The sequence below is a fragment of the Phoxinus phoxinus genome (genome assembly GCF_949152265.1).
Source record: "Phoxinus phoxinus genome assembly, chromosome: 15".
Taxonomy (NCBI): domain Eukaryota; kingdom Metazoa; phylum Chordata; class Actinopteri; order Cypriniformes; family Leuciscidae; genus Phoxinus; species Phoxinus phoxinus.
Window position 1 is genome coordinate 14087529 of NC_136890.1, and position 61906 is coordinate 14149434.

At 37.7% G+C, this 61906-nt stretch overlaps 3 protein-coding genes across 3 annotated transcripts; all 3 read right to left on the minus strand.

Annotated features, from left to right (window-relative positions):
• Positions 1 to 9271: 9271 nt before the first annotated feature.
• Positions 9272 to 13894, minus strand: adra2b (adrenoceptor alpha 2B). The gene has a single exon (XM_079637050.1). The coding sequence runs from the start codon at positions 12823 to 12825 to the stop codon at positions 11308 to 11310; it is 1518 nt and encodes a 505-aa protein (XP_079493176.1). The 5' UTR covers positions 12826 to 13894; the 3' UTR covers positions 9272 to 11307.
• A 4844-nt stretch (positions 13895 to 18738) lies between these two features.
• Positions 18739 to 22015, minus strand: dusp2 (dual specificity phosphatase 2). The gene is made up of 4 exons (XM_079638312.1): positions 21283 to 22015; positions 20319 to 20449; positions 19992 to 20211; positions 18739 to 19901 (listed from the first exon to the last, which is right to left on the minus strand). The coding sequence occupies exons 1-4, from the start codon at positions 21674 to 21676 to the stop codon at positions 19648 to 19650; spliced, it is 999 nt and encodes a 332-aa protein (XP_079494438.1). The 5' UTR covers positions 21677 to 22015; the 3' UTR covers positions 18739 to 19647.
• A 16169-nt stretch (positions 22016 to 38184) lies between these two features.
• On the minus strand, positions 38185 to 52054 carry izumo1 (izumo sperm-oocyte fusion 1). The gene is made up of 9 exons (XM_079637816.1): positions 51472 to 52054; positions 50820 to 50894; positions 50576 to 50659; positions 50443 to 50463; positions 49683 to 49772; positions 49469 to 49587; positions 48151 to 48304; positions 47884 to 48049; positions 38185 to 38327 (listed from the first exon to the last, which is right to left on the minus strand). The coding sequence occupies exons 1-9, from the start codon at positions 51689 to 51691 to the stop codon at positions 38231 to 38233; spliced, it is 1026 nt and encodes a 341-aa protein (XP_079493942.1). The 5' UTR covers positions 51692 to 52054; the 3' UTR covers positions 38185 to 38230.
• Between the last annotated feature and the right edge of the window lie 9852 nt (positions 52055 to 61906).

A 61906-nucleotide genomic window follows, 5' to 3' on the forward strand; every position in this document is an offset into this window, starting at 1 on the left:
GTTTCGAAAGAAATTCTACACTGCAGTCATCTTTCGATCTTCACACATGAAAAACTTCAATTGACCCCTGCCAAGCCAACCCCAGCCATGATTTTATCCAACATTCATGGCTCTTTGTCATCTTCACATGTCAAAAACTGGATTAGAGTCTAGATGACAGCTACAGTGGGATGGTTTCTTCTTGTCTTCTTATTTTAAGTGGCTAAACTACATTTCTTCACCATATGAAACATGCATACGTTTACAAAGAGAGGTTTATTTTTTACTATACTTCTAGGCGGGAAAACACTACATGACTTTTGTACAGGTTTCTTTTTTTTTTGCCCTGTTTTACAGTCTGAGGAGAGCCAGTCTGCATATATTAGGCGCAGTTGAAAATCGCATATATGATGGGCACAGACTCTTTTTTCTTCCAATTTCTTCCAGTTGGAGGATGTCAAACATGTATGATATTTAAAGAACAAACTTTGCATTCATTTGTCGTATGTCTCCTAGAAACAAGGCGCTGGTTTCTGAGTGAGTTTGCATAACCATTTACAAGGTTGGCACGTGCATTATGCCTAGTGTTTTAACATCTGTCCCAATTTTAAAAGTCATACTGTATTCCAACCTTATCTCTGACATGTAAATGATGTTACTGAGCAATTACTTAAAGGGCCAGTTCACCCAAAACAAATTTTTATTTTTATTTTAAATATACATAAGACTTTCATGATCTTTGGAACACAAATGAGGATCGTTTCAATGAAATCTGAGATATTTATGTTCCTCCAAGTTTATTCACCCAAAACTCTGATGGTTCAAAACATTCATAAAGATATCTTAAAATTAATCAATATAAATCAAGTTGTTTAAATTCAAGTCTTCTGAAGAGACACAATCACTTTATATGATGAGCATATTTAAATTAGGCTTTTATTCATATATAAACATTGATCAGTGAACAACAATGTATATTTTAAATTTGGTTACAATGAGGTTCATGCAGTTCAAACCACTGAAGTTCTCTGAGCTTCTCTTTATGTTCACTGATCAATGTTTATATCGCTGTGTCCGAATATGCTCACCAAGTGTTGGGGGAAATGATTTGTTAAAAGTAATGCATTACAATATTGCGTTGCTCCAAAAGTAAAATTGCGTTACTAATTTACTTTTTATGGAAAGTACTGTTACATTATATTAAATCTGTAACATTACTTTTGCATGACTTAATCTCACATGGGGTGGGTTTGCTTGGTGTTTTTTTGTTTTGTTTTATAAATAAAACAAAGTTCTATTTTTGGCAAATATAAAGGCCCTTTCACACCTAAAGTGAAATGGATAAGCCTCAGGCTGAAAGAAATGCAAATTCACACCTGTACAGTAGAGGGCGCGGTTCAGAAAAAAAACTTTCAGCAGCTCTGCCAATAAAATAAAAATGTTATTAAATACAATAAATCCTTATCTTAAGTCAAATAAGCAAGCTGACATTCAGTATAATCTATATCTTTTATTAAGAATACAAATGTAATTTACATATTTTAGTTTGTCAAGTGATTTAAATCGTCGTTTTGATTAATGCGCATATGCAAACGTGCTCTACGCAAGAACGAGCCTGATTGAATCTGGAAATAAAGCAAAATAATTGAGAAAAATTAGAAATAGTCCTCAGATGCCATGTCTGTAATTTATAGCAAAACATCTATCTCAAACTGTTTCATTAAAATAAGTTATTACTCCACCACCTGCGTGACGTCACAAACCAACGTGGTTGAACGACCAATTTGCGACAATATGGTTTCGGGAAACAGTCGTGACTAGCTTGATTTCTCCAACAATGCATCGTACTATGGTGGTAAAGTAGCGAGTTATGTCGTTGTTCGGGAAACGCAGCCCAGGATAGAAGAATAGGATGCAGGAGAAGAAAGTTCAACATGCTTACTTCAGCATTAAAAACACAAATTTGATGTTTATCTAAAGTAAATTTTGCTTATTTGTATGGTTGAAGAAGTAGATCATCGAAGGTCAGCAGCAAAAACATTGGTTAATAAAGTGAGATTAAATACATAAAGTATATTTGTGCAATTTTTTATTTTTTATATATATTTTTTTAGTTTTAGTTTTAGTATATTTAACTATTGCATTTGTGTGCGTAATATTCCGAGATTGCATCTCACAGTTTTTATTCATTTTGATAATAATACTGAATCTGTTTGTTTTTTTGCAAGTGGGAAAATAGTATTTATTTGCTCACATTTACTCTAGAACTATAATAAGCATCATGTTTACACAAGCGCACACATTGTGCACAAATGGAAAAACAAGTAATTTCAAAGTAATGTGTTACTTTACAAGTAACTTGAAAAAAGTTCATTGTAATGCGTTACCCCCCAACACTGATGCCTACTATGTGAAAAACAGTATGTGAGCCGAGAAGTATGTCCAAATTAATAGTATTCATAAAACAGTGGCGAAAAGTACCCGGTCGGATTACCTTCTTCCGGCGAGATTCTGAAGTGTGCATCGATGGACACTTTGCTATCCCATGAAGACACAGGAGAGGAGTTGTGAATGCCACTGAAGCTGACTCCGTAGGTTTCATGACAATGACAACATGGCGGCTGTAGTACATCCGAATTTCATTCATACTACACACATGCATATATAAAACATACTTTTTAAACAGTCGCGAACTAAAGGTGTGAATAAAGGCCTAAATCATATCTGTTCTCCAGGGATTGTTTCTCTTCAGAAGACTTGGATTAAACCACTCGATTAATATGGATTTATTTTACGATCTCTTTATGAACCATCAGAGTTTTGACTGAATACTTTCCAAAATCACTCAGATTTCATTCAAAACATCTTCATTTGTGTTCAGAAGACAATGAAAGTCTTCTGGATTTGGAACAACACGAGGGTGTGAGTAAATGAAGAATTTGCCATTCTGGTCGAAATTGTTTAAATCAAGAACTAGTGAATTTCTCCATTCGCTTTGTCCTCGTTGCTTTCATTCGTCTGGACATTTTGTGCTTTTTGTCAACTCAGATCTATCACAGGCTGCCTGCACTTTGCCAGGAAAATCTTCAATCTATTTGACAAACAGATTACTCATAATGATAGACAGAGGGCATCTCATTCACATAGTTAATTTAAAGATCCATCAATTTTACATACATACAGTCAGATGCATTCCACGACAAGAGTGCAATTTGTTGTCCCTTTACTTAAAAAAGAGGCACAAATCCCATGCTTTTTTTTTTTAATAAACCATTATCATAAAACATAAAATGAACCTATAGTTTAACCACAGACCACATTTCTGTCTGCCCCTTAAAATAAACTATATTCAACAGATGGTGATCAATATAAATCTAAAAAAAGTGGGGAAAACACATTGTTTAAGCACCGAATCTCTACCCTACTTGTGTAAAATGCAGTGTACATCATACATAATTGCTCTATGAACCCTTTCCTGATCCTTCTCACTCCCGTTGCATTTAATTCCCCCACTGTTCCTTTCTCTGCTTCCAGCTTCCTGTCTGTCTCTTATACTTCATCCCGTTTTGTTCTCATCTCTCTCCGTCGAGCCTCTCATCTCTCCAGATGTCTCTTTAGTCCTATCTCACACGCTCGCTCAAAATGTCCTCATCCAAACTTTCTGATTAAGACACACATTTTCCAGATCCACCCTCCCTGCTCTTGTTGTCCACGACAGCGACAGACGTTTTTTTAAAATTATATAAAGACATGGCACATCTACACAGCATACATATTCATGGGTGACTCTTCTTGCGCGAGTGCATGGGAGAATCAGGCTTCTGGTAAATGATGTTCAGAGCAATCTGTGCTGCTTTGGCTCCAGTTCAGGCCCTCCAAGCAACTGTTCTAGCTTTCCAGACTGACTGCTAAAAATGTAAACACGGAAATGCTGAAAATGTTGATGTTTTTCCAACAGTTTTTGCTTGTAACAGCCAACAGTTTACTTCCAAAGAATTCAAATTTGACAATCAGTCACACCACTCTAAGCTGTGTTGCAAATATACTCGGCAATTTCTGCAATTTATCCACAACCCTGGTTGTTTTGCCTTCAGTTCCGCCACATCCCAAGGGGGCTCTATTGGATTGAGATCTGACTGTGGAGGAGTAGGAGTGTAGTGAACTCCGTGTCATGTTCAAAACCAGTTTGAGATGATTTGAGCTTTGTGACATCCTAATGCTATCTCATGACCAATTCGTACGAGTGAGTAAATGGTGGCTAATTCACACCAAATTCGATGATTTACTAGACAGGGCAAATTAGCGTGAGAGCGCCATTCCAAAACAGCGCCGATGGGAGTGGTAAGGTCTGTGCGTGATCTACTGATGACACACAAATTAAGGAACACAGATGCAGTCAGATCATTTCCATAATGACCAAAGCAATCTACATCCTGAAGATGTAGATATGTGATAATAATATATTGCTTTATAATATAACACATATGACAACACTACTTGTGATATGTGACATATGTGTATATATTACATTTATATATGGGTACCTAATAAAGTGGCCGGAGTGTGTGTGTGTGTGTGTGTGTGTGTGTGTGTGTGTGTGTGTGTGTGTGTGTGTGTGTGTGTGTGTGTGTGTGTGTGTGCGTGCGTGCGTGCGTGCGTGCGTGCGTGTGCGTGTGCGTGCGTGTGCGTGTGTGCGTGCAAACTTTAACCTTATATTCAATGTTTTTGATTGTTTATTTGTGTTTGTTTTTATTTACAATTATCATGATTTATTAATTCCTAAATATAATTTCCTTTTTTGGGGTGGGGGTTGTTCCATATGACATTTTACAATCGAACTAACCTTTCATTATCATAAAAATGTTATCTGATGCATATGGGTCTCACCACATGACTTTTATTTTGCTAAATAGTGTGTGAAAAAGTGTCTGAAATATTAATAAACAGCAAAGCAATTATGTTAAAATATTGTTGTTGTTTTTTTTCTAAGAAATAATAATAAATTATAATGTTAAACCACAAAATAATTTTGATAAAAATGTTTTTTTCTATATTATCATTTCACGAGTTCACACTCACAAATAAGTCAGATGGAATAAATGGTATGCATATTTGGTGTGCTGTCCGAGGAGAGGGCTCCGGGCTCGGTATTCGGCCCGAACCCAGAGTACTCCCCCCTTATTGCTGGTTTAGGAAGTAACCAGGCGAGTGTGAGGAGACGGGGTGGTGGAGGGATGCTGAAAAACTGTCGAGGAACGTTGGTGAGTCGAATGAGTATTTATATAGGTCTCCACTCATGCTGATTGGATAGAAATGTTGATTACTGATTGTTGACAGCTGGTTGGAATGATGTGATAATTGGATCAATTATTTGAACGTGCTCCTCCCGAACTTTGTTTATAAAACATCATATCAGGACAGTTCACCCTGATATTCTGTATTTTATGCAACCAGAAAAAAAAGAAAAAAAAATTAATTCCGAGATCTACAACATGCTCATCATAGAAGAGTTTTTGTATGTATGAATGTTTTTTTTTATATATGAATTAATAAAACCAGAACAAATATGCCCTTGTGCTTGATCTCCTTCACAATTAATTAATGCTTATGATTATTTATACTAAACTTTTTTGATATTCAGTCAATACAGGAGCTCCTTGGCCTTACAGAATTATTCATACCATCTTTTCTTTATTCTTTTCCCATTTTGACACATTTAAATGACAATAGAATCACTAGTAAATCTATTCCTTGCAGATTTTCTCTCTGATAGCAAAGACACTGCTGAGGCCGAGTGCTGTCCTAAAAGAGCTATTCTCAGTTGATTATGATACAGTTGTTAGACATGATGATATGTGGTGCGTGATGAGGCTGTGACTGAACACACTTTGTATTTCCTGTTTGATTGTCAATGCCAAAAAAACAAACCTCCCTCCTCCCATCCATTCCCAGCCATGGTCCTGCTAATCCGTTTTCAAATGTAATAGTCACATAGAATTTCCATGGATGAAAATGTGGGTCAGGGGTAAGACTGGAGGAGAAAGGACATACTGCACTGCTGTCATATCAGAATGAAGACATTTTTTTTAACAAAATGGTCAAACTGTGAAATGCTAAATGGATTATCTCTTGTTTACAGAATCACACAGTTTTTTAAAAGACGCCCCTATGGGTTTTATGATTTATGTGTGTGTGGGTGCATTTAATGTTGTTTTTTGAATGGCATGATTTAAGATTAGTGCAGAGGAAAGTAGGTTACAGAGAGGGTAATAAGGGACTTCCTAAGAGGAAGTTTAACTTGTTGAACTTGTTGAACTTCTCCAGTCTTATCATGTGAAGGACATGAATAGATCATTTGAACAATGTTGCTGCTTAACAGAAATAATTTTGCTTCATTAAAGTCACCATGAAAACACTATTGAATTGACAATTCTTGTTATGGAATATTGAAGTTTTTGTTATAAATGATTATTGATTATTATAAATGAACATTTAAAAAAAAAGTGTCCTCTTAATCTTTAATCAAATTAACTTTCGTGTTGATGTGTTTACTGGTGTGAGGGCGGGATAACCTGTCACTCACATGAGATCACACATTAGATGTTACATTTAGATGTTAAATCCACTATTGTTTTATATAGAATTGTTGTTTATACAGTTTTTAATGTAATTACATCAGAAGCAACTGTACAGAAAATGAAGAGTAATCCCTTTACTTTTTCCAAGTAAAACTAAATAAATTACAGTAATTAATTGCTTAGTAGTGCATTATACCCAACACTGTTATAAAGTGTTGGGTGTACAAATCTGCTATATAAAGATATGACTAAAATAGTATAAGTAGTCTGCTATTTCAAATTCAGATATTGTCTTTATTAGTGTGTTGATAATAAATTATTTGATCAACCGATTTGTTCAAGAACACTGATTTTGCACTGAGACACCAAAAGACACTGCAGTGTGCATTGTTTATAGATGTGAAACGGTTCTGCTGTGAGTGCATGTGGAACTATTTTAGTTGGCGGAGCAAAAATAGACAAATTAGTCTAAATGATGATAGTGTCTGAAATGTCGTGCTGATAACTCAAAACAACAGTTTTGCTGTGTGATATTGCTTATTTGTAAAGTGCAGCAGTGCCTGTCCGTCCAGTGGCATTGGTTCTGGAAGCATTTTTTCATTTTTCCCATAGGGATTTCAAAAAAGTTTTGATAAAGAGTAACAAGCCATGAACCAAACCAACCAGCTAAACGAGGTGAATCACAAAATTACAAACTTTGATTTGAAGCAAAGAAAGTATTTGAAAATTGCGAAAATTTAGTATTGAGAAAAACACAAAATTCACAGCTTTAATGAGGGAATATAATTAAAACGGTGGATAAATGTAAAATAGTAATTTCAGATGTACCGGTATATGGAAACAGTTTTTTTAAGTTTATTGAAAAGTATGCGTATGTACAGAAATATGTAAGTGGAGTATGGATGTTGACTCGATTTGCTTGTTTCGATTCTCTGATTGGTCAATATTTCTTTGCAGAATCATGATTGATGTTTTTCACCAGAAATTCCGCTTTTAAGTGTTTATTTCAATAATGTGGTCTGATGTCTTTAACAAAAGCATATACCATAGATTGACAACTTCATAGCTTATATAGGTAGGTCTGTCTGCAAAGTATAAGCATGAAACGGCTTTTTATTTTTTCTTCCCTATTGTGACGTATATCTGAGAGAAACGGCTTCTTGAACAAGAAAAAATGTAGTCAATGACTTGATTTTGTCCATCGGGAATCGATTGGATGGTTGGATCATTGTGGTTTGCTATTGCTGATGTCATGTGAGTGACAGGTTGTCCTTGTGTATCCGTCTTGTCTCAATTGCTAACTGTTTCTTTGCGGAAGCTTTGTGTTTAGTTAGATAATAAAATCTTTCAACTCAAATCAACATTTTGTTTCCAATTATTTTCTTATGTGGCAAGCAGCCATGTGATAAGCGAGAGCGTGGAATACCGTAAATTAAGCCCTGCTTTATGTCTAGGTCGTGATTACACGTCCTGATCACCGGCTGGATGCATAAGTATCCACTTTACATACTGTATAAACTTTTAATGGTGGAGACTGAGTGTGTTTTATTATGCATATCACAAACAACACTAAAAACTTCGGGAAGTTTTCTTTGTGTTCCATTCAGGCGTGAGATTCTGTCGCATGGCCTTAAAGATCTGCCTCACTGTCCCAAATACATATTTGGATTCAGAGATAAATGCAGCTCATTTATTTTATTTTGCAAATTGAGTGTGGGCTCTGGATGCGAAGACGTGTTTGCCTGTCTTCTTACATCTACCCAACGCTGCCAGACTCTTACACAACTACTAATTAGAGTTTGTTGTTTAAAAAGTAGGTCTTAAGTTTCACAAACTTTCCAGTCCCTGCATTAACCAGACTATGTGTCTGAAGTGTTTTTCTGAATTTCGCCAGCAACTCTTTTTTTAAATTTTTTTTATGAAAGGTGTTCTTAGACAGCCCAACGCTTTGGGAAATATGTTAATTCCCCTGGAATAACATTTCCATATTTGTAGATGAATGATTTCAATTTCTCTGCAAGTCAAAGCAATGCAATCAAGAGTTTGAGGCTCTGCCGGAGCATGACCTTGCGGGTAGGTTCTTAAGGAAAAGTGAAGGCTATTAATCCATACAAAATTATTTACACACTTCATATGGAGACCACATCAATTATTAAATGCAGCATCTTCCTGCAATTAACAGAAATGAATCTCCGTCTCTGTTTGAGTTCAGAGTCTGTGGTCTGCCTCTTATCTTGTAAAATACACATAATATTAAGACCTTTTTCCCCCTGTTTTACATTCCACCGTTTTTAAAGTGCTGTCTTGATGAAAAGAAAAGAAAAAAGGCAATTAATATCAAAGAAGCTGAACCTGCATTTTAAGTATTAAACTCAGTCCAGTATTAATCCTCAATCCCATTGTGTTCAGAAACATCACTATTCCTAATGCAATCATGCCTGTGAATATTAATTTATTGAAAAGGATTTGAAGGGTGTCAAATTGACCTTAAGGGAGACTGTTAAGGGAGATTATCCAACCGTATCAACACACATCTGCCAAAGCGCCAATTAATCTCATATTCTATACTGTTCATCAAAACATCTGCCTTGGCAATTGAATGCAAATTTCCTCTCTATAAATTATCTGTAGTTTCTTGTATATTTGCATTATAATATGTCATAATACAAGTCCATTTCACATGTTTGCAGACACAAAACTAATAAAAACAAGAATCTGCAGACAATTTTGTCTTGGAGAAGAAGTTTTGAAATGCCTGGTTATCATAAAGCCCTTTCCATTAGAAAACCCAAATTTAATTTTCATAATTTTCAATGCAGTGTCCCACGATAAAAATCTGTTTATCTGTATAAAGCACCATCAGTTTTCTCTAACAGCAATGAGTCAGTTGGCACACACAGCTCAGCGGTTTTATTTTTAAAGAGCAGTGGAAAACCAACAGCATTACACTGAAGAAAGAGGAGTCAAGGAGGCAAAAGGGATACAGTTACCAGGATCCTGTCCGTTGCAAAGCTTTTTAATTTGCAGCCCGGATGCAATGTCCTGACACATATGAAAAAAAGTCATACCAAAAAACAAACAAACAAACAAAAAAAAAAAAAGTAGCATACAGTAGAATTTTCAATTGTATTGTAGCTAAAACTGAACGCTTAATGTCTGTTTTCCCCTTAGGGCAAAACAAAGCAAAAAAGGGAAATATATATAAGGGGAAAACATAGGAAATAGGATAAATAAATACAAAATAATTCACATAATAATTTACAGCTCTCAGCTTAGATTTGCCTCATTTGTCTCAAAGTTATTTGTTCAAAATGAACTGCAATGAAAATTATTCTTTTGAAATAAACTCTGGTTTAAGAAGAATACGAAATGAGTTTAGCAGCAAAACATGTAAAAGCATTGGCACGAGAAGTAGCTGAATCATAGCAATGGCAGATATGGCAAACCAGCCATATTTATCAAGCACATACATATATAGTTGAACTGGTGCCAGTGGAATCAGTGGAGGAATGTGAACTCACACACCATCACGTATGCAAAGAAACCTCCACACAACAACATTCGCACACCCTCTCACACACAGCATACATTTCCAAACATACACGGCAGTCAGACACAACACATACCATACTCTCTCTCTCACACACACACACACACATGGGGATCATTAGCAAAAAAGACAATGACCAAAGAAATAGAAAGCATCACTGCTATCAGCCCTTAGTCCCAAAGTATCACCCTGCTGAATGCTCAGACATTTAGGGTGCAGTAGATCAGTGTACACCAACAAATAATCATTTGTTCTTTTATACAAAGAAAAGTGCTGAACCACGTCAGAAAGAGCACCTCCAGTGAAATCAGGAGGTTTGTGTCATCTGACACAGTCATTAAAGTCCAAAGTGTTTTTTTTTTTGTTTTTTTGTTTTTTTGATGACGCAAAGAGTCTTATCATATAAAAAAATGACCTTTTGTCATAATACATATCAAAAGTTCCTGTAATAAACATTTTGCTATCTTAAAGCCTATTGGCAACCAGTCCAAGATGGGAAAATTGAGAGCTTTCCCACATCCATGACAGGTGTTCTGTATTCACAGAGCTTTTCTGCATCAAAGCATAGCTGGAAATCTCCCCAATGGCACTGCACTTGTTTAGGGTGGGGGGGGGGGGGATCTTTAACTAGAAGCCGTAATGTTCAATCGGAGAAACTTGCGTCAGCTCATTTCATACACATTGCCCCTGGCAAGGATTTCCACGAGTATTTTGTGTCTTTCAGCTTTGTTCTGCAGAAGTATAGCTGTGTAGGCATCAGGTAGACCAATCAGCATGGAAAAGCTGTACGTAAAGATTAGGAATGGTGTACCTTTGAAATCCTTAGAGAAATCCGCGTTTGCAGTACCCCCAAGGCCTTGTGTTCTTAGAAAGGGGGGAAAAATGCAATAACCTTCTTATTGAACTCCATGAGCTGTGGCCTGTCCTCGCAGGTGTGCGATAGTCTACTTAAATTATTTTCTTTTAAGCCTTGATTTGTCAATGTCTGTAGATATTTTTGGATTAGTCCCATTTATAGCACGAATCCCGGAATTCAAAGCCTGGGGCGGTAACCTGGCCAAAATAGAGTCATTTGAGTCGCATGGTATCCCAGGCAGCACAAAAAGCCCTTCGTAACAGCACTGTTATTGTGCTTCTTTTAGTCCATGTTCTGAATAGCTGGATATTTGTTGTCTGAGGAGGCAATCCACCTCAGGAGCTTCAGAAGAATGTGCCTTTGGTGTTCTTGCAGAGAATCTTTTTGAAGGCTCTGCGGAAGTCTTTGTTGAAGATGGTGTAGATGACGGGGTTGAGGCAGCTGTTGCAGTAGCCGATCCAGAAGAAGAATTTAAAGAGTGGGTCTGGCAGGGCACATGTCTCTGGGCACACAGCCTGTAGGCTGTACGAGAAGAAGAAGGGGAACCAGCAGATGACAAAGACGCCAATTACCACCGCCAACACAAAGGTGAAGCGTTTCTCTCGGTTCGCCATTGCTTTGCGCCGTGCTGAGCTGGGCGTTCCTTCCTGCTTTGTCTTCCGGGTCACCAGCTTGGCGCCTTTGGCGGTGGCGATCATGTCTCTGTATTTCTGGATAGTGGCGGGGGAATGGATGCCACTAGGCGTCACGCTCGGAGTGCAAGGGACCTCTAACCCCCTCCCACCTTGCTCTGTGTCCGAGTCAGAGCTCATGCTCTCTCCGTTATTGTTGTCAGGCGGTTTCTTGGTCTTCTTCACTTTTTTCCCATGTTTAGGTTTCTTAGGAGCCACTTCAGATGAATTCGAAGGAGACGGGGAGGGACACGGTGTGGTTGGTGTCAGGGCTGTCGTAGGTGCTTGCAAAAGGTTGTTGGCAATCGGGGTGGTCTCCGCCTGCTGGACGGACTCCACTTGGGACACAGCCAGAGTTGGAGGCCTAGGGTTTTTATGCAGGGTAGCAGGCGTTTCATCTCCTCTTCCGTTTTGCAGACCCTCCTTGTGCTGAGACGTTGCGGCATTGGCTGGGACCTCTTTGCGGGGCTCCCCTGGTGGACACCGCGTGCGCTGCTTGGCAATCTGGTAGATCCTTATGTAGACTAAGATCATAATCAGACAAGGAGCAAAGAAGGAACCGATAGTAGAGTACAGGATGTACCAGCGCTCATCATTGAGCTGACACTGTGGCAGCCCATCTGAATCGACACCTCCTTTATTCTTGTTCATTGAGAGTAACGGTGGAAAGGAGATGACTGCTGATATCAGCCACACCACCAAAATTGCACATTTGATGCGTTTGGGCGTCCGCTTTGCGCCGTATGTGACGGCGCGTGAGATAGACAAGTAGCGGTCTAGACTGATGGCGCACAGGTGTACTATAGAGGAAGTGCAGAACAACACATCCAACGCCAGGTAAATCTCACACCATACGGTACGGAAATACCAGTATCCCATCAGTTCATTCGCCAGGGAAAATGGGATGATGAGGGTGGCTACCAAGATGTCTGCAGCCGCAAGTGAGACCAAGAAGAGATTCTGGGGTCCTCTAAGTGAGCGGCTGGTTAAAACAGCGATGATGACAAAAATGTTGCCCACAATTGTAAAAAGAATCATCAATGTGATGGCCGTTGCAAAGATCGCTGTGGCTTCTGGAGAGTATGGGGCGAGCTTTATCATACTCTGGTTACAAGTGGGTGAAGACGTGCCTCCCGTGCTGTTGATGTTTTGGCCAGGCAGACCTGTGCCTGCAAAGCACACGCTATCCATGACTGCCAATGCCCTGCCACTAAATGTGTGTGTTGACTAATGTTCTCTCTCTAATCCAAATGTGGGTAGAATAATTTGAACAATTTCGTTCAACTGTTTTTTGTCTTTAAGAACTTAGTGGAAGATATTTAGTTAAATATTAAATTAAATAAACTCTTAATGTATAAACCCCCTTACGTATAAACAAATGAATACATCTCTAACTGCAGTAAATATATGGCAGCCATTGTTATGTCACATCTCATCGAGTGTTGGTATTTTATTACTTAGCGTCACATAAAAAAATGGAATAAACGTCATCTGAGTTTTGGAACAGTTATGGAAACATGCGAATTGATTTTAAGGATAATAACCATCAAATAAATTAAATGTCGGATTAAATCTGATGAGTTATTATTTACGGTTGTAATTAACTATAATTTACAAAGGAAATGTGAGGGGAATAAAACCCGCCTAGAACAAATGCAAAAACACGAGTGGCACAGACAGATTAATTGGCAATATAAAAAAAAGATGCGCAATATTGTGCTTTTGTCAATTATTTGGAAAACAGTAATTCAACACAAATATTCAAGTTGAGAATAAAAAAATGGTATAAATTCATAAGCTCTTACAAAACAAATATATTGGAATGCTTAAATGTAGGTTACCCAGATGCACAACCCTCCACGGAGCGCGAGGCTTTAAATATAAATCTCCAGAGAGCAAGCAGCAGCGCGCGGCGATGTGCCAGTTTCCCCTCACAGTTTTCACAAGTTTGCAAAAAGAATTTAAGCGCAACAACTACCCTGATAAATGATGGAGTCTGATGTAGTTGTGTCGTTGTTACATTCCTGAGTGTAGAAAGTCGGCATAATAAAGAATCGGAGGCACGCCACAATGTGTCGGGTATGTCCAAAGCACTAAAAAGAAGTATGCCTGAAAACAGCTTGTCGTCCGTCTCCCTCCGTGTTTCTCCCGTTTTAGTCACAGTATCTCATTCAGCAAGTTAAATGCCTCCTACGTGCCTCGCGCATTACCTCAGTGACAGTTTTAAGTATCGCGCGAGCCGCACTGGCTTCATATCTACGCAGCGGTTCTCCTCAGGACCCCAGTATAAGTGATGTCAGGACGGGCGTCATGAGGCAACTCTTCCCTCCCACATAAAAGCCTGACCTATCATAAAACTCTATTGTAGAGCATAAAACAAATACAGCAGTGTAGTGGGTGCAATTAAAATAATACATTTTGGAGAGGTCAACAATCCAAACAGCTTGTAGTAGGCTATGCAAAATGGATAAAGGTAATGATTTTGTTTAATGATATTTGCATAAGGAAGAGTAGCCTATACAAGATTAATGCTGCAATATATTCGTTTGAGAAGTTTACATAAACTCGACCAACGCAAATCGGATATATTGTAAAGCATCATCATGTAGGCTGTGGAAAATTAAAAGGTTGTTTTGCAGTTTAAGGTGCTTAAACTGCTGAAACACATCATGCTGTTGACTACGTCCAACAAAAAAAGCAACAAATTAAAAAGTAAGTAGACTGTAAAAGCAACAGAGACCTGTCTGAAACGTTTAAAACTTTAATCACAGACTGCGCTCTCGTGCGTAAAAGGACTCGTGACAATCGAGCGCTTCCTCCGCACCGTATTCGCGCTTCATTTCATAAAGATCAAGTGGTTTAATGCTCTCTTCAGATGATAAAGTGCAACATATACCCAATCGCAATTTAGAAGCCCTTCAAGCGTATCCATTAGGATCGGTGATTTTTTTTTGTTTTCTGAATCACCTGTATTACCGTCGTGATTTTTTAGTAAAGAACACAGGACGTTATGTCAAAAGGGTTGAATGAGTTCCTGTATTTCCCGCATGCAAAAAATATATTAGGCTAAATAAATATTTGCACGAAGCAGCATTTCGCACAGAGAGCTCTTCAGTAGATAACTATGTTTTAGATAAATATTTGTCTGTTTTGATGATAGATAGATAGATAGATAGATAGATAGATAGATAGATAGATAGATAGATAGATAGATAGATAGATAGATAGATAGATAGATAGATAGATAGATAGATAGATAGATAGATAGATAGATAGATAGATAGATATTTTGTTCATTTACAAACATGTGGTAAGCGCTGCCCCCTTATGGACAACAAAATACAAGTCTTCAGAAGAATATTTCAATTTGCAGGTGTCTGATTATTTAATAAGTAGTTATTTCTTTATTGTTCCAGCAGATAATGTATTTTGATCGATATTTCATTCATACAAAAGTCCTTGAAGTTATTTCAATGTTGTTACAGGATGAAGTTCACATATAGTCTGTAAAGCCTGTTCTTAGACTAAATTGATTGGCTATCTAAATCTTAACCGGTGTTAAAATTGCCACTGCATGTCAGGTTATTTTTCCATTAATGTCTGTAGGCCATCTACAATTATGACACCCATGAGGATGAAGTTCTCTTTGGAAGCTGCATTTCATTTCCCCCCCCCCCCCCCCATCAAGTTCATGATGTTCCTTCTGGGGAGAAGTGATTTTCTTCTTGATAGACTGATATATCAGAGAGGCCGTTTAATTCGACCCTTGTGGAAAAGAAGTGCGCTTAGTTGTATTGAACATGCACTTGTAGTACTTTAAATCTAATAAAAAAAACTTTACTTAATAATAATATGATATTGATGAAATAAAATGCCACTTAAGTGTACTTAGAGTACACTTTAATGACTGTTTCCTAAAACGCTTTTAAAAGTGCACTTTAAAATAACGTCACATTAAAAGTTGTACCTTAAATTACGTTTTGAATCATAATGTTTTAATAATCTTTTGTCATGCTTAAAATAAGTACACTTGTTGATGTGAATGTGATGATATAATATACTAAAACACATGCAAAGTTGATTTTAATTTTAAATGTAGTGCTATTCATTATTCAATTTACAGTAAAGATATTTTATATGTACTAAATTGCAACTTCATCATTACAAATGTGTAATAACAAATATATTTAAATACATGACATACAAGTTTCAATAGAAATTACATTAAATTTGAGTTCACCATATTGTCACATTCGACAGTACATGGGCTATTCAATTATGCAATGAAATTACATATAAAGATGTACTTAAGTCCTACCACTGTAAAGAATAATAATAACAAAACCTGCCTTTAACATTCAAGTTGATTGTACTTAAAAATGTAAGTCATTTCAACTTAAATTACATTAAACTGACGTCTAAAAAAATTAGTTGAATCTTGTATAACTTATTTTGATGAGTTAAAGCAATGTAAAAAAAATAAATATGGTTTTGACCAAAACATGGTTTGAACCAACTCAGCATTTTTTGCTCAGTATATTTTTAGTATATTGTTTCTAAGTACTCTTTTTATACTTTTTGGATATTTTGAGATTATCTACGGACATTTTAATTTGAGTATAACTAAATAATGTATTTAAAAAAGTAGTTTAATAAGATCCTTTTTATTTATTATATTACAGAACATTTTATGTCAGAAATGTTTTGGAAGTTCGAGAGAAGAAGTGAGGTTAAGCATGTCACGCTTCCACTGTTAACACTGCGGTCTCTGATGGCAATGGAAACAGTATCATGCAGAGCAACATTAGTTAGGCTATTTGAAACAACCTCGATTCCCAACAACAAAAGCAAACTGTGACTTTATATCATGTTCCTGTTGTTATGAGCAAGCTGATGGCGTCCGCGTTCACAAAAAGAATTAACCCCGGACGACATGCAGATTTTCCAATTCACTTAGCTGACAAAGCGCATTGGAGCTGACAAGACTGCCAATATCCCCATAGCCTGCGGTAAGCACTATTTAAATGATTTGTTTAGATGCTGCTGTCAGAATAATGGTGTCAAATGAAAAGTGCGGATATGATTTCAGTCGCTGTGTAATGGCTCTAACAGCCTAAATATTTACTGGGTAATATGTGATTCAGAAATATAGTGAGCCCCTCAATGGCACTGGATCAAAGTTTAACAGGATCCAATTAAAATTTCGATTTAAAACTTCCACAGTAAGCAAATAGTGCAGACAGCATCGCACCAAAGCTGTTAGTTTCAGAAGATGTTCGGAGTTGTATTCCATTATCCAATCCGCTTTGTCATTATAGGGTCGTGGAGGGCTGGGGCCTGTCCAGCGTCTGGGTCACACGTGGAGAAACACCCTGAATTGTTGACCAGTCTTCATGTTGGGTCTGGCCTGAGGACTCTGTCCACATCACAGGCAGTGTCGTCTCCTGCTAGGCAAAGGGAAAAACCGTCTGGTGTGCCGGATCCAGACTTGCTCTTCCTCCTCTTTCACATAGCCTACTCTTCCTCCTCTTCTTCTCAGATTGTTTCCATCTATTGGTTTCAACATTCAGTGCACCTGTGCCACCTGTGCACTCCTGGCTTATTTTGTATTGGTTTGATCACATCATTGGAAACAAGAGTCTTTGAGTGTAAACGTTGACAGCTGTGTTTCAGTTGTGCTGCCCTTCTGCAACACAAGTGCATCACAGTGCGAAATGTGTTTTAGCGAATGAGAATGTTTTGCAAAAAGAGTGCAAATGGTGTCGAATTGCCTGAACTTGTTTAAGGTTTTACAGAAAGAGTGATTTATTCGACTAATTTGTTCTGGCTATTGAGAATTTGGTTCAGAGAATTTAGTGTTTTTAGCAATTCAGAAAATGTACTTCGAGTGATCAGCAGATGGCGCTGTGGTAAAAGATTTCAACTGCTTGTATCCTGTTCAACAATCCAAAAAGTGGTATTTTCCCATATTAATATTTTTATAAGATTACCACAGCAGTGAGCAAGGACGGATCTTGAATGTATGCCAGTGACTATTGTGCGACAGTGTAAAATAAAATAAGAAATGCGCATTGTTATCACACATTTGCCAGGAAGATTTGTTTCTAAGAAACTGAAACTTGTTTTAGAAAGGACACATTAAACTGATAAAGATAGAAGATTTATATTTCATATTACTGCTGTTCTTTTGTACTTTCTATTCATCAAAAGATCCTTATAAAATATTATTACGGTGTCTTCGAAATCAAGGAACAGGTTTCAAAATGCATAAAAAATAAGGGTTACACTTCTCAATAAGGTTCATTAGTCAACATTAGGTAATGTATTATTAACCAACATGAACTAACAATGGGCAATGCATTTGTTACAGTATTTATTATCTTTGTAATAAATAGATAGTAATAAAAAGCCAGCTGTTCATTGTTTGTTCATGTTAGTTCACCAATTAATGTAAACAAATACAACCTTTGATTTTAATAATGTATTAGTAAATGTTGAAATTAATATTAACAAAGATAAAATGCTGTAGAAGTAATGTTCATTCTTAGTTAATGTTAACTATAAGGTAGTTTACTAATGTAAACTAATAAACCTTATTGTAAAGTGTTACCAAACTTTCTATTCATCAAAGGATCCTAAAATTTTTTATTATGTTTTAACAAATATATTAAGTAACTGGTTCAAAATGTATAAAAAAATAAAGAAAGAAATGTTCCTTGAGCAGCAAATCAGAATGATTTCTGAAGGATCATGTGACACTGAAGACTTGAGTGATGATGCTGAAAATTCAGCTTTGCTATCAGAGAAATAAATTACATTAAAAAAAAAAAAAAAATTAAATAGAAACTTTCTCTAATGTATTCTGGTTATTTGGACATGGGATGGCTTTAAAAGAAGTTGGGGCCTTGGGGGCTCTTGAGGCCAGAATCTGTCAGTGTGTAAGAATTAATATATTTATTTATATATGTGTGTGTGTGTGTGTGTGTGTGTGTGTGTGTGTGTGTGTGTGTGTGTGTGTGTGTGTGTGTGTGTGTGTGTGTGTGTGTGTGTGTATATGATTGATTTGATTAAAAAGATACGAAGAAAACTACATTCAGTACTTCATTAAACAAATGAATCCATCATTTTATTTACATATTGAAATGAGTAAACCACATAGCTTACAAAAGATCTTATCAAAAACGAAATTTAAAGTGCATCGCGTGAATGAAAATAGATAAATAAATATTCACAAAAACGAAGGAAGTAACACTTTATAAAAAATAAAACACATTAGCAAAATGGCTTTAGTGCCGTTATCTATCGCAACACAATTTTAACTTCATTTTAAAAGGACCTAGGATCACAGTTTGTCAGGTCTTTGCCCTTTAAAACTTGCTTGAGACTGACAATTAGACTAACTTCATGGAAAAACTTGACATTTACCACACAGAAGACTAACCACACGTCACAGCCATATATGGTCAATGGAACATTGACTGATGCAACATCTATGATGATCTGCAGACATACATCCTAAACTTATACTATAGTTGAAGGCTAAATGAAAACATTTAGGAGACTATATCAGACGTTTGGCAGGACAGAAGATGTTTGTCTGTTTCATCAATATCTCAGATGCAAGTTATCTTGGGTGGATGTCATAAGATCACAGTTAGTAGTCGAGTACACGATGTCACAATGACATGTGACTGTTACATTTTCCATGAGGGCTATTGAGTGTAGCGGTCGTTCGAAAAACGACAACTATTTATAGTTTGTATTGCCATAAACGATCGAGAACAGGTAGTCAGTTGATGCCGTCTACAACTTAACCCAAACAAGTTGAGTGATGACATGGTGTTCGTTTTAAAGGGTGAGATGCCACATTTGGTCCCACGTTTCAGTTCGTACACCCATAGCATCGAGCGAAAACTTCCTTTAAGCACCTTTGTAGATTTGTCACAGTCTTTGAGGTCAAAGCTGCGACTATCTGAAAGTTAGTGGGGCCGGTTCAAGATTTCTTGACTGACACTAAAACGCAGTGCCACTGTTTTCTCTGTCTAGTACAGAATAAGGGCACAGAACGTCCGTCTCGAACTGCAGAAGTTGTCCCATGAACGCTAGATTGGGTGAGATGACTTGTCGGCGGCGTTTTACAAAGTCAAAGGCCTCGTCCAGACGGACACGTCGAGCGTGTATGAGGTACGCCAGGCAGATGGTGGCCGACCGGGAGATTCCTGCGTGACAGTGGACCAGCACTCGCCCGCCACTCTCTTTAATCGAATCTGCAGATGCAATGAAGGTGAGCGTTAGTTTTTAGCTCGCTGTTATTTTTCTGAAGGATTCTGAAAACTCTTTTTACAGTTAGGACTTACCGATAAAGTGGATGGCCTCTGGAAAGAGCACGCGTATGTCTGCGGCCAGACTGTCCTCCACCTTCAGAGTTTTGTACTGAAGTTCCTCCTCAAACAGGTTGGGACAGGATGAGGATACGTTGAGCACTGCCGTGATCCCACAACGTTCCAGAGTCTCCCGTCTGGACGAGTGATGCGCACTGCCCAGAAAGAGGAAGGGGAGGATTTCAACTGGACCACCCTGGTAATCAGAAAGGATCAAAATCAATGAGTGTATTCAAAAGATAGTGTGTGATATTACAAGTCATTGTATAATTTATTATGATTTTGAGATTTCTAATCACCAACCTGATCATAGAGAGGAGTCTTTCTTCCGGACACAATGGACTCTGGTTCACCGAGAGCAGGATTGTTTGAGAACATGACAGGAGTGTTAAAGCAGAGTTCTGGATAAAGTGCAGAGAACCCGTCAAATCCACCTTGAAATGGTCAGAGAAAACATATTTGTTAATTTTCATTTTCTGGGTTTGACAAATACACTGTAAAAAAGAATTAGCTGACTAAATGAATTAGAGTCATTTCAACTTAAATTACATTAAACTGATTGAAAAAAATTGTTTTCAACTTATTTTGATGAGTCAAAGCAATGTAAAAAATAAAATACTGTCATAACTTATTGATCATATAATTGTTTTTACAGTGTAGAGCAAGCAAACATCTCCACAACGGCTTCCAAATTTCAGCAAAATAAATTCCATTTTGGATTAGAAATAACTTTTGATTAAACTGCACAAAAAAAACACACTTTAAAATAAGGTCAATTTCTATCTTTTAATATTATATGTATTTATTTATTTATTTTTCGGTAATTTTTGTATGTTCCCTGACTTTTTTTTTTTTTTTTTTACAGTGCAACATTTTGCTGTTTCCAAATATATATAGGCTACATAAGCTATTTATGTTTATTAAATATAATTACTTTCATTGATACAACTGAATATAGTCAGGCTGCGTTATATTAAATCATATTATTCCAGTTAATTCAAATGTTAGCCTACCATATTTGAACTTTTTAGGTCACCTGCCAAACAATGTAAATTTATTTAGAATTCAAATAAATATAGGCCTATAGAAATATAAAATATATAGAACTAAATTAAAAGTATTCCCTTTAGATATCTATAAATCTTCCCACCAAACCATTTTTAAGTGTCTATAAAAGAAATACATCACGTAGCCTATAGCAATTTAACTGAATTTAAGTTCTATTCCTCAAAAACAATGACAACATTTCTAGTTTTGTGAACTCTACCTTGTAAGAAGCATATGTGCGTCGAGGCAGACTGGACCTCTAACTGAAGGGCACTGATGAGGAGACTGGCCAGACTCTCGCTCTTCAAATCCCTGACCGACCGACTGTTTTCATCCAGGACCACCACCGGAGAGAAGTCCCCGTTCCGCAGCTGGGCCAGGAGAGACTTATCGGCCACCAGCCATTCCAGAGACACCACGGAGCTCTTGGACCTCCGTCTCAGCATGGAATTCCAGTTGACGTTGCGGGACTCGATGATGTGCGCTCGGGAGAAGCCGAGGAAAGGCCGACAGTCCAACACGATGCATCCTCCAGACGCGAAGAGCTCAGAGGGAGTCCGCAAAATATGAACTAACTCACTACCTGAGATCTCGAGAGGGTCGCCGATACCCATGACCTCTCCAGAAAAACAAACAGCCGTGAATGGAAATTAACGGATATTCTTCACAGCATCAAGCGCGTTCAATATATGGGAACGTGTTTTGTCCACTGGAAATGAAGTGCTATTAACAATAATAGATTACACAAAACAATATTATGTCCGTGGAGGCCTGGTGTGTTTTCACAGTATTAGCCTATATTGCTTTGTCTTTAACTCTAAATTTCATATAATCTTCGTCTGAATTTCGTCAAAGCTTAGTTTAAAAGTCCTTTATTTGTCAGCAGATGTGATTCTACAGTGCAGGAGGGGTTGCAAACAGTATTTGTATCGCGTCTCCTCCGCCACAGCCACGCCTTCGTTTTCCACATAAGGAATAGACGTCACGTACGGAAACACCATATATGGCCTGTTGACTTAGAGTCTTAGACCGACATTCCAAATATGGGTGTTGACGCGCTCACCGCTCTTTTCCCACCGGCACGTGGTCGTTGGGGTTACCCGTGTTTTTTATTTTATGACGTGAGTTTAAGCAGTAGGCTACCAGCCGTACAACCGCAACGGTAACACACACACACACTCACACACTGGCACACGGCCTATTATTAGTTATGACACCTGTGCGGTTGGCTTGAGGGCTTTGGGCAAGGTCACAAGTTTGGTCGTTAAATCAGGAAGGAACATCAAACCACGCTGAAGGCGATGATGTTATTTTTCATGGTTGACCGTACCACGTAATTTTGTGTGGGTAAAATACACTATGCTACAACTTTCCACACAGGTGTACAGTTTCAGTGGGTGATGCAAGCTGTCAGGAGAGAAGAATAGACACAAAATATGCCAAGAACACACACACACTTTTACACACAATGTGCTTTACATAAGCAGAATAAAGAAACATTGAAATAAAATGTCAAGTTAAAAATTATTTAAGAATGTAATGAATACAGAACTAAAATGTTTATCAAAACAATATAAAAAGGAAATTAGGCCAATAAATAAAAGGTCATATTAACATAATATATAGCCCTAATTATTGTATTGATTTATTTGAAATAACATAATGCGTTCCAAAGTACATTGCAGTAAAGTTTAGTCAGAGGTAAACAGGTATCAGATATATTTTCATTATGTGTGACAAAGAAATTAAAATAAACAGGAGTGTTACAGTTTGTACATTAGTCAGATAATTTTATCATAATTTTAGCAATTTTATTTAGTTATGTGTATCTATAGTGTCTCTGATACTCCAAACAAGTGATATTTAAAACAGGTTATCAAGAATCATATTCTAATCATAGCATTAGAAAACTCCAAACAGAACATGAGGGTTAAAATATTAATAAAAAAAATAGCTAGACGTTTCATTAGAAAGTATCATAGTGATTGCATTTTTTTTTACGTTTTTAAATTGATTAAATTTTTTGCCTCACAAAATATACAGTATTTCACAACATTGTAATAATTTTCTACGCATTTAAGTCAACCTCAAATCACAAAGCAAAACTAAAACCAGATGTTTATTAGGATTGTATGCAGTAAGCATAGCCGGCAATGTATTTAGGTCCTTAGTAATTGAATGATTTTTTAAAAATAGACACTTTAAAATCAATTATGTGACCGGACAAACACAGATAAACAGATTAATTCCAAATGTACACCTCTTTTTTTACCCCTAAGAACAAACAACACTGTGGCAGACATTGAGGAGCAGGTTGTTCTCTTGATGCTTGAATGACTCTTAACAGCACGGCCTCCCACGCATCCCACTTATTGTGGTTGTCCAGGACTCAGTGTAGCCAGCACGTTCTCAATGCACATCCACACAAAAGCGGCTTGTACTTGTGAATGAAATGATGTGCAGTCGAGAAATCCATGTGGTATAAAGTGGAAAAACTACATGAACTCTGAATGCAGGATTATGTTTGGAATTAAACAGACCAAGGGTCTGGATAATCTTTAACAGCAATCTGTAATCTGAGGTCACATCCACAAACACTGCATTCAGACTCTCTCTATCCCTATATCACAGGTTATTTGTCTTTCTCATTTTCATTTTATTTAATTTATTTATGTATTGGCTCTGCACCCGCTCGTTCTCTGCCGCTTTAAAAGGGTGGTATAATGCCCTTTTCAAAAGATGTAAAATAAGTCTCTGATGTCCCCAGAGTGTGCATGTGAAGTTTTAGCTCAAAATACCCGACAGATATTTTTATATTGCATGTTAAAAGTGTCACTTTTTGAGGGTGAACAAAAATGCACCGTTTTTTGTGTCTGTCCCTTTAAATGCAAATGAGCTCCTGCTCCCGGCACAGGGGGCGGAGCTTCAACAGCTCCTGTCCTTTTACCTCAAACACACACACTGGAAATTTCAAAAACTTTTAGCCTTTTATGTTCAAACCGGAGTCAGACAAAGATGGAGACTATAGAGAAGAAGTGAAAACATTTAAGCAACAGGACATTTCTGAATGGTTAGTTGATGAATTTATGTGTAGCTTATATAGTTATCTAGTCATTGATTAGCATATTCTGTCATAATCTATAAATCGTGTTCAGGGGCGGGTTTATGTACATTTTAGGGTTGGTGATGTCACTAACCCGGGAGGAATGTCGAATGTCTCTACCAGCCGTTTGTTGTAGTCCTTAAAAAGCAATTTATTTAAAAGCAAATATCTTCCTGTTTTGAACTTTGAGCGTTGTAACTTTGCAGATGTTGTTTATGCTCAAACAGCAACATTACACACTAACTAAAGTAAAAAAAAAAAAGTGAAATCATAATCAACCACCCATTTAAAGACTCAAATCATTATTTTTTAATGCAATGTATTTTGAGCCGTTGCTCTAAACCTCTCCATACCCTCTTTATATTCTCTTACATTAAAGATATTATGGAATAATTTATACTGTAACATTTTATAGGATTTTGTGATTTCACATTGTAAAGTGCTTTTTACAGTGAAATTACTTCATACGTAATTGTAAACCATTACAATAAACTGCTGTACATAAAACAAATAATAGTCATATTGCGCGGCATTGTAAAATAATAGTGAAGTAATGCTGATTAGTTATTGACTATTAAGTCTGATCATAACTTGAATTATATGTATAATTACAAGTACATGTGGCAATATTGAACGCTATACAGTACAGATACTGTTAATAACCGTTAAGGGTGGTTGGGGAAGTTTTAATGCTGTTTTGGTGAGCTGAGGCTGGGAAATTATTAGTATGACTCAACCTGGAGTGAAACTTACACTTTATTTATATGGTCCACAAGACATTCTACTAAGTAACTTTGCAACTACATGTCAACTGTTGAATAAAGTGTTACCAAACATATAATGGAATTCGTTCATTTATTCATGCTTGGAATGTAAATGCAACATCACACCATTAATGTGTGTAAAAAATATAGATGACATACTGTAACACAGATGCAGAGAATCATTCGACATCACAGTCATTTCCTGCTCCTGTTCACACTGCACTCATAGAATACTGCTGTCATTTCCTGTAATCAATTGTAGAACCACTACTGTGAAAAATTACTTTGAAAGTACGGCAACAAGTGGCCAGGAATCAAGTGTAAATTCACGGCGTGGAACATCTCCCACAAGTCTGAGCTCACATTATTTATTTTAAATGACAACAATAAACACATGGGACTGCTGTGGGTGTGTGTGTGTGTGTGTGTGTGTGTGTGTGTGTGTGTGTGTGTGTGTGTGTGTGTGTGTGTGTGTGTGTGTGTGTGTGTGTGTGTGTGTGTGTGTGTGTGTGTGTGTGTGTGTGTGTGTGTGTGTGTGTGTGAATCACACTAAGCATGGAAATTATGCTTCTTAATCAATACGGCCAATCAAAAGTGATGCATCATAAGAATGCAATCTTATGCTATTGCTCAATAACACCCCCATATGAAAACCAAAAATGTCTGCGGTCAACAAAACCAATATGACTTAAAATGACATCATTATGCCTCATGCTGACAAGAAGTATTATTCTTAACTCTCATTGACTCACCGTTTTTAAATGTGGGGTCTCAGAAATCTGTGTGTATACATTATTAATTATATTATTGTATTTATATTATTATATTATTATTATATATAATAGTAAGTATACCCTCATTATGGAATCTTTTACTGCCTGATTTATCATGTTACAAGGATTTTAGTTATTCTGTTTTGGGTCAATGTGAAAACTAGTAACCCATTGCAATAAGTAGTTAACATTAGTTAATGCATTTACTACCAAGTAACAATGACAAATACATGTGTTGCATTTAATTGTCTTTGTTGACGTTACTTAATAATACAACTGTTCATTGTTAGTTCATGTTAACTCAGTTATAACATTTTTGAATTTAATAATGTATTGGTAAATGTTAAAATGAACATCCACTAAGACTAATAAATAAGTAGTTCAAGTCATCTCATGTTAATTTATGTAGTTAACTAATGTCAACAAACTAAACCTTATTATAAAGTGTTACCAAAACAAATGATAAACCAAATGGCAAAAGTGGGTCAGATATTTTTTTATCATAGTTTAGTCATTTTATTAACTGTATTATTTATTGTTTTATATGCAGGCCCCCTGAGACCCCAAACTAATGTGATGTGATATATATATATATATTGAGCTATTAAAATTACTCTCTGAAACCCAAACAGAACATAATAAACATCAATGTTTTAAGGAAAAGTATATCATTGAATTGATTAAAATATTATCCGCCAAAATATACAGCATTTCACAATATCATAATATTCCACTGATGAAAATAAGCAACTCAGCCTAAAATCACAAAGCAAAACTAAAAGCACTGTTGTCAAAGGAAGAGGAGGAGGATGTGTAAAGAGCAGCTGAGTTTTGCTCTGTCCTCCTTTCTCATTCAGTCTTGAATTTCCCTTCATTCACTGTTACTCCCCCGTCTTTTTCCCCTACAATTTCTCCCACAGCCGTGGCCACTCTTCCATCCCACACTCCTCTTCCTGTTGAGTTTAAGAATTTGAGGTTTTGTGTTCATGCTTGCCTCAAATTAATCTGGCTGTCAATGCATGTCTTTGCTCGTCAAATAATTGGCTTGTGACGTAACCTTCATAAGAATTTAGTGAAGGCTTATGTCACAATTGATATGATATTGTAACCATAGTACAGTAAATTCAGTGTGTTAATTTAATGCTGTTAATTATGTTAAAAATTGTTAAAATGAACACAATCTTGCCTTTTTGCCTGCATCTATATAAGTCAAATACCAATTTCTTGTCCATGTTGTTGTTGCTGCTACAGACAATCTGTCTTGCCAGACCACAATAACTCGTTCTGCTCAGAATGAGTAAACAGCCGTTCACTCTGGTGTACAAAAACATCCTTCATGAGCTGCAACTAAATCTCGATCAGGCTCAATAAACTCAGAAGCTAAATGAATCGCTGTGGCCATTAATATGGAAATAAACTATATAAAAAAGTCTACATGCCCCTGTTGAAACAGCTGGTTTTTGTGATGTTAAAAATGAAACATAGATAACTCATATCAGATCGTTTGCACCTTTAATGTAAAAATGACAACCTTTGCAATGCCACCGAAAACCACAGTGACAAATTTCACTGAAAAAAGATAAAAATACAAACATAAAATAACCTAACTGTATAGAAAATAACCAACCTCATTCCTGCATGCCAGTCTTTTTTATTTCTCATCATATATCATTCAGGGAATCTAGACACCTGCTGCATTGTGTGTGTGTGTGTGTGTGTGTGTGTGTGTGTGTGTGTGTGTGTGTGTGTGTGTGTGTGTGTGTGTGTGTGTGTGTGTGTGTGTGTGTGTGTGTTTGTGTGTGTGAGGGTGTGTGTGTGTGTGTGTGTGCGTGTGTGTGTGTGTGTGTGTGTGTGTGTGTGTGTGTGTGTGTGTGTGTGTGTGTGTGTGTGTGTGTGTGTGTGAGGGTGTGAGGGTGTCAGGATGAGGGTGTAGCGATACAGTTATTGTTGCAAGGGTGGTGTTGTGGGCTGAGGTTAGTTTAACGAGCCATGCAGTGTCACAACTTCCTGTCTAAGGAAGAAATAAATGAGAAAAAAAAATTTAAACTGTCCTTCGTTGCTATAGAAAAAGAAAATAGGGCCTGTTTACTATCAGAAACGAATTCAACAGTGGAAAATGGAGACGAGTGACGACTGTTTTTAAGACTAGAAGCATTGCATAAATAATGTCTCATGCTTTATTAACTTTTTATCATTTAATTAAATTCTAATTTGAATTTACTAAAAAATAAAACAAAATTATACATTTAAATATTTAATACTTTAACCCTGCATTAATGTTTCACCAATATTTTTTTACATATTGGGGTATTTAGCAACCTGAATCTATATCTAACTCTGATGGATCTATACCTGTCGCGATAATATAAAACTCTCCTGATATTACAGTAACAATTACAGAAAAATAAAATAACGCATATTTTGCTATCTTAGCTTGGAAGGGTTCAGTTTGAGCAGATGTTTTATACCATCATCACTGTCCTCGTCAGAGCTCATTTCCCAGTACATTCTGTATCTGGCTCATATTCACCATCTCAAAACATCTTCTCAAAACTAGCATTTTCAACATCTTCAAAATCAATAAGTATTTGATGTACTATAGCCTATATATTACAGTAAAATAAATGAAATAACGAATAATTTAAAGTGATCCTGTGGGCCACATTTCTTATATAGGCCTACTTACATATTTATTATGTAGAAAAAAAAGAATAATAACTATAATAACATAACTATAATAACAACATAACTATGTCTTGATCACACATTGCAAATGTCTTAAGGGACACCCCCTCCACGTTTAATCAAGCTGTCTGTCTTATACAGGAAGTTGATGAGTGATCCGGTAAAAATCAATACTTACTCATAGCTAATTTCAACTCTAAGCACATTTTGTTCTAGATAAAACAACCAACCACTTCAAGTAAGAAAGCTTGAGGAATAAATAAGATAGTAAGCTGCGTAAAAAAAAAGTTTTGAAAGAACTATCCAAGTTGTGTTTACTTTTGCAGCACTTCCTGCCTTCCATGATGTCACTTGTCTCAGTAAAACAATATGGAAAATGCAGAAAGACTTACATAAACAATAACTGAAAGCATCAAAGCTAGTCATAGAAAATCAGAACTGAGCAGAACTTTCAAAACAGATAATTTCCTATGACATAAGGACTTTCCACAAGAATCCCCAGTGACATGATAATAATAAGATATTATAAACATTAACATCCTGACTTTCTGTAGAGCCACTTTGTAACACTGTGTAGCCTATTGTGTAAAGTGTTATACTGTACAAATAAAATTGACTTGATACGACCAATGTCATTTTATAAAGTACACAATAGGATAATTACACAATATTGTAATTAAAATAACTGAAAAATAGTCCCATCATCAATCATATGTAAAGAAGGCATTCCAAACAGGAAGTCTAAAAGTCTCTCGGTTACCAAAGGGGAACTTCATATGAAAACAAGCATTTCAGAGTTTTCAGCGTTCACTCCTCTGGTCAGAAGAGCGGATAATCCCCGGGATTAACCAGTTGGCAGGGGAATATTAATTCTAGAAAACATTGTAATCCAAGAGATTTAGCTCTCCCACTTCATCTTTCATTCCTCCCACGTGTCTGCCCAACCAAAACGTGTCATTCATTCAACTGAAACGTGTCTTCCTTTTTTAATATAGGCTACCAGTGAATGGATCTCTTTTCATTTACATGTGCATTTACTCAGTCTGTAACTGAATACCATATGACAGCACCTGGTGGACAGATAATAATGCAAATGGTTTTAACCACTGAGATAAACCCAAAATAAATAACCCATGAAAATACCTTCAGAGCTCGTCCCCGAGTATGTCACATGACTTCATGTCAAATCATGATGTCACCATTTTCTGGATGAGCTTTTGGCAAAGTGAAGGCTTACTTCTCTTTTTTTCTGTAAGTTTTGCATATGTGTGTGTGTGTGTGTGTGTGTGTGTGTGTGTGTGTGTGTGTGTGTGTGTGTGTGTGTGTGTGTGTGTGTGTGTGTGTGTGTAAATATGGCATACAACAGCAGAAGAGACACACCGGCTGGCTCTCCTGTCAGCTAAGAACAGGAAACTGAGGCTACAGTTCATACGGGCTTACCTAAATTGTACACTAGAAGATTAGAATAATGTTGTCTGATCTGATGAGACTCGATTTCTGCTGCGACATTCAGATCAGAATTTTACATAAACAACATGAAAATATGGATCCATCCTACCTTACATTAATGGTTTGGGCTGGTGGTGGTGTAATGTGTGGGGGATATGAGGGCCCTTAAGTACCAATTGAGCATTGTTAAAAACAACATTTGATAAAAAATACAGTAAAATCAGTAATAATGTGAAATATTTTTTTACAATTTAAATCTAACCTTTAAAGTCAAATAGTTGAAGAAAAAATCTTATCATAAAAAATATATTTATTTTAATGGGGTTTGGGTCAGGGGATTGCTATGTACATAGCAAAACCTTCATTTTGTGGTCAGTGACCTGTTCTGTCATTTATTTTGAGATGTGCTTTGGCATGACAAACCATCATTGTCATGCTAGAAGACCCAACCACGAGTTTGATACTGTGTGTCCTAACAATTTGTCCAGGGTCTCCAGAAGAAAATGAGCCCCACAGCATTAAAGATCCATCAACATACTTCACAGCGGGGATGAGGTACTTTTCTACATTTCTATGTTTCTGTATATGCCAAAACCACCTCTGGTGTTTTTCCAAAAAGCTTTATTTAAAACCAAGTCCCAGTTCCAGTAACGTCAGGGATAACTGAGATTGAGGTTTGAAGTCACCAAAGGTTTTTGTTTTTTTATTGCAACCTTGTCAAACAAGTTGTGGTTACATAGGTGAGGTCATTCCCCAACAACTTTTATCCTTACCGTTTGTTTGGTGACTCAGACCATCCTCCTCAGTGCATGCGGGGCCAATATAGACACGTGTCCTCTTCCAGGTAGATTGTGACCATTTCCAGTTGATTTAAACTTCTTAATTATTGCCCAGATAGTGGAAATGAGTATTCAAACAATCAAACTATTATCTTATAACCATTTCATGATTTGTGTAGCTCAACAACCCTTTCTCACACATCTTTACTGTATTCTCAGGTCTTTTACAAGTTCACACTTACGAATGATCAGAGAGTAAATGGTTATGCGTATTTGGCGTGCTGTCCGGGGGGAGGGCTCCGAGTTCGGAAATTGGGAGTACTCCCCCCCCCGTATCTCTGGTTAGGAAGATAACCAGGCAAGTGTGAGGAGATGGGGTGGTGGAGGGATGCTGAAAACTGTCAAGGAATATGGGTGAGTCGACTGCGTATATTTATAGGCCTACTCATGCTGACTGAATGGACCTGTTTATTACTGATTGCTGACAGCTGTTTGGAATGACTTGATTGTTTGATCATTAGAACGTGTTCCTCCCGATAAAACATCATTTCGTGATGAATGACTATAGGAATTTGGCCTGTGTTTCACATCGTATTTATAACCCAGTGACACAGGAAGTCATGATTTATCACTTACATGTTCCTGAACTCTGAACTTAAAAACCTACCATATGAATGGAATAGATTTGTATGTATTAGAATGTGTAGGGGTGCCAATTATTGTGGAACACATATTTCTGAAAATACATTTTTGTTCCCTTTCAAGGGAACTTGTGCTAAGTTGGCAGTTACACCATGTCATTATTTATTTAAAACTACAAAAACTAGGCCAAAATGGAGAAGCCATGTGTGAAAAACTAAGTACATGATTCAATAGCGTGTATAACCACCTTTAGCAGCAATAACTTTAAGTTATAATTTTCTATATGACTATCAGTCTCTCACATCGTTGTGGAAGAACTTTGGGCCCCTCTTCTTTACAGTGTTACTTCAGTTCATTGAGGTTTGTGGGCATCTGTTCATGCACAGCTCTCTTAAGGTCCTGCCACAGCATTTAAATCGTGTTGAGGTCTGGACCTTGACTGGGCCACTGCAACACCTTGATTCTTTTATTTTTCAGCCATTCTGTTGTAGATTTGCTGGTGTGCTTGGGATCATTGTCCTGTTGCATGACCCAATTTAGGCCAAGCTTTAGCTGTCAGACAGATGGCCTTACATTTAACTCTGGAATACTTTGGTATACAGAGGAGTTCATGGTTCAAAATATTCAACTCAATGAATGCAAGGTGCCCCGGTCATGTGGCTGCAAAACAAGCTCAAATCATACATTATGGCCAAATATCTCCATTTTGGTCTCATGTCCAAAGGACATTGTTTCAGAAGTCTTGTGGTTTGTTCAGAGGATGGCTTTAGAGAAGCTAGTTCGGTTGTTCCCTGCCGGTCATCAGCTTCAGGGCATCAAGCTGACTACTCGAAATACACCAGAGACCAGTCTTGAGAGGCTGGTTCCCATTGTAGACCATCTGGCAGTGTGGAAACTTCTGCCAAATGTGTCTCAGTGGGTCCCGCAGATTATAGAAAGAGGCTACAGAATTCAGTTAGATTCTCATCCACCTATGGTTCAATGGTATCCTTCCCACAGTGGTAGGTCCCAAGAAGGCTCTGGTAATGGAACAAGAAGTCATAGCTCTCTTGGGGAAGAAGGCCATAGAACGTGTTCCTCCTCCTGAGAGAAAGTTCAGGTTCTACAGCCGGTACTTTATCGCTCCAAAAATGGTTTGGGGGTTGCGTCTAAATCTAGATCTGCACAGACTGAATCGAACATTATAGACATTTCAAGTTCAAGATATTAGCATTACAACAATCATGACTCAAATCAGATCTGAGGACTGTTTTGTCGCAATAGATCTCAAGGACCCATACTTCCACATCCTTCCTGAACACAGAAAGTTCCTCAGGTTCGTTTAAGGCGGTGAAGCTTACCAGAATTTGGGTTCTTCCTTTTGGCCTAGCATTCGGTATTTGCATACTGAAAGATATCAACGATTGGTTGATTCTGGCTCAATCGGCGCAAATTGCAGTGTGGCATTGAGATATCGTCTTTCCCAAATGAGGGAGTTCGGCATAAGGCTGAGACGCCAAGAGAAGAGTGCTTTCTCCATTACAAAGGACCACTTTTCAAAGAGTGGTATGGGACCCGATGACGATGCAGGCCCGTCTGTCACCTGCTCGTATCGAATCAATCCTTTCAGCCGTAAAAAAGATAAATCTAGTTTGATGGCAGCAGCATCCAACGTGATAATTTTTGGCCTGCTGTACATGAGACCCTTGCAGTGGTGGCTCAAGACCAATAGGTTTTCCCCATGGGGCAACCCATTTCGCATGATCAAGATTATGCCCAATTGCCTTTCGCACCTTGGTGATGTGAAAGAAGCCTGAGATCTTCTCCCAGGCACCCATGTTGGGAGTGCCTTGTCATCGCAAGATGCTTCCTCACAGGCTGGGGAAAGATCATAGAGGGTCGCTCGACCCAAGGTATGTGGGGGGGTCATCATCTCTCGTGGCACATAAATTGCCTGGAGATGATGAGTCGATTGCCTCTTTTTCTGGCTTTGAAACATTTCCCTCCAGACCTCAGGGGCCATCACTTGTTCGTACAGACAACACATCGAAGGTCAACTACATAAATAATCTGCAGTCGCGCCCCCTTTGCAAATTAGCACCATTTACATTTATGCTTTTGGCAGACGCTTTTATCCAAAGCAACTTACATTGCATTTCAAGGTACACATTTACATTCTTATCATTTCTTGCTTTCCCTGGGAATCGATGCAAGCACCAACGCTCTACTACAGGAATGCTTTTTACAGGAAAGGCACCAGATCCACCAATGGACCCAGGACAAGCTGCTCTTACTAAGGTCAGTGTTCATGGGTGCCTGAATCAGGGAGCAGACAGGGGCTGAGGCCCAGGGAATAGAGATGATTAGTAGGGAGTTTAGCTAGGCAGAAGTGGACCTGTTTGCGTATCAAGAAACGACTCACTGTCTGCTCTGGTTCTCCCTCACGCATCCAGCCCCACTGAATGCAGACATGGCCGAGGTTGCGTCTATACGCCTTTATTACATCCCAGACCAGGGTATGTACCTAAGGTCCCCACTTATGTGGCGCGATCTATAGTGTTGTAGGCCTTTTGCTCTGCTCCCTTTCGGACTTCGGACCAGGAAAACCTAGACTTGCTATGCCAAGTCAGAGCATTGGATGCTTATGTCCAAAGAGCTGCCCTATGGCAAAATTTCGGGTCGCATAGACGAGGGTCTCCAACAACCAAGCACAGGATTAGCAATGGATATAGTCAATGCTATTTCTCTTGCATATAGGGTGTGTGCTCAGCCTTCATCTATGGCTGTAAGAGCTCATTCATCTTGACTTAAGTTAGTTTTTTTTTCTTTCTGTTTAATATGCATTTTATGTTATTTTGTTTAGTTTTCATATGTTGCTGTACTAATGTAGTGCATTAAAGTTTACTATCTTTCAAAGAGTGTTTGTGTGTGTTTTATACAAATATTTTTTTTACTGTTTAACTGAATTATAATTTTAACTGTATTTTTAATACATTATAATATATTATTTTCATACTGAATGGTTTTATAAAAATATATTTTGAATATACTAGTAGTGGGTCTTATAGTGTTCTACTAATACATTATTAATAAGCTGATATTACATTTAAAATATACTGGGAACACATTAATGTGAAGTTAAAAATATACTTAAGCTGTATTTCTAAAGTAAATTTAAAATGTATTAAAAATACAATTTAAAGAAGTGATATTAAATTACACTAAATGTACTTAAAATAGTTCCATTTTAACGCAATTAAGTATGATAAAATATATTACTATTACCTTAAAATTTAACTTGAATACATATAAAAGTACATTTAGTATACTTGAAGTTGTCTCAAAAATAACATAATTAATACAGTACATTTAAAATACATTAAGTATATCAAAATAAGTACAATTTAAATATATTTTCCTTTTCACCTGGGTATATTTATTATATATTATTATTATATTTTAAATAATTTTTTTATTGTATTTAAAATGCATTAAATATGGTTTCAGTTTTAGTAAAAGTGGTAACAAAATAAAAAAATTTAAAGCTGAAATAGTATATTAAAAATACACTTTAGTTCATCTTCAGTGTGTCTCAAAATAGCACAGCTGAGTACACTAAAGCCCCTTTCACACAGAGATTCCGGAAAATACACGGATAAAGTGACCCGGGATTTGACCCGGGTTCGTTTGAAAATGGTTCATTCACACTGCCAGTGATTTGCCGGAATCAGAGAGCGCGTTCACACACAACCCGGGTATGTCCCGGATAGACGCGTGACGTTATGATGTGACGTATAAGGTGGCGAACGATCTCAGCTTCGGCGCGGATTGCAAGGAGCTCTCGGGTCTCTGCTTCAGTCCAGTTTGCAGACATCTTTTCGTTCTTTCTTGTATCGATGACGAACACAAACTTTCTTCTAACAGAGTCGCACGATAACTACGTCATTGCGAAGGCTCGTGCATCATCACTACGACACACCCCTTACGGCATTTGTCCTGGCTTTTGTTCACACAGCGCGCGTTCCGGGTCTGAACACGGCAATGTTACTAGGTCCCCAACCCGGCATCGATCCCGGCATTAAACCCGGGTCGTGTTTGCGTTCACACAGAAGGCGTTCCGGCAATTTGCCGGCAATTTGCCGGGTTCAAAGTGCTGTGTGAATGGGGCTTAAGATTAACTTAAGTTTATCTTAAGAAGTACTAAAGATAAGCTTTTAGTATATTAAGTACAAAATAAGTGCGCGAAAATTGAGCACTTTAAGTACATTATGGAAGTGTACTAAGTGCACTTAAATAAAATGTATTTTAGTGAACTTTTTTTTCACCTGGGGTGGCTCCCAAAGTCTTGTTGTCAGGTGTATCCCTACAATAACTTTTTGATGTGCGAGCTGATCCTCTCCTCTCACATTTGTGAGGATCTATGACCTACTTGGACTCCACACCGGGATCCCGGGTGCTCACATCCTAGATTGTGCATGCTGGAATTCACACCAGACAGGCACTTGTCAGTATGACGAAGTGGGTGTTCCCATAGCATTGTAACTTCAGACACAGTGCGAGTTACCTTGAAAAAGAACGTCTCAGGTTGTGACTGTAACTAGGTTCCCTGAAAAGGGAACAAGACGCTGCGTCGCCCTGCCATACTTCGTGCATGCCGACTTGCTTTGGCCAATCAGAAGCTGACATTGTTTGGTCCAGGTGCTCTTTATAGCTTCCTGGTCATGAAGTCACACTATAAAGGATGACGTCTCGCCATTCAAATGGACTGATTACACACGTGCTTTAAGACGCAATCACGCAGAGGCGTTCCCATAACGTCGTTACTTCCAATGCAGCGCCTCGTTCCCTTTTTAGTACACCGTGTTAACAGTCGTAATCTAAAAGAGATATTTTATGATAACATTTTTTACTTTTTGAAAAATAACAACTATTTGACTTTAAAGGCACACCGTGGACTTTGTGACCTAAAGAGTTGACACATACGAGTTATTTAAAATGATTCCTCAGGCCAATATACAGTGTTTGACACTATTAATGCTCTGAGCGGGGCTGCCCTCTTGAAATACCGCCTATGTAAGTTTGGAGAAGATGGACCGTCGTTGGACAGGTCATGTGACCTGGAGAACGTATCGCTTTACGGCCATCCATTTATTAAGTGGATGTCTTCTAGACTTTTGCGACAGTGCTGCGGCGCTTGTGGCCTCTAGGGGCGCTAGACGTGACAGTTACAGGTCTAGCGCCCCTAGCGTCCGCAAAAGTTCCGCGGTGTGGCTTTAATTAAAGGGCACCTATTATGGAATTTTGAAATTTACCTTTCATGTAGTGTGTAACATAGATCTAGGTGAACAAAAACATCCTGCAAAGTTTGAAATATGAAAGTGCACCGTATATAAAGTTATTGTCTTTCAAAAGTGAGAGTCGACTCGGAGTCATTTTTATGAATGTTAGAAGACCGAAGCTTTTTCTTTGACTAGATGACGTCAACTTGTCAAGTTATTTGAATACGATACGCCCCCTTATTGCGTTCCAAGCATACTGTCTATGCTATGGTTCCAAGGCCAGGGAAAATATGTTCTGAAGTGCGAGTCAAAAGCAAACTTTTTTCATCTGCCCAAGGAGGAGCATTTGAAGACTACGTGGCTACAATTCATATAACTATACCACAGAAGTATAGTCCGAGCCTTGTGCTTTGTTCGCGTCATTTTGAAGACGATTGCTTTTTAAATGCAATCAAACTGGGATTCGCGAGCTGGCTGATATTGAAGGAAGGTTCAGTTCCAAGTGTATTTGCATCAGCTTCCTCCTCCGTATCACAACCTGTAAGTGTTATTAATAATTTTTGCTTTTATATTTTATGTAGCATGCTTAATAATAATTTTGTTTGTTGTGTAAGCACCGTTTCGCTTCTAGGTCTTCAATGACAATTGTATTGAGATATGTGAAGTGTTTGTCGTTGTTTTCGGAGTTGTCTTAAAGAATAGAGTAATACCTCGTAGTAACGTAACTGCATTTTTTTTTTTTGTAAAAACGTTATGTTTATGCATCGGGCTAATTCAAACAAAGACTGATTGTGCTTTTACAATATGAACTCTGGGCTATGCTCGCTAACATAACATTACATTCTTTATCTTATTTTTCGTTTTTTACTACAAACTATAAAGCAGTGGACTATAATCATTATTATAATACAATTTAATTGATAAAAGCATCATTGTACTCCGTGTTAAAAATAAGTATTATCTCTGTAAACACTGCTGGGTCATCTGACCAATCACCGCAGATTAGCGTCGCGCAAAGGAGGGGTTTGAAAAACGAGTCGTTGAACGATTCATTTGGGAGTCGGTGAGCAAATCAGGTAAAAATAAATGCATATTATACGAAAACAAAAGTGTTTTTTGTCATTGCATGCATGTAAAACTGTTGTTGGGGACTCCCACAACAACATTAGGAACATTTTAAATGTCATAATAGGTGCCCTTTTAATTAAAGGTTCGATTTTTTTTATATATTTTCAATGAACGACTAATGAATTTGAATAAAGTTTTGCCGAAAACAAATGTTCTCAGACAGTTTTGTTCATATTTATCAAGGGTGACAATATTTGTGGCAAATGTATTCCTGTGAGGACAAAGAAATCATTATTACAGTCTTAAGTGTCACATGATCCCTCAGAAATCATTCTAAGATAATATTTGCTGCTAAAAATAATCACTTATTATTGTTATTATAAATAGTAATACAATTCAGATAACTTTTGTGAAAACTGTGATGCATTTCTTTTCAGAACTCTTTGGTGAATAGAAAGTTATTTTAAATTGATTTGAAAGAAAACTTTGTAACATTATAAATGCCTTTACTGTTACTTTTGATCAATTTAAAGAATCCTTGCTGAATAAAAGTATTAATTTCTGTGAAAAAATCTAAATGACTCCACACCCATACTCTTTTGGGAATGTATAGTCATTTATTCATGTCTCTCTTTGGATCACATCCCTCATTCTGTCATAGACACCAGCTCAATGTTCTCTCCATCCTCCCCCTCTCCTCCTCTCCTGCTGTCTCTCTCCTCCTTCTGGTGCTTCATGGTCACTCTGTCAGAGGGACACAAAGCAACATGACATAATGGATGAAAACAGTGTGCTTCCTTCCTAATCTGGTCTGTCTGAACAAAATCAGCAGGATGCCATGACAGATCACCCACTGTCATTCTTTTTTCCTCCCCTTTTATTCAGCAAGGATGCATTCAATTGATCAAAAGTGACAGTAAAGACATTTACAACAGGAATAAATGACATTTTAAAATGTATAGAAAACAGTTATATTAAATTGTGATAATATTTCACAATATTAGTTTTTTTTTCTGTATTTTTGATCACATTAATGCAGTCTTAGTAAAAAAAGAAAAAAGGAATGTATACATGTATTAATATTGCTGTACTCTTTGTATATTCTGCAGTCTTGGAGAGCGTGAGAGACTTTAATCAAAAACATTTTGAATGGCAGTGTATATATTTTTAATCTCTTATATTTGAAAAACAAAATTATTTACTTCAATATCTTACAGATTCTGCAAGCGTATGTAAACTTGTGCACAACTTGGATGTCATATACACTAAAACATGAATTTTAAAGGAAGAAATAAAGTAAAAACAGCTTTTACAGTAATTTTGTAGGAATTTTATAAAAATCTATGGAATTTTGCAGATGTTTATTCATGGTAAAATAAGTACATAATAACAATTCATAATTAACAATTATTGATATTTTAGTAAAAAAAAATACATATATATATATATATATATATATATATATTGAATTAAGTCAGGTCAAGTCATCTTTATTTATACAGCGCTTACAATAGATTGTTTCAAAGCAGCTTTACAGTGATAACAGGAAAATAATGCAACAAAGTTTGTTTCTAGAAGAAAATAGCGTCATAGTCCAGCTTAACCCTTTAGGCGCCAGAGGTTTTTTCCTAAAACGTTAGATTTTGACATCTTAATTTCAAAAGGCCATATCTTAAAAATGATAAAAGATAGAGACTTTCTGTAAATTAGAGAAATATTAAGGATGACCCAAAGTTTATGTAGGGATTACATTTTCCCATCTAATTTGCATATTGTAACGTCATAGGGTGGCGGCCATCTTGGATTATAGAATTTTCATGAAAAGTCACATGTTTAAATGATAAAATGCAGCACTTATTTCCCCCCAAAATGTCCCTCACCTTCTGTATGCTATATTGCACAATACTGAATGCTCAGGTAAATAGTAAGTAGTAAACAAACTGTGTAAATCATTACTAGTAAATGGTAGAAACAAATCGAATGCATGTAGCGGTTGGCCTTTTGCTGTAGAGATTTTCCATTTACTACATACAGTAGGCACTCTGATTCCATGTATGGGGCACATATATATTATTCATATGACACACAAACACAAGTAGACAAGACCTGTTTAGTTCAAAAGCTCACTCGCCACGGCAAGGCACAGATCATGAGTGAGATGACGAGACAAGACGAGAGACAATGTTTTTTTTTGTTGATGTTTTTGGGGGGGGGTTTTTTGCTGACAAAGACGCACACATCATAAGGACATGAACACACAAAAAAGAACGCATATTGTACACTACTAAATGGTCAGGGAAATAGATAAATCAACAGTGTAAATCATTACTAATAAATGGCAGACAAAAAAAATAAAAAAATTATGTAGCAGGCCTTTTGCTGTAGAGATAATGACTCCCTATCCATCCAGGTGACATTTCTTAGTGTTTCATGGTGTGGTACCTCTCATTGCATGGCACAACACAAAGACCCACCCCACACTGCCTGCACATGTATTTTGTCTGACGGCGGCCTTTAGGGCTGGTCCGATCAGAACAAACTACACAATCTGGGTAACCATCAGCCTGGCAGATAAAGTGGCGCTCAGTGAGTCTCTGTGGCAAGTCTCCCAGTGAGGATGACTTTCGGCCTTTGTTGCTCTCTTTCCTGGAAAAGCCTTCCAGTAAAGCAGTGATGACATCCTGCACGAAGACTTTCAGGGGCTTGTGAGGAGCAGCAGTGCAGCGGCAGTAAATGATGTGGGCATTCACCATGCTTACACTGAGAATGGCATTGAAAATCCTGTTGTACCATTTCCTTGACCTATGGGGAAAGAGGTAGGTCTTCATTCTCTGGTCTGCTGTGTCGACACCCCCCATGAATGAATTGTAGTCATCAACACAAACAGGCCTATTTATCTCCCTGTAGCCACTATCAGTGTGTTTAGCCCTGATGCGCTTTCTGACACATGTGTTGGAATGCAGTGTAGAGAGCATTGTGAGGCGCTTTGTATCATGCCACGCACAAGCTAGCATTTTCCCCTTCCTCATGAACACTGGGTCATCTCCCTTGCTCAACAGTAACTGTTCACGGGTGAGGCCCTTTGGCATCCCCTTCCTCTTACTGCTGACAGTCCCACACAAACCCGAATCATTGCTTGCCAGCTCATCTGCTATGGCTGGCGAGGTGTGATAGCTGTCCATGTACACCTCATGCCCTTTCCCTGTGTACGGGGCCATCAGCTCACGGACAATAAGGTGTGTAGCACCGAAATCACCTGCATTAGGCCTACTTTGTCCAGTGTACATGGACCACTGTAGCACATAGCCTGACTTGGCTTCACTCAGAGCAAAAACTTTGTAGCCATATTTGTCTGGTTTGTTTGGATTGTACAATTTTAGCGTTGATTTCCCTTTGAACGCAATGGTCATTTCATCCAATGACAGCAGCTTTGATGGACCATACACTGCTGAAAACCGGGGGATGACCAAATTAATGATTGGGCGGATTTCAAACAGCCTGTCATACCCTGGCTGACCCCTGTCAACACACTCCTCATTATTGGTGAAGTGAAGGAAAGACAAAATCATCTCAAATCTATTCCTAGACATCACCTTGCCAAATCCAGGTGTTGCTGTTGGCCAATATTCGGCCCAATAATCCTCCAACTCTGTCTAATGGCCCACAACTCTTTCTCTACCAGACCCATACTCAAATGCAGAGAAAAGAAGGCTTTCATTTCACTGACAGTTACGTCAGACCATTGATGAAATCTGGAGTGTGGAGGGAGTTCATGGGAGGCTAAAAACTGATGGGCATAGCGATTTGTCTCATTTACAAGTAAATTCCAGAAATCATCAGAGAGAAAGAGTGATAAAAAATCTAGGGGCGAATTGGCATTAGTGAGTTCTTTTTCCCCCAGATATCCAATTGGCTGATCAAAAGGCATGATCCAACTTTGGTACTCATCCTCATCATTGGCCAAATACTCAAAGCCGGCATTCCCATCAGCTTGCGATAGATTATGCATAATAGCCCCTCTGCCCCGTGTCACACCGCCTCTGCTCCTGCTACGAGCAGCGCGGGCGCGGCCAGATCTGCCTCGCGCGCGCGCCGAGTGCGCACAGCTCGGACTACTGTTGTTGTCATTGCGACTCCCCACCCTGCCTCCACGTTGCCCCCTAACTGTCCTATGAATACTTCGACCTCGTCTAACATACCCAGTGGCATTAGACAAAGTCTCCACCATAAGTATACCATAAGTGATGTTACATTTGTGTTGTAAAAAAGTTATTAATTTAGTTAATTTATATACAGCCTCTCTGGAGAAAACCGTGATGTCATCGCAATGCATCATTTAGCATTTCATTTTAGATTTTCAGTTTTAGTATTAGTAATTTTGTTAAATGCTTTTGCCATTTGTATATGTTTTTATTTATATTTCAGTTTTAGGTTTTGTCATTTTAGTAGCCTATACTTCAACTTCGACTTCAACTTATTTTATTTTAGCTAGTTGCTAAGGCAACATTTTCATTTTCATTCGTTTTTCTAAAAACCTAATATTTATATCTTTATACTAACTAACTAGCTTTAGTTAACAGTAACAACACTGCCACAATATTTTATAAACAAACAATAGCAGGTGTTCCGTTCCAATTCTGTGGGAACCTGCTGATTTCCATGGGTGCAGATTCCATGTGGGCCTGATTATATCTAACTTTTCCAAAATATGAAAGTTTAAAGCAAACATAATGTCACTAAATGAAATGAAATTTGACAGCTACTGAAGTCAAATACTGCTTAATACTGCTACTATATATTCAGTAATAGCAATATATGCAAAAAAAAAGAAAAGCTAAGCAAGTAGACACTTTTTTAACAAACATCTGTGAGGTCATCCAAATGTGTTTTGTGAAGCAAACGTTATTCTATGAAATGTCTCTAAGAAGTGTTGCTCTTATCAATAATCGCTTAATCATTTAATTACTACAGAATTACAGAAAACACAATGACAAATCAGACAAAACGAATTAGACTACAGAATTACAGAAAACACAATGACAAATCAGACAAAACGGAAAAGGTAGGTATATGCGTCGAATGGAATACTGACCTCTGATTGGACGAGACATCTGTCAATAAAGACATGCAGAAAGTACAGCAGAAGAAAGTTGATTCTCGTGTGCACGTTTAAATATTAGCTTAAGTAAGGAATAATTGCCAACTATTATTCTGCTACAGTTACCACACCTCGAAACATTGTTCAGATGATGTATTTCAAGACGTTTGTAAAGTTTTTGTCATTAAAACGCTGCATGTAGGACTAAATTCTTACGCATCTAATCCCATGCCTCCGCTGCTAATTCCAAAATGTAATTTTAGAGTTAGTAACGTCTCGGTTACACGTGAACCTATCAGGTCGCTTCGCGCCCTGTCACGTCAGAGCCCGCCAATATGGGCGTGGCTTAAGCCTATAAGCCCATTTTCCGCCATAGGAATTTAGGTTAAATCGACTGAAGCGATCAACCCGATCTAAGCACATTGCATGGTGGGTTACGCAATACTCATTCCCTTCTCTCAGAGAACCGAGGTTACCTTTAGAAACCGAGACGTTCCCTTTCGGGAGTACTCTCGTATTGCGTAAGGCTAGCTTACGCTATGGGAACCCCATTTAAAACGCTGTGCGTGCTTATAATCCACACATACTATGGCCCGGGAAGGAAGCCCGGGGCCCATAGAAGAGTAAGTTATGACCCCAAAAAGAGACCAACGTCAGTGGGCCTTATAAGGGGATATGTATAACTAGACCAGACAGCGTAGGGCCTTATAAGTGTTATATAGTGCTTAAACATTTTTCCTATATGGAAAGAACTGTAGCTTGCAAAGCGGGAACTTCCAAGTCATAGAACTTGATAAACGTGGACGGAGAGGCCTAGCCTGCTGCCGCACAGATATCGCCAAGTGGTATTCCACTAGACAGTTTATGTGCAGCCGTTTCTCCGGGTCTTTCCAGAGGCCTGAGGTGGGTCTGCAACCGCGCAGGGCGCCCCAACCTAGGTTGGATGCGTCTGTCGAGATCACAATCCATTTTGAGACTGTGCCCATACTCACGCCTGAATGAAACCAGTCGGCTATTTTCCACGGAGCCAGGGCTCTAATGCAGCTGTGGTTCACTTTGATGCGCAACCGGCCCGATCGCCACGCGCGTGCCGGGACCTGGTTGTTCAGCCAGCGCTGAAGGGGACACATGGTTTGAGAAAGCCTAGTTTGAGAACTGCTGATGCTGAGGCCATCAGGCCTAACATCCTCTGAAAACGTTTGAGAGGAGTGTAAGAGCCGACTTTGAACGAAACCGCTAAGCGCTGGATAGAGAGCGTACTGTCTCATCTGTACTGAGTCTATAACTGTCCCCAGAAAGGAAATAGTCAGGCTGGGAGACAACATATGCAAAAAAAATATGACTATTTTTTGCAATAGTCAGGCTTGGCCGTATTGATCCTGAGACCCAGACATTCTAGATGGACCTGTGAGATATTAACTGCGCCTCTGACTGGGCTATAACTAGCCTGTCGTCAAGGTAGTTCAGAATTCGCAAACCGTGAAGTCTCAGGGGAGCGAGAATGGCATCCATGCACTTTGTAAATGTTCGAGGTGCTAGGGATAGACCGAATGGTAGGATTGTGTATTGATAAGCCTGCCCCTCGAAGGAGAATATAAAGAATGGCCAGTGGCGTGGTGCTATCTGGATGTGAAAATAAGCATCTTTCAAATCGACAATCCCCTGGGCGAATTTGCGTGAGGATTTGTTTCGTTGTCAGCATCCTGAACGAGCGCGTCATAAGCGCTTTGCTCAGATGCCTGAGATCTAGGATAGGTCTGAGACCACCATCCTTTTTGGGAACGGGGAAATAAAGGCTGTATAAGCCTGACTCGCTTATTGTCAAGGGAACAGCTTTTATAGCACCCTTCATTAACAGTTTCGAAACGTCGGCGCGAAGCACGTGACTCACGCTGTTTTCACCGATGTCTTGACCACGGTGAAAGGGCGGGGGTCTGCGGACAAACTGTTGCGAGTAGCCTCGTTTTATTATATTCAACACCCAATCTGAAATACCGGGGATGGCCTGCCAGGCCTCGGCCGGCATAGCGAGGGGTTGAATTATATCTGGGGTCGGGTCGCTATGTGATAGGGACTTGGTTGCTCGGTTGTTTTGTGCTTGTGACACTCTAGGGACAGCGCTTATGTGTAGTGGCGCGCACTGAAAGGTGGGTGCGCGCTTTACATTCTGAGCACGCTCGGCATGAGCCGGGGAGCAGGCTAAGAGGGGAAAATCTGAATGATTTTGTGACGCTGTGTGAACAGTGCTTATGTGCAGGGGTGGAAACTGTGTAGTGGGCACACTGCCTATATTGGGAATAGAGAATAGAATGCTCTTTTTGTGTTTTATTATGGTCGCCGTTTGTGTGCAGGCATGCATGTTTTATGAAAGGCTCGTTTACTGCAGTGTTGAAAAGGCGGCAGTGCTGTTTTAGAAGTCGGCGGTCTGAAGCAGACCTGGAGCGCTTGGGGAGGAAATGGCGCATGGCTTGTGATGCCTTCTGTGCTTCAGTGAAGCGCTCTGCAAACCCTTTCACTGCTGGGCCGAAGAGACCGGTGGTGGAAATGGGAGAGTCCAAGAAGGGCGTTTTGTCAGCGTCCTTCATCTTCGTGAAGGTTAGCCAGAGGTGGCACTCTAGCACAATCAAGTTAGCCATGTTCCTGCCGATCGACTGCGCAGTAACCTTCAGTACCTTCAAGTCAGTAGCGATACGCAGGTCCTTAAAAGTCTCAGGATCAGGACCGGACTCGTCCATGGAGCGGAGAAGTTTCGCCTAATGTACCTGGAGGACGGCCATCGTGTGAAGCGCAGACGCAGCCTGCCCGGCGGAGGCATATGCTCGACCGGCGAGAGCTGATGTGGTACGGCAGGGCTTCGGTGGGTGCGTAGCCTTTGACTGCCATCCTCTAGCGGAGAGCGGGCAAAGGTGCGCGGCGACAGCTTTTTCCAGTAGCGGAATGCTGTCATATCCCTTCTCCTTCGCGCCGTCGAGTGTTGAGAGTGTCGAAGAAGCCGAGGATTTGAGACGAGATGAAAAAGGAGCCTTCCATGACTTTGTCAGCTCGTCATGGACTTCAGGGAAGAAGGGGCCCTTAGCGGAGGAGCTTGACAGCGACCTTGCAGGAACCACTCGTCCAGCCTGCTTCGCAAGGGTTCCACGGGCTGAGACCAATCCAGCCTGAGGTCTCCCACGGCCTTCGTCAGGAGTCTCATTAGTTTAGCGTCGAGGGAAGCCCTGACGCCACCGAACTGCCCTGAGCCGAACACGCGGGGTCATTCCTCACTTTGTGACGCAGCGATAGAAAAGCTGTTGTCTTCATCATCCTCCGCTTCCGGTCTGCCGAAGGAAAAAGGAACGGCCACTAGCTGAGAGGTGCGCTGTTCATCCTGCATGAACAAGCCCGGAAAAGGAGGTTCTGAGAGGGATTCACGCGGGGATATATTCTGCGTGGGCTTGCTCGTGAGCTCTGGCATTCTCTGTCCGCGGCACTTCTTCCTGCGCGGCCCGAGCGAGATATGAGGGAGAGCGGGAGGGACGGAGTCCTCGTTAAAAACGGCGAGTCGAGCCCGCAGGGCCTACAGCGTCATTTCGTCGCACTCTGGGCAGCCGCCGTTGGAGAGTGGAGCATCTGCGTGGTCACGGCCCAAGCACGCGGTGCAGGATGTACGAGGCATTTGAAACAACGCCTTGTTCTTTTTGTGAGTGTGTGTGTTGCAGCAGCGAACACACACACAGCTTGAAAAGGATATTGGCTCGCCGGATGGTAAAGCAGAACAGCGGGCTGACGGAACAGGAACCGACGTCCTCAGAGCTGCAGTGCGGCCTTTTCGATGGCGGCGGCTTCTCAGTCCGGAGGTCAGTGTCAGCGAAGGTACGTGAGCTGAAGGAGATTAAATCTCAATTCCTATGGCCGAAAATGGGCTTCTTATAGGCTTAAGCCATGCCCATATTGGCGGGCTCTGACGTGACAGGGCGTGAAGAGACCTGATAGGTTCACGGTGCTCAGCCGCCTCGCCATAGGTTTGTGCAGTTGAATCAGCACGCTAGAATGCTCTGCTGTGGTCTTCTTTGCAGCTGCACAGCGTTTTACATATATACAATTATTAGGATAATTTTGGCTTCAATATTCTCGAGAAAAGGCGTTTTCCCATAGCGTAAGTTAGCCTTACGCAATTCGAGAGTACTCTCGAAAGGGAACGGAGGTTTGAGCCACTGATAGCAGACTAATGCTGACACATTAGACTGAAGTGAACACACTTACAGATTGTTTCCATCGACTGCAGCCGATTTTAAACCGACTGTGAACACAGACTGAACACGCGTTTGGGCATAATCAGTCATAAGTATCAAATTACAAAGCATGTGCGTCAATATTATTATTTATTTATTCATTCAATTCGTTTTAATTAATTTGTTCATTCTTTTTTTCTATTAGTGACAGTAGACTAGCCTAATAAATGAAACATAAAGCCATTTTAGTATAGGCCTATCAATAATTATTTATTTGTTATATTATCTGCAATAATTACGAAAACCCGTGCTGCAGGTCTTACTGATTGTGAAGTTAGACATTGAACATCGCAGATCAAGCGCATGGGGCTGCATGTTTTTTCTTGTTATGAATTGTATCCTATTTTCCGTTATTACAGTTAACTACACGAAGTGTTATGGAACTGTAATGCGGTCAAGACCTGCCGGAACTACTTTAGCCGTGTTTCCCAGAAAATAATTGCACACCTTAGAACATCCGTCAACCAATCAGATTCAAGCATTCAACGGCCCTGTAGTATAATATTATTATACTGTATATAACGCGAATCGACTTTCTTCTGCCGCAGTCCGCTGTACTTTCGGCATGTCTTGATTGACAGATGTCTCGTCCAATCAGCGGTCAGTATTCCATTCGACACATATACCTACCTTTTCCGTTTTGTCTGACTTGTCGTTGTGTTTTCTGATTTGTTATATTGTTTTCAGATTTGTTATTTTGTTTTCGGAAATATTATTGTGTTTTCTAACTTGTTCATTTTGTTTTTAGTCTTTCCATTGCGTTTATAATTTTTTTTTATTTTTTTTCAGAATTGTGGTTTTGTTTTTCACTTCTCGGCCACCATAAATTACTCATTCTTTCTCCCGGTCTTAAAATATATTGCATAGCCCCTTTTTTAATATGCCCCAACTGCTGAGCATCAAACCTAATCCTGTTGTTATTATGACATACCTGAGGTAAACTATGATGACAAGGCTGCCTGTGATGCTGAGTACAGTGAGTAAAATCATTATAATGAGCAAACTGCTCCTATGAGGGCGAGGTGTGGCGTCATAACCCGAGGGCAGGGACGGCAACATCGCAATCAGTCTAGGGGTTGTAGATGGCAGTGGGTTGACTGAGGGAAGGAGATAAGAGGAGGACGAAAAATTTTTTTTATACTAACTAGACCACAATGAGTTGTCACATTCAACACAAAGCATTATAAACCCGGCCTACCTTTCAGTTTAAAATAAATGCGGGACAGCACAGTACCCTTTTGATCCTGTAGGAGGCAGCGGTACATGCCTTCCTCACTGGTTGTCAGCTGATTGAGTACAATTTTAGAATCCTCTGTCACCACCAGCACTTCATACTCCCCATCACGTGACAGCTTTCAATGAATAATAAACAAACTCATTTTAGTACATTTTAAATAATCATTCAAATCACAATCGGTATCTGGTTTGTGGATCTCTGGAAAGATCAATATTAACTGTAACATATCAACCAAAAAGATAAACATTTAAAGCTAGTTGCTAGACCACTATTGAAGCTACTTAAGGGGGCATTACCTTCTTAAACATTACTGTAAAGTTATATATAATTACATGGTATAACCAGTACTTGTTAGAAAAAATAGTTTTTAACTGGAAAGCTGTGCTTAAATTTAGTCAAGTTAGCATCGCTTTTTTTAGCTAGTTACTCCCCAACATTCACTTATGAAAAAAGAAGTACACTTGTATAGAGTGTACTTAAAATATTGAAAGTATTTTTTAAACTGTACTTGCTTATACCATTATTAACATAAAATGCCACTTAAGTGTACTTCATCAACAGTAAGTAGGCCTACATTTTAAATCATTGTTTTAAAAATATTTTGTTGTGCTTTAATAAAGTACACTTATTTTGATATGTTGACTAACATACTAAAGCACATGTAAAGTACTTCATTATAATTTTAACTGTAGTCTGTTGTTCATTTAGTTAATATATTTGCAACGTACTAAATTGCAACTTAATAATTACACTCACAATGTACTCTGTTAAAATTAAGGAATTTTTCATATTGATTTTTCGCAGGTGTTTTACCCGTATTTTGAATTCTGCATTACATTGTGTACACCTGACCTAAAATTTTCAATAGAAATGGCATATTTCAATATAAATAGTATATTTTATTTGCCATAAATGCTTGTCAGTAAATTCGGCATATCTTTAACCATTTTTCAAAGACAACAGAAATAATTATGAATTTACATATAAAGATATACTTAAGTCCTAATTAAGTGGGGGAAAGATATTCAACTAATTGCATTTATTATAAATATAAACTATAATACATTTCCATTTAATTGCAAATAACATGCAATTAAGTGTCCAAAAACATGATATTCAGTTTGCACTTAAGCATATTCTTTTTAATTATTATTTCCGTAATAAGTCTTTATAAAAAGTATGTTAAAGAACACTTGTCTGCAAAAATCATCAAAAAGGCTTCAATATTATTTGAAACCTGCAAATGCATTCAAATGTGTGTGTGTCTGTGTGCATGTACATTCTTTTCATCAGGATGCCAGGAGTAATGGTACTCGGTCTGTCCAATGACAAGAGCGTGCCAAGGCAGAAAACAGTCCAGCACCACCTCCTCTCCTTCATCTGCCTTAAGATGATTATCTGATAGAAACAGAAGGAGAGAAAGACAAAAGAGATGTGTTGATATAGTCCGTTAAAGCCACTAAGGTGTGTATATCCGTGGGTGTTTCTCTCACCTCCACAGTCTAGAGGCGGAGTGGCTGACAGACATGTAAAGAGCCTATACTGACAGGAAGTGCAGTTCATCACTCTCTGATACAACAGCCCTGTAAGAAACAAACATCCACACACACACACACACCGCATATATTTTACATTGTTGTAGCACCTCTCTTCCCTGTCTGTCAGAAACGATTTGTTTAGTTCTGGTCTCTATGAAGCCCCTCCTTCTGAAAAGTGCAATGAGCTCAGATTGGTCGGCTGGTCAAGTGTGTTGTGATTGGTCAACCGTTTCGACAAATTTCTGGAATGTCACGCCCCGCTTCATAACTGTTTCAACACACTACTAATGCAACCAGACCTCTACCCCTTTTTTGGGGGGGCGGGACTTATATAAATGTTGTGACGTGTACGTTCCCGGAAGAAAACTCAAGACTACAATAGAGGCGTTTCAGGGACAAACAGTGCACACTAATATAGAGAATAACTCCCTCTGGAGTGCCATTTTTCAAGCACAAACAGCAAGATTACACACTAAAGAAAGTTGAAAATGTATGGGGGAAAAAAGCATGAGCTTAAACTATTTTTAGCTGTACAAAAAAGCTTCTTATGCTGCTTGATATTGCAAACTGGTATTTCTTACCCTATTCTTTTAATGTAGTGGCTTATTATAAATACCCGGAATTATAATGAACCGGAAGTCTCGCACATTCACAGAAAATTGTTTACTTCCGCGCTGAAAAATAAGGTGGATAGAAATCTCAAATTGGTACTTACCGCATTTATTTGGACATAGACCTTTGGAAAATAATAATGATAAAACATAATTAGTGAGAATTAGGAGTTCTGAAACATCATTGCTATTTAAAAACATTTACATTATGCCCATTGCCTAGCTATACATCCTTACCTTGGGTAACAAAAATCTCCAAATGTTTCTGAAGGATTCTCTTTCCTTTCTCCACTATAGTAATCATATCCCACTGAACAGAACCTACACAAGAATAACAGTGATTTTTTTTTTCATGGTTTCAGATGTAAAGCATCTTTATTTTTCATGTTTTTACTCTAATATGAAAATGTTGATCTTTTCTCCTTAAACAATGAACGACTGCTCTTTTGGAAGTACATAATCTGCATCCAGAAGCTCTCACCTGTCCTGTCTTCTTTCCAGTGCCTCTTGAATTCACTCTGATATTCAGTCCGTGCACGATAGAGTGTTGTAGGATCTAAAGCAAATCAGAGCACTCGACATCATCATCAATAAATATAACATGAAGACATAGGCAAGCAGAAATTTGGCAAATCTTGCATGTAGGCCTATTACCAATCAAAAGTTTGGACAAGCTTTTAAATCATTTTTGCACCCTTTTCCAAATTCTGGAATAATAAATTGTATTTTCACTAGTGAAATGTCACCACAGGCTGCCATTCAAAATCAATTGTTGATATCAAGAATTGATTTCTTACTAGTAGAAATATATTTTTTGATATCAATAATTATGTTGTTACTAGTAAAAATGAGAATTCCTGATATCAATAATTCAATTGTAACTAGTTGAAATGTCTGTTATTGATATCAACAATTGAATTGAATTGAATACCGTAACTGTTGTCTTTTCGCTAGACTTAAAGGGTATTCGCTTATTTTTACTATGGTGAAAATCATAGACAAAAACGGTGAAAATCTGAGATTTAAAACCGGCGCCACCGGAAATGCTTCAGGACCAGACATGCGCAGTAGCATTCCAACGCGTTTGTTATTGTTTACATCCTTGAAATGGTCAGCAGTAGGCCTAACGTTACCTATGACACCCCGAAATGATGTGCTGGTCTCCCGATAGTTGACGTAAGCCTGCTCAATGATTTGCTTCAGTTCAATCTGATCACGGACAGTGATTCCTATGACTGAGGACAGGAAATCTTCGTGCACATAACGAACCACCGGGTCACACTGCAGACAGGACCTTACACTGGGGCATGAACCCAGAATCAAAAACGAGCCAAAAAGAAACGCAAACGCCATTTTGGAAAATATAAAACGTGAATCTTTGGCATTATTTAATCCTTTCACACGTAGCCTATGTGTAGCGTGAGTTTTAAGGCGACCGTTATTTTAGAACGTTTCGGTCACGTGACACACCTCAGCCATATGGCAGATTTGTCGCTTTTATTTCGTGTTTTCTTCTTCTTTTTATATAAAAAAAACCCCTCAAACACGTTTAAGTGGATATGTTTTGTCTTTTAAAAACCTTTACAATTATCATATTAGTTTATCTGTAATGCTAGATGGGCGCCGCCATGTTCTTTTTCGACGCAGTTCAGAGAATCGGATCTGTCTACAACACATCAATTCCACTTCACCCGAAATACATGGAAGTAAGTGGCCAGTAAAGTGTGAGAACGTTTTAGTTTTACCTACACAATGTGTATCTAATATGAATAAAACACCACTTCAATTTATAATTGAAAAGATTGTTAGGCTATTGCCGTTTCCATAAACATCAGTATTTTACAAACTATAACGTTACATGTATTATTTTGCTAGTAGCTACTTATGTGTATTTAAATGTCAGAAACCTAAACTAAACATTATGTGGTTGAAAACACTGAATAGTTGTGATGTGAACTTGTGAAAGTGCTGAGTGCTTCTGTCTCTGGCTCAGCAGACAATGCATGAAAGCCCATTTGATTTTGCCTTTGAATTAGTAAACATTTTGTAAAAACGAAATTGACAGTTTACAATCAGGTTTAATTTGTTACAGTCACTGCATTAGTTAGCATAGACCATTCAATTAACACTACTTCTACAGCATTAGGCTAAATTAACCTTCTCAAGATTTACTAATGCATTTTTGAAATCAAAAGTTTTATTTTAGATTAATTAATGCACTCTGAAGTGTGAACATAAACATTTTTATTATCTAACATTAACAAAGGGTAATAAATGCTTGCAAAGTTACTTATAGTCAGTAGAGTGTCTGTTGGATGAGGATCAAAATAAAGTGTTAGCAGATATAAAGCAGACAGTCTACTAATGAGAGTTAGTTGATATCTAGTTGCAAAGTTCCTATGTCTAAAGTGGACCATCGAAATAAAGCGTTACCACTTTTTTTTAATACTCCTTAACTCTTCTTCATTTGACAGTCCTAATTCTCATTTTAGTTCAAATCAAGAGCTCCCAATGTTCATCAAATTTTTCAAGACATCAAGGTTATGTCAGATCTATGCAGACAAGAGGGTTCAGACAGGCTACTTCCTCTAGATCAGAGTCTTGATGTCAAAGTACATCTTCACTGTAAGTTAGCACACTCAGTGGTTAACCATGACAGTGGCGGGCCGTCCCACCCCGGCACAGGCCCGCTGTAGGTGACAACTGCAAGATCCTTTTGCTTCGTTTATGACGTGTGATGACTACGTAGGTGTGATGACAATGAACATGAGCACATCGGAAAGTTTTGAAGTTTCCATGTACCCAAACCAGCAAATTACACATGTAGTCATGCGTGTGCATCTGCATACAGGCTAGGCTTTGAAATATAATTCAAACCTAGAAATAATTGAGAGTTTTGAAAAATGTAAAGGAAAGAATCTTTATAATGTAAAATGAAGAAGACGTATTAAAGATTCTACAGTATATGGCAAACAAGCAATACAAAAATATTCTAGAAGTCAAAATCAGTCAATAACAATGAAGTATTGTCACCCGCTGGTACAAAAAGCAGAAAAGCTAAACCTTTCAAGGCAAGAAATTAATAATTTTTAGTTAATCAAATGTTAAGGGTATTTGGACATCATTTTACCAAGAAGATAACATTTATAAAAGGATAAAAGATTATAAGCAGGGAAAGATGTGGTTACCTGATAGTTTATCACCTGCCAGAACATCCTTGGATAAAGTTCAGCATATACTGTCTCGCCATAAAGAAACTATATGTTCAGAAGTTCATTTGTGTGTGTGCATAACCATGTGTCTATATAAGCATTTAAATAAGTGTACAGCGCACAATCTGTGCAAATCTTCATCCTTGCTTAAAATACACAAGACTCAAAACTGTAAAAAGTTTACATGGCATTTTAAACACTTATTACATTTAGTAAAAAAAATAATGTAATTAACAACAATGTAAAATAAACAGTCAAACAATGTACCTGTATAGCCTAGGCTATTAATTATAAATGCCCCAATGCATGCTGGAAGAGGGTACTGTTTTCTATTTAAGCTTGAGCTAAAATAAAATGCATTAAACCTGTTCACTTAAACTAAATCTGAGTATATTATTAAAACTGCATGGAGATGCATTACTTGTTTTCCTGAAAGTTTCAAGTCATTAGGGTTACACTTTATTTCGATGACATTCTAACTAGTAACTTCGCAACTATGCCAACTAACTATCATTAGACTATTAGCAAACTGTTAGGTTTGGGTAATACGTTGACATGTACTTGCAAAGTTACTTATAGTTAGTAGAATGTCTAAAGCGGACTATCATAATAAAGTGTTACCGTTATTAGAACTATAAACCAAAACTGCTTTTTATGGTGTTTTTACAACCGTTTTACAACTTTTACAGTAAAAACACAATACAAGACTCTCAGACTCAAGAACAAACAATGACACTAAAGAAAACATTCCCACACACCCTTCGAGAAACTATAATCATTGTGGCACCACACCTAAAATAAAGTTATTGTGCCTGTATTCTTCAATGTGTTTGCTGAAGAACTCTGCTCTCTGATGGCAGGATGTATCATGCGTCTGAAAATCTAAACAAGTGTTAAAGGGACACTCACCCTTAGCAGAACAAATGGAAAGCCCCTCGTAGGTTCATTTAACTGGTATGACTGGACTGAAATGTGATTCAAATTCACTTTTACTTACTCAGATCCCCTTTTGCTTGGTAAACCCCTGTCATTATTCAGCATTTGCAAGATTTTTACTATTCAAATAATATTTCCCCATTTCGTGAAATTGTTTGATCAAACTAATAACTCTCAAGCTTGACATATAGGCTCATTAGGAGTTTTATTGGTTGTGGTATTAAATTCTGGTGGTTTGACATTCATAAAGTCATGTGAGAAATTAATATCTAATCTGAACTGACTCAAAGTAAATAACAACACTTTTGTTTTCTGTATGAGCTGCTTAGTTGAATTGAACATTTGATAATTGATCAACTTTACACAGTTTTTTTAACTGAACTTTAGAGCTGCTTTACAGCAACATTTGATTTTAATATTTGATGAAGTTTGCATCGATCACTATTTCCTGTTTGTCACTTGTGAAGCTAATCTGGATTGTATAAAGCGGTAAAAGGTGATTTGCCTCTAAAAATAGTTATGTTACCTGATGTATGTTCATTTATTCATCAGCCGACAGATACATTCAACAAGCCCTGTAAAAACAAAAAAAGCATAACCCCTTTGGCCCTTTCATAAGAGATTCTCAGAATTATCATGTAACAACAGCTTATGTTTCCTGTACCCATGGCAACGGTCACTCTGTCCTGAGTATCTGTATTATCAGTCATATACCACACACTGATAATACTAATCTTAATTAATTGGATTCTCAAGGACAGGGCATGTAATCATTCACAAGTATATACTGTAAGTATTACATGAAGAGACAAGATACTGTACATATATACTGTACACTGTATATAAAAACTCATATTTAAAAAAATCTGCAGCAATATGCAGATTATACAGATATATTTTTTTCTAGAAGACTTCAAAATTACAAGTTTCTTGAAGTGATTCCACTCAGCTTTTCATGCTCAAAATTCATCTCTCCTTTTTACAAAAAAACAGGCATTTCTATTTCATATTATTCCCACTCATATTCAATCAATCAATCACTTTATTCATAAAGCACTATTAAACACACAACTTCCGTTGACCAATGTGCTGTACAGAATAAAAAGAAGTAAAACAGAAGGAAGAAAAACTCTTGCAGAATAAAATCAACAAGGACAAACAGGACAGCTGCATCAACATTTAAATATTGTACGACAAAAAAAAAAAAAAAAAGTTTAACCTAGTTTTAAAAAATGGACAGAGTGGGCGCAGTTCTAATTTCAAAAGGCACGGCAGATTGTTCCAAAGTCTTGGAGCAGCAATGGAAAATGCTCGATCTCCTCTAGTCTTAGATCTCGGAGCCACTAAGAGACCTAAGTGTGACCTAAGACCTAAGAGCTTTTGTAGTATGTGTTCATGTAATCACTGCAAAACATCTTTGTGTTTAAGAGTGTTGGTAAATTATAAGCATAATTCAGCACATTGAGAGTTTACTTCTGAGTTTTTTTTTACGGTAATAAAGAGACACAAAAGCTTAAAATCATTGGCAAGCTTTTAAAATACTTTAAATAGTTTTATATAGAAAAATGCATGTGGTTGTGTCTAATCTGCTTAGAAACACAATGGAGTGAAAGCCACAAGTCTGGCAATGGTCTTGTTCAAATCCAGGCAAGTGTTTTTCACTTGCTTCAGAAGTGTGCTGACATTTTTTTAGCACTATTTTATTAACTGACATTTGTATGTGCAATATGGATCAAGTCTACTATTCATATTCACTCTTTCTATGTTTCTCAGTTTCAAACCCCTTCACTCTTCTCCCCTATGTGTGAAATTCAACAATATCTTATTCATGAATCATTTGTTTTGATTCTGCTCAATTATGCCTGTCCTTTTACTTTTCTTAGCTTCAAGAATATACACAAATCATATATTGTAATTATAGTCTATTTATTAATGGTCACATAGCCCATTTGTGTGCATATAAACATGTGGATATTTAGACATTGTAGGCCTTAAGCAAATTATTAAGTGCCAAAAGATAAGCATAGCATATCTATTAAAATATTTAAGTTATTTGTAAGGTGTCAGCATGCCAAAGAGGCACACAATCTTAAGGTTTCAACTTTGGTATTATTAGGTAAAAAGGTCAAATAGCTCTCACTGAGGTTATATCAATATGTCTTTTTTAATCTGTCTTTCTCTCTGGAAGATTTATTAATGGTTTGGAGTAAATTCAACCTAGGGTCCTGACCTAACCTCACGAACGGGCGAGTGACGTGAATTTCACGCGAAAACCATCCCGGCTGGTCTACACACTTATAGGCTTACCATAGTGAATCAGAGCAAGAAGAAAAAAACATGATGGATGAAAGCTTTGTGTCGCACACAATCAGCTGTTTTGTTACTGATGCAATTAAAGGAACATGTGCCTCTCTCGGTTGATATAAGCAACCATTGTAGAATTGTCTGTTGTCACTAAAACATGCTGTCAACTATATTTTGCTGCAGCATTTTAAACGTGACTGTAATGACATTTCAGAGCTTCCGTCTATGGAAATACTATCAGTGAATAAAAACGTTTCTCATACAAAGCTACTCCAGAAGTCTTAATATACCGCATATATGGCCATATGGATACGTATGTGACATGCATGCCTTTTTGGAGCTTTACAGACATGGTGACTATATGAAAAGGCATTGTATGGAAAAGAGCTGCGTAACAATTCTTCAAAATTGCCCTCCCAAAATTGTGTTCCACTGTAAAAATAGTGGTATATGACTTAAATAATGTAAATAATGATGATAGAATTTGTTTTTGGGTAACTCTTCCAATAAGCTTCAAGATTGACCTAAATCTTTCTAATAATACAATAATAGCTTCTCTATATAACCTAAATAACCAGTGAGGGTGTCATGCACCAGATTGTATTTTGTATTGTTTATGTCCACAGGCTCAAGTCTCATTTATTGTAGGATTATATTTTAGACGTTCTACAGTGCACTGAAGTTAGCAGCATGTAGATTAAGATTTTAAAGAGTTTTATTTCAGGAAGCACACAAATAGGCCTTTGTCTTTTCACTTCAAACTGACAAAAAATAACTTAAAATGAGGGTGAGTAGTGATGATAAGATTGTTTTTAAGTGATATAATTTGTTTTTGGGTTACAATTCCTTCAATTTAAAGATTTGAGACCTGAATCTTTCTAATAATACAAAAAAAAAATGAAAACAGGCTGACATTTTTTATTTGTATATAAATAACCATGGAGAGAGCTGTCATAAATTTTTCTATTCTTTGAAAGAATTTATATGTTGGGGGATCATGTCATATTTTTTATAATCCCCTAATATTATGTTTGTCCAGATTTTTTATTGAGCTGAATGATGACATCACTGTTTTCTGCGGAGCTGCTTTACAGATGAATTGAACTGAATTGAATTACATAATTGATTAACTTTACACAATTGCTGAACCGAATCAACTATGAACTGACTTCAGCTGAATAATGACACTACTGTCTTAGAGCTGAATCAAATTGAATTGTGTTTGCATCATTGAACATTATCTTCCAGTTTACAGACCTTTTTCACTTAAGCCTTAAAAGAAAGTCTGGAATTAATCAACTCCATACTTGGAAATTGTACTTTGTAAATTGTAGTCTTTCCCCTGATACAACAACATCTGGCACTACACTTGAACTATTTGTTTTGGTAAAAAAAAAAAACATGCACACTGTTTTAGAGATATTTAATTCACCTTTGGCTAAGTTGGCCCCGCCCCCCTTAGTTACTGTTGCTACCTCCGACAACTTCATCTGGGCTCTGGTTTGGTATCAACATGGCTTATGCTGTGACGGCTCTTCCTGCTGGAATTTTATCAAACTTTTATAAAGCAGCAAATAAAGTGTCCGATAAAAGTAGGCAAAAGGGGCTGCAGTATGCGTTCGAAGGCTATATTCAAGACATACCGGTGAAACGCAAGCAACAACAAGCCAAATAGAGGCAAAAGCATAACGGTCACAGTTAAAAAAATTAACCACCGCATATCCTAATCGAGACGGAGACTGGGACTAACAATAAAGAGCAACACTGTTCATACAAGGCTGGGTAGGTCTCTTCACTTCTAATCGTTATTACAAAGCAAACGGACTACGCGAGTATAAAGTTGTATTTATTAGCAGCATGTGCTAGCGTATCAACAATTAGGGTAACGTTAGAGAACCGAAATCATAACCTAAACAGCATAAAACTGCCTAACTAGTATAACTTCACAGTAAGGTTAAAAGCAAATATAGAGCACACAAAAGTGTGCCTGTTGATCCTTGAGGGGTTTCGCTGACTGAGATGACGTCCACACAGTTTAATCCAAAAACGACACTTGTCAGTATTTTACTTCGGTTTTGGGAAGGGAAAAAAATGGACACCCCCCTCCAACCTTTCTGGGAAACGCGTATCTGTGTTACAAATGCCCCAGGCACAACGTTTAACCATATTTTTGATAAAACTACGACGGTAATAGCCTGCCGAGACCAAAAATATGAGACGCCTGTGTTAAAGTCAATGGAGCGCTGTGAAAAAGTGTCGGACCTCTGTGGGAGCTCGTTCTTGGCTCCGCTGTGATTGGTCAATCTACATTCTAGGGCGTGGCTTAGCCAAAGGCGTAAACAGCTTTTTTTTAGCCAAGTTGTGACATTAACCAGGGATTTTGTAAGTTAATTTGCGACTTGTGACACACTGCTCTCATGTATATAAATAACGGTGTCATTCGCATTTGGATGTTAGTGTCGGGACAAACGAATGGAAGATCATTGATATACAATGTAAAAAGCAACGGACCCAGAATAGATCCGTGGGGAACACCTGTGATATACTTAAGGACATACTGTGTGTGACCTGGCAAATATGATTCTATCCACCTCAAGGTCTTTGGAGAAAAATACTAATAATTTAGACATAAGACTTCTGTGGTTTACATTGTCAAAAGCCTTTTTAAGGGTCAAGAAACACCGCCGACAACCCCACATTTGTCTAAGAGAGACTTATTTAGATAATCAGTGCATCAATTTCTCTGCAACCTTTGAGACTATTGGTAAAATTACTTACAGCAAATTACTAACAGCATGAGAATCTCCACTTTTAGATATAGGCACTACAGCAGATGATGACTTTCACTGAGAAAGTGAAAAGTTTTAACTAGTGACTCACTGAGCTCTTTAAGCATTACTACACTGTAAAAATATATTTTCATGATTTGTTATCACAACTTTTTATCTTTCGTCAAATCAACTTCGATAACTAATGTGGTGAAGATAACCTACTATTTTGAGTTTCTGTTTATTAAATCATTCTTCTTTATTGTGTTAACTCAAATTTGTAATTACAACAAACTCAAAAAACTACCCTGTTAAGGTAACTTGCTTTTTTTAAGTTAAACCAACATTTTTTTTTTACAGTGTAGTACATTCATACCAAATATATCCTTTGCTCTGGATGGTTTAAGAGATGTAAATTGTCTAAAAATGTCCAATTCATTGACTGCTTTCAAAGTACAGGTCCACTGTATTACCTAGACAAACTAATGTAAAAAAAAACAACAACATCAAAACTACTATTTGAAGAGGGAGGATGACAAATTACAATTAATACAAAGGACCTTTGAGGTGATAGAATAGGATTCAGACCAATATATTCCAAATCCATACAATTTGATCAAGCGATTTGATTAGACTGGAAACCAGTTTTCACATAGATCATAACTCCACCTCTCTTCTAACTGTTGTAATCAATCTATATGTTTTCTCTCTTTTGAAAAATTGGGGAATGCTATCATGGTTTTTGTCTTTTGTCATTGGAGCAAATGGGAAATTATATTTGCTGTCGTCTCCCGTTCACTGCTATAGATGTGTACCCAACTATGTGATGACTTCCACTTCTGAGAACCCGGCCGGAAATGTGAAAAGTGTCCATATTCGCAGTTATTACAAGTAGAAGGAAGATTTTAAATATGTATGAATTACACATGGATTTGTCTCAAATTACTTCTGAAAAATACATTATTTAGACTATTTCCTAGTTACATGCACATTTTTCCTTCCCACTGGGACTGTATTTTTTTTCTAAACATGCTTGCACATGCACACACACAATAATTCTGAAATTAAATTAAAATGATAAATTAAATTAATGTCTGTTTGTATATAAAAAGTTCATAGACCAAATAGTCTAAATTTAAAAAAGGAAAGAGTGAACATATTTCACTCTGCTGCCATCTAAGGATGAACTATTGCAGCATGAAAAGAAGATTCAGGCTGTTTATCATCTTTTTTTTTCTATTTATGCAAGTAAAATAAATATATTTTTTGAAAACAATTCAGAGTACTACTAATGTTGGTTTGTTAGCAAAAGTTGTTAGGAAATGTTTTTTTGATGGCCAATGAAAAAGTTTCCAGTAGTGAGGATGTGAGGTTATAAAGGCAAACCATTAATATTTTTTAATTTTGTGAAAAATAACAGTTTTGAGGGTTAGATCCACTTCCCATGACAGTACCAGACAGGACAAAGGTTTACATAGTCGTCCTTCAGGAATATCAGTTAAAGCAATCGGATTAGGTAACTTCAGATTGATGATAAGATTAAACATGCAATTCCATAAACTACTGAACATGCAAAAATTAAGTTTGGAAACGCATTTGGAATCAATTACCCCTTATAATAAAAAACCTAGGCTATGATTCTGTTGCCTTTCTTGGTCTTTTTGGACCCTGTGGAACATAAGCTTATAAAACATTACTGGTAATATTTGTTCAACTAAAACCATGATCAGTAACTTATCATTAATGAGTGAATGCACAATTTTATTTTTTTTAAAAAAAGTTTTGAATGTTACCATGTTTTTACGATAACATTAATTAATTTACCCCCTTTTTATTAATAAAAAAATTGAGAAATTCTTTGACATTATAAATGTTACAAGAACTAGCAAAAACCAGTGTGGTGCCTGAAAACTGATAGAGTATACAATAATTGTTCTGATAGATTTCTTCCAAACACCTGCGGTACAGATCACATGTTGCACTAGTGAATTCTGCATACTTGTACATGTACTATCTGTTCCTCCGAACAGTTTTGCTTGATCATTTCTGCCTATTTCTGCTTTCTCTCTTTGTTGTTTTCATTTGTTAATAAAAAAAAAAATCTATTTGGTTTATTTTGCATTGCCCCTTTATATTTACATGTATTCCTTTAGCAAACACTTTCATTTGAAGGCATTTGAAATGAGGAATGCTACAAGAAAAGCGATTAAGCTTTCATTCTTACCAAATAACTATTGTTAAAATAATGATATAGCTTATTTTTAGATTATATTAAAGCTTCTGCTTAGAAGTAATGCCATAAATGATCAGCTTCAAGAGACATGGCATTTCATTAATTCAATTAAAAT

Bases quoted from the DNA above. Each gene is read 5' to 3' on its own strand.
- adra2b (XM_079637050.1), bottom strand. From the start codon at position 12,825: ATGGATAGCGTGTGCTTTGCAGGCACAGGTCTGCCTGGCCAAAACATC.
- dusp2 (XM_079638312.1), bottom strand. From the start codon at position 21,676: ATGGGTATCGGCGACCCTCTCGAGATCTCAGGTAGTGAGTTAGTTCAT. The intron at 20,450-21,282 runs GTAGAGTTCACA...GACCATTTCAAG, and splicing joins GCACATATGCTTCTTACAAG to GTGGATTTGACGGGTTCTCT. The intron at 20,212-20,318 runs GTTGGTGATTAG...TCTGATTACCAG, and splicing joins AGACTCCTCTCTATGATCAG to GGTGGTCCAGTTGAAATCCT.
- izumo1 (XM_079637816.1), bottom strand. From the start codon at position 51,691: ATGGCGTTTGCGTTTCTTTTTGGCTCGTTTTTGATTCTGGGTTCATGC. The intron at 50,895-51,471 runs GTAACGTTAGGC...GATTTGCTTTAG, and splicing joins ATCATTTCGGGGTGTCATAG to ATCCTACAACACTCTATCGT. The intron at 50,660-50,819 runs GTGAGAGCTTCT...ATTCTTGTGTAG, and splicing joins CTGGAAAGAAGACAGGACAG to GTTCTGTTCAGTGGGATATG.